This window comes from Phaseolus vulgaris, chromosome 4 (assembly GCF_051622355.1).
Source record: "Phaseolus vulgaris cultivar YP4 chromosome 4, ASM5162235v1, whole genome shotgun sequence".
In the NCBI taxonomy this organism is placed as follows: domain Eukaryota; kingdom Viridiplantae; phylum Streptophyta; class Magnoliopsida; order Fabales; family Fabaceae; genus Phaseolus; species Phaseolus vulgaris.
In genome coordinates this window covers 17,840,365-17,912,453 of record NC_143501.1, presented here as the reverse complement: position 1 = coordinate 17,912,453, position 72,089 = coordinate 17,840,365, and the positions used below count along the sequence as shown (strand labels likewise).

At 42.9% G+C, this 72,089-nt stretch overlaps 1 pseudogene; it reads right to left on the bottom strand.

Moving 5' to 3' along the window:
- Window positions 1–26,944: 26,944 nt before the first annotated feature.
- LOC150027949 (uncharacterized) lies at window positions 26,945–61,225 on the bottom strand (annotated as a pseudogene).
- Between the last annotated feature and the right edge of the window lie 10,864 nt (window positions 61,226–72,089).

The following is a 72,089-nucleotide window of genomic DNA, read 5'->3' as shown; positions in this document are numbered from 1 at the left end:
AGGGAAGAGGGGTTAGCGAGAAACACTTTTCTTTCCCCAAAACGAGGCATCACCTCGAGCGATCGATGTCAAAGTCCTCTATGCACTTAGCGCTAGAGCGACAGAGAAGCTAAGTGAAGATCGAAGAACGATCACTGATGAGTCGTCAGTGATTGGTTAGTGGTACAAAGCAGCGCACAAGGGCTGTTAAAGACAAAGCTAAGGAAGTCGTTAGTCGCGATCAAAGTAGAGGCCAAGATCGAAGAGTACAAGATCGCGCTAAACCTAAGCTAGCTAACAGTTAGTCGTGTGCATAAAGAAAGGTGAAGCTCAAGAAAAATACAAGAGAAGAAGCTTATAGCTGAAACGAGTATGTATTCACACCAAGTCTTATACAAATTCCAAGTACTAAAAAGTTGTGCAGAAGTATAAATTTACAAAAAAGAGAAGAGATCAAGGAGGAGGGGTGAGCTTTCCATCTACCACTTCGTGATAAATGCTGAATTGCGAGAGGTCCAAGTCTGGGAGAACGCATCGGATTTGCTCGAGTGCCAGCTCGAATCCGTCAGTAAGGGCATCAGCACCCACGTTCATCAGATCGGCTTTCTCCGCCTCCAGTTTTTGCTTTGAGGCCTCCGCAGCATTTTTCTCGGTGGTAAGGGCAGCAAGGGAAGAGGCAGCTTCTTCCAATTGGCCCTTGGCTTCAGATAGTTTTCCCACCACCTCCTCAAGCTTCTTCTCTCCAGCAGCGGCCGCTTCCTTGGTGGACTCGAGCTCCCCCACTAATTGAGAGTTCAGTTGGCGAAGGGAGGAGGTCTCGGCCCGCAGCTGCACCACCTCGCAGTCCAGAGAGTTGACGGTTTGCCCCATCAAGATCTCAGTCTTGATGGTCTCTTGGACCTGCGCTAGGTACTCCCTCCTAGCTCTTTCCACCATGCCCCGCATCAAATCTACGGACCCTTGGGCAGTTTCGAAGTCACTTCGCAGTGACTCCTTGTCATGCTCAAGCTCCTTTACCCTCTTCTCCAGGGCTATTTGCTTGCGGTGCTGGGTGGAAAACTCCAAAGAGAGCACCATCTGCCTAGCCAGGTGCATGTCCACCTCATCTCCGTTCCATTCGACGAGCTCTCGGTTGCTGATGAGCTGTCGAACCAAGGTGATGACCTGGCTGAAGTTCTCGTGGCTAGCCCCAGAGACGCTTGGTCGCGATCTGGACCCACCACATTCAGCAGTAGCAGTGGAGGTTGGCAGTTGTGGCGGGAGACCCCCCAGATGAGCAGAAGCGCCCCCAGCAGGAAGAGCAGATGGACCAAGAGATTGGCCCGCTGGGGGGGAGATGATGGTTGAGAAGCTGGAGACGGCTGTTGGCAGGGAGAGGGAAGGCACGTGGGCTTTGGGGCAGGTTGAGTAGAGGGAGGAGGTGATGGCATTTTCATGTGTTCTTCTTGAATCAAAGTAGAAAATAAGGTGCGGAAGCAATGGGTGAGATGATCAAGACCCTCCTAGGAGTTGTGTTGGCCTTGTAGGTGCATGATGAGTATGGTGTTTGAGTGGTTCGGCCAGCTCAAGGGAGAAGGTGAAAGGATTGAAGTTTAGAGCCTAGATTTCTAGGAGAAGTAAAGCTTGTGCACAAAAATGGCAGCATAACCTTACTCAATTAAACTTGAAAATACAAGGTGTAGGCTCCTCCTTTTATAGGCTAAGGAGGACCATAATGCAACCCTAATGCTAGCCAAATGAAATGTAAATGTGAAGCACATGGGTGCACATGGCACATGGGTGCACAAATGAGCACATGGGGAGGGGTGTGTCTAGTTTTTATGCTCACCCCCTCCATGGTCTTTCTAGAATGTTCACACAAATATGCTTTCTACACCACTCTAATTACTAAGCACCCCTAATGGGCCTTTTATGTAACAATTACAAAGGTCTTCTCTTCCCAAAACCGTAGCTTTGACCCATGTGTATGTGAAGCTAGACGGTCTAGAAGGAATCCTCATCATGGCCTAGACGCTCCTTATGTAGCCGCTCCTCATCATGGCATAGACGCTCCTCTTCATGGGCTAAACGCTCCTTTTTGAGTCTAGACGCTCCTCATCATAGGCTAGACCGTCTAGTCTTGGAGGCTTGGCTTTCATCGTGTGGTGAGCTTGGGCCCTCCTCCATCATCCCCTCCCTCTTGAAAAGGATTTGTCCTCAAATCCAAAGCTTTTGCTTTTGAGGGGGCTTGTTGTGGTTGGATGGTGTCCATCATCTCCTCCTTCGGGAAAAGATCTATCCTCAGATTTGCTAACTTGATCTCGGATAGCAGCCTCTTGCTTCGTCAAGGTGTGTCCTCCCGGATCAAATATCAACCTACGAGAATCTTGAAACAAAGCAAAGGAGTTAGAGTGAGTATTTGGAGAACAATTAATTGTGTGAAGTTGCCATCTTTGTTTTTCTCTTGTTTTGGTCAACTTCTCACAATGCTTCCCTTTTGATGGTTGTAGGTGCCTTCTAATCCTCTTATGTTTTCTAAAATTTCCAAAAGTAGTTACTTTTTCCTTAGGCATAATCCCTTTAGGAAATGGTGACAACTTTAAAAAGGCAAGAGGACTATGTTCACATACAACTTCAAATGGAGAGTTATGAGTAATCTTGTGGACTACTCCATTGTATGCATGTATAAAAGGAAAAGGATTCTTATCCGAAGAATTGTGGGTGTCCCTCATGATTTCGTGAAGCATAGAAGGGAGAGCTATGTTTTCAAATTTTGGAGCTCTATCCCTTATTTTTGAAAATAAATCATGGAGGCTTGTCACTTTTCTTAAGAAGAGTTTATCCACTTCCATGAAGAAAGAATCAAGACCTTTTGTCGTCCTAGGAAGCTCTAATTTGAAATGTGTGTCTTCCCATGGATCTTTTACAAAAGGTGAAGGAGTATAGAGTTCTTGGGACGTTGCCTTAGGTGTAGTTTGAAAACAAGAGTTATACCTAAAGTAATGTCTTTGAACTTCTTTTCTCATGGGTGACAAAAGTTTTCCTCTTAAAAGCTCTAGAGTTTTATCAACTCTAATTTGACCCATGAGTTCTCCTTCATGAAGAATTTCTCTTTTATGTGTGAAGGTAGTCTCGTTGATACAACCTTTGTTCATGGAAATTTCAATTCTTTGCAAAGGTTGTCTCAATAAGACATGACAAGTTTCTTTAGGCACTACTTCACATAAAAAATTGTCTTTGTAGATGCCTATAGATGACTTGACCTTCACTTGGTGATATCTTGGCATGTATGTAAAATAATCTACTATATTTTTATCTATGCAAACCTTTTTTAAGGATTCTTCTTTTTTTTCTAGGCTTGCAAGTGTTCCTTTACAAAAGGTAAGGCTAGGTTGTTCAACAAGAGGTATATTTTCAAATGTATTTTCAACTTTTCCTTCTTGTTGAATGACCTTGTGGGAAGGAACACTCTTCTCCCACGCCTTTTGTTTCCCAAGGTTTTTCTCTTGCTTTTCTATTTTTACATTTTCTTCACTCTCACTAGCTTCTTTTTCTTGGCTACTATTCTCATCTTTGTCCCTTAAGATCATAGATCTTTCATTGAAACATTGAGATGCTAATTGATCATTGCCAAGGTATTCTAAACATGGAATTTCTCTAGCTTGAGTGTGAGAGATATGCTTGGTTAGGTTTTCTTGTCTCTCTTTCCTAGCTCTCCTAGGGAATTGTTGATGATATTCATTTTTCCTAGGACTTTCTTCCCCAAGATAATCATGATGTTTAGAGCTAGATGCATGAGAATGTAATTTTTTTGAAAATTGAGACTTCTCATTCTTTGCTTTAGTCAATTCATTAGTTTTGATCTCATTCTCCAATTGTTTAGATGAAATTGATTGAATATCCTTAGTAAGTTGTTTCAAAAGAGATTTCAAGGATTTCACCTCACTTTTAAGAGATTTAGAGGAGTGAGAAGACATGACTAAAGCTTTGTGTGTAGAAGTATTTTACCTTGAGAAAAATTTAGGGAAGTCAAAGAAGGTAGTCTTCCAGGTAAGGGAGGTGAGTCACAAAGGACTACTTAAGTACCAAGCCTTTGCCTTAGCCAAAAACTATCCCTCAATGTCTTCACACAAAACTTCCTCTTAGTATACTACTTAGAACACAATTAAGTTGAGAAATCAAAACTTTTTTTTTCAATGCAAGAAAACAATGTATGCTAACTAATCAACAAAGCTAGACGGTTTAACACAAATTTAAACAAAACTAACCATGCAAAGCGTAGCTATGAAAACAAAAGAGAAGCAATTACAAACAAGTAACAATTACTAATCAAGAATGCTATACTATTCGGCCCTAGGTGAGGCTTCTTGGACACTTTGAGCCCTTGAAGACACACTCACCGTCTAAACGTAATTAACAAGGTAATTAACAATAAACCAAGTTGGAAAGGAAATAAGAGAACTCCCTTTGTTGATCCTCTTTTTGGTTAGTGCACTTCCTTGTTGTCTTTGCTTGTTGATTTTCCAAGTGTTTGTAGTGTTTTCAAGAATGCTTGTTTCGGCTTTGGCCTTGTCTTCTCCTTAGAATGATGGCCTTTAATCCTCCAATTTCCAGCACCTAGCAAAGGGCTAAACCTTAACCAAATCAAGTTCCCATTCACATAAGCACCAAAGAAGAATTAAATTCCAGCACCCAAATTAGAGGTCAAAGAACAAAAGCAAGAAAAAAATTTAATTGAATAAAACAGTACCACCAAAAGGATTTAGATTGTGACAACTAGAAAGAGAGTCAAGTAATTAAAGCAAACAAATAAAGGTACTCAATTAAAGGTTGGCACACAAAAGAATTCCTAAAGAAAAGCACTAGATTAGATGACCAAATAAAAAAAACAGCACCACTGGAAAATGTTGTGGGCCAGAAAACGTGTTTGTTCCCCGATTTATGCTGATCTTTATTTTTGGAATTTGGCTCTGAAATTTGTTATGCATGATATTCAGGATCTTATCTAAAATCTGGCTTTGGAATCACTCAAAACGGATGCACCATTTTTTTTTAATAAATTTTGCAAAATTGGTGTTCGGTTATGCCAGCTGGAGCGCTTCAGATTTGCACTCTGATCTTAAAAGATTTATCATTTTTTTTCTGTTGCTTCTTTTGACCTAATTCTTTTTTTGTCCTTTCTATAACACTTTAAACTTGCATTTTACAGAGAATCAAAATTTTCCTATGGGTGGAAATATTTTTCTGGGTTAAAACAGCCAAAACAGAGAAGGTGAAAACAGGGGAATCTGAAACTGGAAACAAAAAACAGCAAGATACCAAAGTTTAGACACAATGGAAATTTGTGAAATAGAATTGTGTATGATCTAAACACAATATGAACTCAAACTAAAAATAAAAAGGCACCAAAGGATTAAAGAACAGCAGATTCAAACAATTTAAAGAGACCCAAAAGCAAGAAACAATCAAGCCAATAATAGGACTACTAAGAATTGTTGACAAATATGGATTCACATGACTTGACACAACATTTATAGATTCAGAAAATAAAGACTCAAAGCATAAAATGAAGCAAAATTAAGAAAGCAATAAGGACTCAAATTCCTAAAAGAAAAACAGCCACTCAATGGTGTAAGGAATCCTATCACAAGCTGCACAGAATTTGTTCAAGATCAATTGAACAATTGTGCTTTGGTTGGATCTTCCATAAGCACACCAAGAACAATTTAAAAAGTAAAAAAAACAGCAAGACAAGTATGGAATTTAAATGACAATATGAAATAAAGAAGAACTGAAAATTTAAAAGACCAAGCTACTCATCTTGAAGAACCAAAAGCTCATGATACCAAATGATGGCATTTTCATGTGTTCTTCTTGAATCAAAGTAGAAAATAAGGTGCGGAAGCAATGGGTGAGATGATCAAGACCCTCCTAGGAGTTGTGTTGGCCTTGTAGGTGCATGATGAGTATGGTGTTTGAGTGGTTCGGTCAGCTCAAGGGAGAAGATGAAAGGATTGAAGTTTAGAGCCTAGATTTCTAGGAGAAGTAAAGCTTGTGCACAAAAATGGCAGCATAACCTTACCCAATTAAACTTGAAAATACAAGGTGTAGGCTCCTCCTTTTATAGGCTAAGGAGGACCATAATGCAACCCTAATGCTAGCCAAATGAAATGTAAATGTGAAGCACATGGGTGCACATGGCACATGGGTGCACAAATGAGCACATGGGGAGGGGTGTGTCTAGTTTTTATGCTCACCCCCTCCATGGTCTTTCTAGAATGTTCACACAAATATGCTTTCTACACCACTCTAATTACTAAGCACCCCTAATGGGCCTTTTATGTAACAATTACAAAGGTCTTCTCTTCCCAAAACCGTAGCTTTGACCCATGTGTATGTGAAGCTAGACGGTCTAGAAGGAATCCTCATCATGGCCTAGACGCTCCTTATGTAGCCGCTCCTCATCATGGCATAGACGCTCCTCTTCATGGGCTAAACGCTCCTTTTTGAGTCTAGACGCTCCTCATCATTGGCTAGACCGTCTAGTCTTGGAGGCTTGGCTTTCATCGTGTGGTGAGCTTGGGCCCTCCTCCATCAGGAGGGGGTGAACCTTCCTCTACCTCCACCACCTCGATCTCCCCAGGTTGAAGAGATGAGGCCCCCTTAACCGCTGCCAGTTTCCTCTTGCGATGTATAAGAGGAGAGCCAGAACTCTCCTCTTCTGCTGAGGGAGCAGCAGCAGATGAAGGAAAGGCCTTCACCAGCTTCCTTCTCTTCCTTCCTTGCTCGGGGCCTTCAGCTGGCGCGACCGAGAGAGGAGGGGCTGCAATAGGCTCAGTGGTGGAAGAAGAGGAGCCAGTCCCTTTGGTCCCCCGGAGTTTGGCAAGCTCCAGCAAAGCTTTTCTCCTGTCCTTCCCTGACATTGAATCTACATTGATGGGAAAAGGAAGAGTTAGATGGCCTAGTTACGCAAGTAAGTCAAAATGTATGGAAGCATGCATGAGAATGTGCAAGTATCCTAAGAGGTGGAAGAAGAAGAGCTACCTATGTACTTTTTCAGGGCCAACACATCGAACTCATCTTTGATGAGGCGAGCAGAGTTGTACTTGGCCCCCAGGAACATCCCACATAGCTCGCGCTCGTAGGGGGCCATGGCTTCGAGGTCCCGGGGTTTCTTGAACTCAACCTGATCCGATCGGTCATCGGTAGTCGATGACGTCAGCATCAGAGAACCACGTGGACCACTCGCAGGGTGACACGTGGACCAGGTGGCAGAGAGGTAGGGGGACGATCGCCAAGAGAGGTGATCGGTGGTCAGTAACCAAGTTACCACCGACAGATCAGGCGGCAGAGAGGTCGGGGGATAGATCACCCAGAATGGTGATCGGTGGTCAGTAGCCAAGTGACCACCAGCAGACCAGTTCCCAGACTCGCGCCTGGAGGCAGAGCGCGAGTAGCGAATAAACACTGATCAGTCATCGGGTGTATTGTCATCGGGGTCTCGTGTTACACGCAGTTAAACTGGGGCTAAGGTTCCCAGCGAGAGCGTTACGCATGGACCTCGCATGAGCACACCTCAAGGAATCATGCACGAGAGTGGCCTGAGGGAACTAGTAAGCCAGTCAGTGATTGGTGATTCCCTCAACCCATTACGTGCGTGTCATCCAGAAGGGTAAGTCGCCTACGCAGAGAGTAACGTTCGGTGAGTGCGCCTAGACCAGCCACACCCGACGACCACTCCTAAGAGTGTGCAATTTACCCAGATAAGAGAAGCATCCTAAGTTACTCCGCAAGGGCGTAGCTTAGGCGGACAAAGAGAGGCGCTAGAGCCCTTCCAGTAAGTGACACGTGTGTGGTTAGATGTGAGTTGCAGGCCTCCACGTGTCACCATCTGAGAGGGGTGCGGTCCAGACAAAAGAGCACTCCGTACCGCTAAAGGTACAGACAGGCGCAGCCATGCGCAGACATGCGCAGACTCTCACGCTCCCCATTGCTGATTCTGAAGGTACGCTTTCTCTGAAAAGCATGACAGGGTTCTGACACATGCCAGAAAAGCATAACAGAATTCTGTTATGCCCAGAAGCAGGGAAAGAGGGATAAAAGACAGAATCAGAGGGAGAGTGGAAGAAGGAGAAAAGAGATAGGAAAAACAGAGTGCAAGTTTTTTCACACACACATTACTAGTTTCCAGTTTCTGGTGGTTCTGTTGGACTAACTTGATCGTCGGAGTGCAAACGGCCGCTAGAGGCGCCGTCTGTGTGTTTTGCAGGTCACATTTGAAGACATCTGAGAGAAAGTTCGGGGAGTGATTCCGCAGAAGACGCAGTCGCGTAGACGGGGCAGAGAGTGCCACGAAGCGATTCCTCCACGTTTGAGTTGCCGGCAGGATCATTTGGCGCTCACCTCCAAGGGCATTTCCCATGCCATTCTCCCCCGAGATTATGGGAACCATGGTGCCTTCCAACCTGATGGGGGTAAAAGCGTCGTTCAAAGGGGTAGAAGACCCGGAGGCGCATCTGACGGCATTCCACACCCAGATGATGTTGTCTGGGGCCTCAGACGCTGTATACTGCAAGATGTTCATGAGCACCCTGAGCGGAATCGCCATGGAGTGGTTCGTGAGTTTACCAGAAGGGCATATCACGTCGTTCTCTCAGTTCTCGAAGCTCTTCATCGAGCAATACATCGTCAACAAGGCACCTGCAGTGGTGTCCTACGACCTGTTCGACGTGCGCCAATACCAGGGGGAGTCGCTGAAAGACTACCTCAACCGTTTTGGAGCACAAGTGGTTAGACTACCCAGCAAAGATGAAGATATGCTTGTGCACGCGTTTAAGAAGGGAGTGCTGCCTGGCCCTTTCAGTGAGTCTCTCATCAGGAGCCATCCCAGCACTTTTGCAGAGATCCGACGGCGTGCGGTGGCGCACATAGTGGCAGAAACAGAAGTTTATGAGAAGAGGGGAAGTGCTGCACCACCCAGACCGCGTGGAGGGCAAGGAAAACCACAGCAAGCGAGGGTGCATGAGGCCAAAGAAGGCAAGAAGGTGCGGGAAAAACCTCGTCCCTATGCACCAGGAAAAGACCAGAGTAAGGGGCGTGCAAGGGAGAATAACGCGCCCCCAAGATACAACTTCATGGTGGGGTTGGCGGATCTCATCGCCCTTCCTGCCGTAGCAGCAAGACTACGAGTACCAGAGAAGACAGATAAGGTACTCGGAAGGAAGAAGAATGAATGGTGTGAGTTTCATCAGGCCTTTGGACATACACTTCATTCCTGTTTGGCGCTGGGACACCAACTGGCAGAGTTGGTGAAGTCTGGTTTTCTAGCAGATTACCTGCGTGAGCCACAGGGTGATCGCGCGTCAGGATCCCAAACTAGAGAGCAACAGCATGAAGTCCCTGTGCATGGGGAAGTGCAGACGATCGCTGGAGGCTTCTCTGGTGGGGGATGCACAGCTTCACAAAGAAGGAGATACACTCGATCTGTGATGGCGGTAGATGCAGCGAATGAGAGTCATTGCCCTGAGGTGAACATTGTCTTCAGGAAGGCTGACCTACGAGACGTTGTCCCGCACGACAACGACCCTGTGGTCATTTCTCTCATCACAGCAGGAAGACGAGTGCATAGAGTACTCGTAGATCAAGGAAGCTCGGCGGATGTCATGTTCTGGCCAACATTCAACAAGCTACAGTTGTCCCCTGATCAGTTGAGACCGTATACTGGTTGTCTCTACGGTTTTGCAGGGGACCAGGTAGAAGTGCGGGGATACATCGAGCTGAGGACAACGTTCACCGACGGAACGGCAGCCCGCACGGAAAGGATAAAGTACCTGGTGGTGAACGCCCCTTCTGCGTACAATGTCCTGTTGGGGAGGCCGACGCTCAATAGACTGGGCGTAATACCATCGACCAGGCATATGAAGTTGAAGCTGCCGTCGATGGAAGGGGCCGTGATAACCATCAAATCGGATCAGGCTGAGGCAAGACGCTGTTATGAGAACAGTTTGAAGCAAAAAAGAAGTGTGTGCCATGTCACCACAAAACCACCACCAGGCGTGCGCGGAGAGCGATTGGCGGTCAGGGAGACACAAGGCGCTCAGAGGATGGAGAACGCTGCGGTGGGGGGCTCCCAGGTGGCCCAAGTTGAGGAAGAGGAGGAAGGCACGATCACTCCTCGCGAGTCAGGGATCGCGAGAGCGGTCATTGCCAGTGAGAGGAGGCCCCACCCAGCTGAAGGCTGGGTCGAGGTGGACATCGGGGGAAGAAAATTCAAGCTGGGGGGATCCCTCATTGAAGAAGAGCGAAGGCTGATCATGGGTGTGATTGAGAAGCACATGAATGCCTTTGCATGGTCATCATCCGACATGCCAGGAATCGACCCCGATTTCCTCTGCCATCGTCTATCAATGGACCCCGTGGTTCGGCCGGTACGGCAGAGAAGAAGGAAATTCAACGAGGAGAAGAGGAAGGTGATCCACGACGAAGCGCAGAAGCTCCTTGACGCAGGGCATATCAGAGAAATCCAGTACCCCGAGTGGCTAGCGAATGTGGTACTGGTGCGGAAGGCAAGCGGCAAGTGGAGAATGTGCGTGGACTTCACTGACCTCAATAAGGCGTGCCCCAAGGATTCTTACCCCTTACCCAGTATAGATGCTCTAGTCGATAGCGCCTCCGGGGGAAAGCTACTCAGCTTCTTGGACGCTTTCTCAGGGTATAATCAGATCAGGATGCACCCAATGGACGAATGCAAGACCGCGTTCATGACGGAACGGTCTTGCTACTGCTACAAGGTCATGCCATTTGGGTTGAAGAATGCGGGGGCTACCTACCAGCGGCTCATGGATAGGGTGCTCTCGCCCATGCTGGGAAGGAACGTACACGCCTATGTAGATGACATGGTGGTTACGTCCCAAGAGAAGAAGCATCATGCAGCTGATCTGGAAGAGCTATTCACCACCATTGCCAAGTATAGGCTGAAGCTCAACCCTGAGAAATGCATATTCGGTGTGGAGGCTGGGAAGTTCTTGGGTTTCCTCTTGACAGAGTGAGCAATCGAAGCTAACCCGGAGAAGTGTGCGGCGATCGTGGCGATGAGGAGCCCAACGACGGTGAAGGAGGTGCAGCAGCTCACCGGTCGCTTGGCAGCACTGTCCCGATTTATGTCTGCTGGTGGGGAGAAAGGTCATCCATACTTCCAGTGTCTCAAGCGCAACAGCAGATTTCTCTGGACGCAGGAGTGCGAGGAGGCCTTCATTAAGTTGAAGGGATATCTGGCAAGCCCACCAGTCCTGCGAAAGCCCCAGGTAGGCATTCCTCTCCGTCCATACTTTGCTGTTACGGAGAAGGCAGTCAGTTCAGTCCTGGTGCAAGAGCAGGACCGGGCCCAGAGGCCTGTTTACTTCGTAAGTAAGGTGCTGCAAGGCCCTGAAACCAGGTACCAGGCCCTCGAGAAGGCTGCTCTAGCGGTGGTATTCTCAGCCAGAAGACTCAGGCATTATTTCCACAGCTTCACAGTGGTCGTGATGACTGATCTGCCTATCCAGAAGGTATTGAAGAAACCTGATGTGGCAGGAAGGATGGTCAAGTGGGCAGTAGAATTGTCGGAATTCGATATTCAGTACGAGCCCCGAGGACCGATCAAGGGGCAGGTGTTCGCGGACTTCGTAGTCGAGCTATCATCCATCGCGACACCTGCAGAAGGGCTAGATTTCCGATGGGTGTTATCGGTGGATGGCTCCTCTAATCAGCAGGGAAGCGGCGCTGGGGTCATCCTGGAAGGGCCAAACGGAGTACTGATCGAGCAGTCCCTCCGTTTCGCCTTCAAAGCTAGCAACAATCAGGCGGAGTACGAGGCCCTGATCGCGGGGATGTTGCTAGCAAGGGAAATGGGAGCAAGAAACCTGCTGGCCAAGAGCGATTCGTTACTGGTCACCGGGCAGGTCACCGGGGAGTTCCAAGCAAAGGACCCCCAGATGGCAGCCTAGCTGGAGTATGTGCAGCTCCTGAAGACGTCTTTCGCCGAGTTTGAGTTAGTGCATGTACCAAGAGAGCAGAACGCCCGAGCAGACCTGCTTGCCAAGCTGGCCAGCTCAGGCAAAGGGGGGAAGCAGAGGACTGTCATTCAGGAAACCCTGAAGGTGCCGCGCGCGTTTGTGTCGGACAACCAGGTGCTTCATGTATACAAGTCAATGGAGCGTCTAACGATCGGTCATCGGTCGTTGACTCAAGAGACGCTGAGAGCGCCGAGGGTGAGATCGCGACCCTCAAAGATCGGTGAGTCGATGGAGGTCCACGCGGAGAAGGAACCCCACACCTGGATGACGCCATACCGGCTATACTTAGAAGATGGTGTAGTCCCGCTCGATCTGGCAGAGGCAAAAAGAATAAAGAGGGGTTCAAGTAAGTTTACTCTCATAGATGGAAGCCTATTTAGATTTGGATTTTCTCACCCTGTGCAGATCTGTGTACACGGCGAGCAATGCACCAGACTCATGTCTGAGCTGCACGAGGGGGTGTGCGGAAGCCATGTAGGTGGTCGCGCTTTGGCAAGTAGAGTACTCCGCGCGGGGTACTACTGGCCAAAGCTGAAGGAAGATTGCATAAGGTTTGCTCAGCGATGCAAACAATGTCAGCTGCATGCAGATTGGCACAAGGCACCCCCTGAGGAGTTGAGGTCCATCCATAGCCCGTGGCCATTCCATACATGGGGGATTGACATCCTAGGACCTTTTCCCCTGGCGACAAGGCAGATGAAGTTCCTCATTGTGGCCATTGAATATTTCACTAAGTGGGTGGAGGCAGAGCCGGTTGCACACATCACCGCACAGAAAGTCGAACACTTCGTCTGGAAGAACATTGTCTGCCGCTTCGGAATACCCAAGAGGCTGGTTTCCGACAATGGCACCCAGTTCACCAGTCATCAGTTGAGGAAGATGTGTGAAGAGCTAAAGATACAACAGGTTTTCGCCTCAGTGGAGCACCCACAAACAAATGGGCAGGTGGAGTCAGCAAATCAGGTGCTGCTCAGGGGGCTGAAGCGAAGGCTAGACAAGGCCAAAGGAGGCTGGGCAGAGGAGATCCCCAGAATTGTGTGGTCTTATCACACCACCCCACAGTCCAGCACCCATGAGACACCCTTCAGCCTTGTCTATGGGACAGACGCCATGATTCCTGTAGAGATACAGGAGAGCTCCCCCAGATTCTTGAACTTCGTTGCTGAAGAGTCCAATGAAGAGCGTAAGGTGAATCTGGATCTACTAGACGAAGTGCGAGAGGAGGCCAGAGTCAGTGCTGAAGCCGTGAAGAGAAGAGTAGAGCGGAGGCACAACTCTAAAGTGAGGCCCAGGCGCTTCCAGGAAGGTGATCTGGTGATGAGAAAGGCGCATCAGAATGACATGCAGAATAAGTTATCCCCGAAGTGGACAGGCCCGTACAGAGTGGTGGAGACGTTAGAGAACGGAGCCTATCGCCTAGAGACTTTGGAAGGAGGAGCAATCCCCAGAACGTGGAACGCCACCCATTTAAAATTTTATTTCAGTTAAAATTGTACAGTAATGGCGTTCTCACGCTAAAAGACACATGCTTTGTTTGTGGTGGAAACAGTTGAACAGACAAGGGGGCACTCTTTTCCCTAAAGAGGGTTTTTAACGAGGCCACCCAATTAAAGGAAAATTTCCAGCATATAAAGTGTGCTCAAGTATTAAAGTTAAAATCCTCCTTGCCCCAGGTGCAAGTGCAGGTGATTGGTTAGGCCCTACTTGCCCTAGGCACAAGTACTGGCACCGATCTAAGTCTTCCTCACCCCAGGTGTGAGCGCAAGCAGAAAGGTTTGAAAAGCCAGGGGTGCTAGTAAGACCAACAGAGGGAAAGGAAAGGTTTTGACAAAACGTCCTTACCCACTTGGCATGCACCAATATTGGCCCAGTAAGACTCTCAGTCAGAAAACCTTTCTCACCCCAGGAGTGAGACAGGGAGTGAGCGACTCAACCCGCCAAAGGGTGATGACCTCGGGGAAAGGGAAAGGGGTTAGCGAGAAACACTTCCTTTTCCCAAGACGAGGCCTCACTTTGAGCGATCGATGTCAAGGTCCTTTATGCGCTTAGCGCTAGAGCGACAGAGGAAGCTAAGTAAGGGCTAAAGAGTGATCACTGATGAGTTGTCGGTAATTGGCTAGTAGTGCAAAGCAGCGCACGAGGACTGTTAAACACCAAGCTGAGGGAATAGCCAGTCGTGATCAAGCTGATCGCGCTAAGCCTGAGTTGGTTAACACTTAGTCGCGCGCAAAGAGTAAGAGAAGCAGATCGCGTTAAGCCTAAGCTGGTTAACACTTAGTCGTGTGCGAAAGGAAAGGTAAAGCCCCAGATCGCGCTGAACCTAAACTAGCTAACAGTTAGTCGCGCACATAAAGATCAGTGGAGTCCAAAGAAAATACAAAGAGAAATTGAGCAATTGAATCCGAGATATATCACCAGAGATGTTCATACAATTGTCAGTTACAAAGAGTTGAATGGTGCAGAAACATAAGGTGACAGAATGAAACTTTGTACAGAAGAAGTCAAAATTACAAAGGGGAAGAGATTCAGGGAGTAGGAGGCCTAAGTTTTCCATCTACCACCGAGTGATGAATGCTGAATTGCGCAAGGTCCAGTTCTGGGAGGACGCAGCGGACTTGCTCGAGCGCCAGCTCGAATCCATCAATGAGGGAATCGGCGCCCACGTTCATCAAGTCCTCTTTCTCCGCCTCCAGACTTCGCCTCGAAGCCTCTGCAGCATCCCTCTGCGTGGTAAGGGTAGCAAGGGAGGAGGCAGCCTCAGACAGCTTGCCCACTGCCTCCTCAAGCTTCTTTTCGGCAGCAGCAGTTGCCTCCTTGGCGGCCTTGAGCATCTCCACCCGCTGAGAATCCTGTTGGCGTAGGGAGGCGTTCTCAGCCTGTAACTCCTCCACCATCTGACTCCGTTCGAGCAAAGAGGAATTCTCAGCCTGTAGCTCTGCCACCTTCCAGTCCAGAGGACCAACAGTCTGCCCCATCAAGATCTCCATCTTGATGGTCTCCTGGACCTGCAGCAAGTACTCCCTCCTGGCCTTCTCCACCATGCCTCGCATCAGCTCGACAGATCCCTGAGCGGCTTCAAGGTCACTGTGCAGCGACTCATTGTCGTGCTCAAGTTCCTTCACCCTTTTCTCCAGGGCTTTCTGCTTGCGATGCTGGGTGGAGAACTCCAGCGAGAGCACCACCTGCTTGGCAAGGTGTGCGTCTATCTCCTCCCCGCTCCAGTCGACGAGCTCCCCATTGCTGATGTGCTGTCGCACCATGGAGATAACTCTGCTGAAGTTCTCATGGTTGGCTCCAGTGTTGCTTGGGCGCGAGCCAGACCCACCATGTTCAGCATTGGCGGTGGAGATTGTTAGTGGAGGCGGGGCACACTCGTTTTGAGCAGAAACACCCCCAGCAGGGTGAGCGGATGGACCAGGTGATTGGCCTGCTGGGGGGGAAGTTGGCGGTTGAGAGATTGGGGGCGATTTTTGGCTAGGAGAAGGTGGGCATGCGGGCTCCGGGGCAAGTCGAGTAGAGGGGGAGGGAGGTGGTGAACCTTCCTCTACCTCTACCACCTCGATCCCTCCAGGCTGGAGAGACGAGACCCCCTCAACCACTGTTTTCTTCCTCTAGCGGTGAATGAGGGGGGAGCCTGAGTTTTCCTCTTCCACTGAGGCAGCAGCAGCAGCAGGTACCAGCGAAGAAGCCTTCACCAGTCTTTTCCTTTTCTTCCCTTGCTCGGGGCCTTCGGCTGGCGCGACCGAGAGCGGAGGGGCTTCGATTGGCTCAGTGGTGGAAGAGGAAGAGCCAGTCCCTTTGGCCGCTCGGCGTTTAGCGAGCTCCAACACCGCCAACCTCCTATCTTTCCCTGACATTGAATCTGCATAGGCAAGAAAGAGGGAAATTAGACAGCTAAGAGACGCAAGCAAGGTGAAAGGTATAAGAGCATGCATGAGGAAGTATAAATGTCCTAAGGGGCGGCAGAGAAAGGACTACCTATATATTTCTTCAGGGAAACCACATCAAACTCATCCTTGATGAGGCGAGCGGAGTCATACTTAGCCCCCAGGAGCAGCCCACACAGCTCGCGCTCGTAGGGGGCCATGGTCTCGAGATCCTTGGGTTTTTTAAATTGAACCTGGGGAACCCAGTAGAGGGGGTACCCCTCGAGCAGATGAGGGCTTTGTGGGGTGGCGGATATCATATAAAATCTGCCCTTCCAGTCTTTGAAGGACTGCTGGTACAGGCCCAGGAGCACCCGTCCAGCAACCCCGTTCAGGCTGACCCAAAACCTATCCCCTGGTTTTTTCGCCTCAAAGAAGTAAAGGAACACCTCCACCGAGGCGTTGTGCCCAAAATGGTTGCACAGGATCTGAAACGCCCGGATGAAGGCCCAGGCGTTGGGGTGGAGTTGGCAGGGCGCGACGTTCAACTCCATCATCAGCTCTTTCTCGAAGAAGGTGAAGGGGAGTCGCAGCCTCAACCTTTTGAAGATCGCGGAGTAAACAAAAACGAAGGGCACCCCATTGGTGGCCCTGTCGTCAGCGCAAATGGGCATCCCTCGGGGAGGGATGCGGACTCGGATGTGGAAGTCGTTTTCCCTGTCTATGGAACACGAGGGTTCGTCCGGGTCGTGGCTCAGAAGTGAGTTAAGATGGTCCTCAGGTAGCAAGGTAGACGTTTCAGATAGCAACGCCAGAGGGGCCCAGTCATAAACTTTGGCGTTGTCATGGAATGAGGTGACAACAGGCGGTGGCGAAGCTGGTGCACTCGCGGAGGGCTGTGCACCAGAAGAAGAGGCAAGGACGCGAGCGGTCTGCTTCAAGCGAGCCATCGAGAGATAGCTGCAATGGAGGAAAACGAGGGGTCAGAAATAGAAAGGGAGAGAGTGATGGATGGTTCGGTGAAAAACAGAGAGAGGGAATGAGGGAGAAATGCCCAGGTAAAGGAGAAAGAAGAGGAGGCAGAAGTCAAAGCGGAAACATGAGAAAAACCCTAGCGCGGGTTGAGAAGAAGAAAAACAGGGAAGATGGATGCATGATAACTAGAATGATAAATGCAATCGGTAAAGATGACCAAAAAGGGGCCAGGGAAAGGAAAAACCATACCTTTGGATGATCGTAAGAGTTTAGGATCACAGAGAATTTGAAGAAAGATGGGTGCGCAGAAGAGAGGTTCGCAGAGAGTCTGGGAGTCAAATGAAGAAGATAAGGGAACAGTGGAAGGGAGCGCCAATTTGAATGAAAGAAGCGCTAGCGACGCACAGCGCTGGCCGTTGATGGGGCCACGTGTCGCGAGATTAAGAAAGGAAGTCCAAACGTTAAAGAAGCAGCACGTGAGGTGGCACGTGAGGCGGCCCCACTTGCCACGTGGACTGAGGGCACGACCACTTAGTCTCTTCGCTGAGAACGAGTTCTCGACTCGAGACTGGGGGGCTTGTGATCCGATCGGTCATCGGTAGTCGATGACGTCAGCATCAGAGAACCACGTGGACCACTCGCAGGGTGACACGTGGACCAGGTGGCAGAGAGGTAGGGGGACGATCGCCAAGAGAGGTGATCGGTGGTCAGTAACCAAGTTACCACCGACAGATCAGGCGGCAGAGAGGTCGGGGGATAGATCACCCAGAATGGTGATCGGTGGTCAGTAGCCAAGTGACCACCAGCAGACCAGTTCCCAGACTCGCGCCTGGAGGCAGAGCGCGAGTAGCGAATAAACACTGATCAGTCATCGGGTGTATTGTCATCGGGGTCTCGTGTTACACGCAGTTAAACTGGGGCTAAGGTTCCCAGCGAGAGCGTTACGCATGGACCTCGCATGAGCACACCTCAAGGAATCATGCACGAGAGTGGCCTGAGGGAACTAGTAAGCCAGTCAGTGATTGGTGATTCCCTCAACCCATTACGTGCGTGTCATCCAGAAGGGTAAGTCGCCTACGCAGAGAGTAACGTTCGGTGAGTGCGCCTAGACCAGCCACACCCGACGACCACTCCTAAGAGTGTGCAATTTACCCAGATAAGAGAAGCATCCTAAGTTACTCCGCAAGGGCGTAGCTTAGGCAGACAAAGAGAGGCGCTAGAGCCCTTCCAGTAAGTGACACGTGTGTGGTTAGATGTGAGTTGCAGGCCTCCACGTGTCACCATCTGAGAGGGGTGCGGTCCAGACAAAAGAGCACTCCGTACCGCTAAAGGTACAGACAGGCGCAGCCATGCGCAGACATGCGCAGACTCTCACGCTCCCCATTGCTGATTCTGAAGGTACGCTTTCTCTGAAAAGCATGACAGGGTTCTGACACATGCCAGAAAAGCATAACAGAATTCTGTTATGCCCAGAAGCAGGGAAAGAGGGATAAAAGACAGAATCAGAGGGAGAGTGGAAGAAGGAGAAAAGAGATAGGAAAAACAAAGTGCAAGTTTTTTCACACACACATTACTAGTTTCCAGTCTCTGGTGGTTCTGTTGGACTAACTTGATCGTCGGAGTGCAAACGGCCGCTAGAGGCGCCGTCTGTGTGTTTTGCAGGTCACATTTGAAGACATCTGAGAGAAAGTTCGGGGAGTGATTCCGCAGAAGACGCAGTCGCGTAGATGGGGCAGAGAGTGCCACGAAGCGATTCCTCCACGTTTGAGTTGCCGGCAGGATCACAACCGCAGGAACCAAGTAGAGGGGCTACCCCTCGAGCAACGTTGGACTTTGTGGGGTGGCAGATATCATGTAGAACCTGCCCTTCCAATCTTTGAAGGATTGCTGATACAGGCCCAAGAGCACCCGTCCAGCAACCCCGTTCAGACTAACCCAGGACCTGTCCCCAGGGTTCTTCGCCTCGAAGAAATAGAGGAACACATCCACGGAGGCGTTATGCCCGAAGTAGTTGCAGAGAATTTCAAATGCCCGGATGAAAGCCCAGGCATTTGGATGGAGTTGGCAGGGCGCGACGTTCAACTCCATCATCAGCTCCTTCTCGAAAAAGGTGAATGGCAGGCGTAGCTTCAACCTTTTGAAGATGGCGGAGTAGATGAAGACGAAGGGCACCCCATTGGTGGCCCTATCGTCCGTGCAGATGGGCATCCCTCGAGGAGGAATGCGGATTTGGATGTTGAAACCGTTTTCCCTGTCGATAGCGCAGGAAGGCTCATCGGGGTTGTTGCTCAGCAGGGATGTGAGGTGGCCCTGGGGCAGTAGGGTGGAGGTTTCGGCAAGCAACGCCAGGGGGGCCCAGTCGTAGACCCTGGCGTTGTCATGGTAGGAGGTTGCAACGGGTGGTGGTGGAGCTGGCGCACTTGCGGAAGGCTGTGCACCAGAAGACGACGCAATAATGCGAGCGGTTTGTTTCAAGCGAGCCATCGCGAGATAGCTGCAATGGAGGAAAAACGAAAAGTCAGAATGAATGGAAGAAGAGGGAATGATGAATGGTTCGGTGAAAACAGAGAAGGGGAAGGAGAAAGAAATGCCCAGGTGAAAAGAGGAAGAAGGAGAAGCAGAAATCAGAGCAAGAACGCGAAAAACCCTAGCGCGGGTCGAGAGAGGGAAAACAGAGAAGGTGAATGCATGATAACGAGAAAGATAAATGCAATCGGTAAAAATAACCTAAATAGACCCAGGAAGAAGAAAAACCATACCTTTGGGTGATCGCGAGAGGTTTGGAAGCAGAAAACTTGAAGAAGGATGGGTGCGCAGAGAGAGAGTTCGCGAGAGGTTTTCACACACACTACTAGTTTTTCTCATTTGGTGGTTCTGTGATCTAACTTGATCGTCGGAGTGCAAACAGCCGCTAGAGGCGCCGTATGTGTGTTTTGCAGGTTGCGTTTGGAGATCCTAGAGAAGGTTCTGAGGGTGATTTTGCAGATAACAGAGTCGCGTAGACGGGGCAGAGAGTGCTACAAAGCGATTCCTCCACGTTCCAGTTGTCGGCAGGATCAATTTACAATCTAAGGTTTTATAGTTAACCTAGGAAACTATAAGAAAGCGAATGTTCTGTGTAATAATAGTTTAAAAGTATCTTAACTGTTGAAAACAAGCGTATTACTTAACTAAATGTTTGCAACTTGTTATTTTCGCTATTAATTGATTGAAAACACTTATGATATCTTTGAAAACCAATTTCATGTGTTAAAATTGTGTTTTGATATGTTTAATACAATCTTAGTCTATTAATTGATTGAAACACTTATGAATATCTTTGAAAAACAATTTCATGTGTTAAAATTGTGTTCTCATATGTTTAATACTTCTTTTACAATCTAAGGTCTATTAATTGATTCAAACACTTGTGATAGATACCTTTGAAAAACCATTCCATGTGTTCAAATTGTATTTTGATATGTTCAATACTTCTTTTACAATCTAAGGTCTATTGATTGATTGAAACACTTATGATATCTTTGAAAAACAATTTCATGTGTTAAAATTGTGTTTTGATATGTTTAATACTTCTTTCATTTACAATCTAAGGTTTTATAGTTAACCTAGGAAACTATAAGAAAGTGAATGTTCTGTGTAATAATAGTTTAAAAGTATCTTAACTGTTGAAAACAAACGTATTACTTAACTAAATGTTTGCAACTTGTTCTTTTCGCTATTAATTGATTGAAAACACTTATGATATCTTTGAAAACCAATTTCATGTGTTAAAATTGTGTTTTGATATGTTTAATACAATCTTAGTCTATTAATTGATTGAAACACTTATGAATATCTTTGAAAAACAATTTCATGTGTTAAAATTGTGTTCTCATATGTTTAATACTTCTTTTACAATCTAAGGTCTATTAATTGATTCAAACACTTGTGATAGATACCTTTGAAAAACCATTCCATGTGTTCAAATTGTATTTTGATATGTTCAATACTTCTTTTACAATCTAAGGTCTATTGATTGATTGAAACACTTATGATATCTTTGAAAAACAATTTCATGTGTTAAAATTGTGTTTTGATATGTTTAATACTTCTTTCATTTACAATCTAAGGTTTTATAGTTAACCTAGGAAACTATAAGAAAGTGAATGTTCTGTGTAATAATAGTTTAAAAGTATCTTAACTGTTGAAAACAAACGTATTACTTAACTAAATGTTTGCAACTTGTTCTTTTCGCTATTAATTGATTGAAAACACTTATGATATCTTTGAAAACCAATTTCATGTGTTAAAATTGTGTTTTGATATGTTTAATACAATCTTAGTCTATTAATTGATTGAAACACTTATGAATATCTTTGAAAAACAATTTCATGTGTTAAAATTGTGTTCTCATATGTTTAATACTTCTTTTACAATCTAAGGTCTATTAATTGATTCAAACACTTGTGATAGATACCTTTGAAAAACCATTCCATGTGTTCAAATTGTATTTTGATATGTTCAATACTTCATTTACAATCTAAGGTCTATTGATTGATTGAAACACTTATGATATCTTTGAAAAACAATTTCATGTGTTAAAATTGTGTTTTGATATGTTTAATACATCTTTCATTTACAATCTAAGGTTTTATAGTTAACCTAGGAAACTATAAGAAAGTGAATGTTCTGTGTAATAATAGTTTAAAAGTATCATAACTGTTGAAAAGAAGCGTATTACTTAACTAAATGTTTGCAACTTGTTCTTTTCGCTATTAATTGATTGAAAACACTTATGATATCTTTGAAAACCAATTTCATGTGTTAAAATTGTGTTTTGATATGTTTAATACAATCTTAGTCTATTAATTGATTGAAACACTTATGAATATCTTTGAAAAACAATTTCATGTGTTAAAATTGTGTTCTCATATGTTTAATACTTCTTTTACAATCTAAGGTCTATTAATTGATTCAAACACTTGTGATAGATACCTTTGAAAAACCATTCCATGTGTTCAAATTGTATTTTGATATGTTCAATACTTCTTTTACAATCTAAGGTCTATTGATTGATTGAAACACTTATGATATCTTTGAAAAACAATTTCATGTGTTAAAATTGTGTTTTGATATGTTTAATACTTCTTTCATTTACAATCTAAGGTTTTATAGTTAACCTAGGAAACTATAAGAAAGTGAATGTTCTGTGTAATAATAGTTTAAAAGTATCTTAACTGTTGAAAACAAGCGTATTACTTAACTAAATGTTTGCAACTTGTTCTTTTCGCTATTAATTGATTGAAAACACTTATGATATCTTTGAAAACCAATTTCATGTGTTAAAATTGTGTTTTGATATGTTTAATACAATCTTAGTCTATTAATTGATTGAAACACTTATGAATATCTTTGAAAAACAATTTCATGTGTTAAAATTGTGTTCTCATATGTTTAATACTTCTTTTACAATCTAAGGTCTATTAATTGATTCAAACACTTGTGATAGATACCTTTGAAAAACCATTCCATGTGTTCAAATTGTATTTTGATATGTTCAATACTTCTTTTACAATCTAAGGTCTATTGATTGATTGAAACACTTATGATATCTTTGAAAGACAATTTCATGTTGTTCCGTCCGGTTGACCTGGGACGTCTTCGTGCGCGACCTCAACCGTCAGCTAGGGACTCTTTCCCACTGGTTACTTGTGTAATCTTGCAAAGAAGGACAAAAGGGCGCCCTAGCGGCCGTTTGCACTCCGACGCTCAAGTCAGCCTGCAAGAAACACCAAAAACTGTTGATGTGATTCCAATAGCCATATAGAGAATGGTTCTTGACCTTCTTAGGAATCACCTTGAGTTGGACATTATAGAGGCACTTTTCTTAGAGTTGGATCATTGTTCTAAGACAAGAACTCACCAAAAACTAGTACCAAATCCCAAACTCATTTGGATGAACCAATTTTAGTCAAATTGAACCGAACAAAAGAGTAAGAAAAGCAAAGGAACAAGATGAATGGACTGAAATATAAAACTGCCGAACCAAAACTCATAAAAAACAGCAAGAACACCAAACCAAAACTCAAGAACACAAGCTAACAAAAACAATAGAAAGAGAAGAAAGGAAGGAGAAGAGAGTGCTCATGAGGATGGAAGAATGTTGGATGATCTCGCCACTAGAAGTGATGGCATTTTCATGTGTTCTTCTTGAATCAAAGTAGAAAAAAAGGTGCGGAAGCAATGGGTGAGATGATCAAGACCCTCCTAGGAGTTGTGTTGGCCTTGTAGGTGCATGATGAGTATGGTGTTTGAGTGGTTCGGCCAGCTCAAGGGAGAAGGTGAAAGGATTGAAGTTTAGAGCCTAGATTTCTAGGAGAAGTAAAGCTTGTGCACAAAAATGGCAGCATAACCTTACTCAATTAAACTTTAAAATACAAGGTGTAGTAGGCTCCTCCTTTTATAGGCTAAGGAGGACCATAATGCAACCCTAATGCTAGCCAAATGAAATTTAAATGTGAAGCACATGGGTGCACATGGCACATGGGTGCACAAATGAGCACATGGGGAGGGGTGTGTCTAGTTTTTATGCTCACCCCCTCCATGGTCTTTCTAGAATGTTCACACAAATATGCTTTCTACACCACTCTAATTACTAAGCACCCCTAATGGGCCTTTTATGTAACAATTACAAAGGTCTTCTCTTCCCAAAACCGTAGCTTTGACCCATGTGTATGTGAAGCTAGACGGTCTAGAAGGAATCCTCATCATGGCCTAGACGCTCCTTATGTAGCCGCTCCTCATCATGGCATAGACGCTCCTCTTCATGGGCTAAACGCTCCTTTTTTAGTCTAGACGCTCCTCATCATAGGCTAGACCGTCTAGTCTTGGAGGCTTGGCTTTCATCGTGTGGTGAGCTTGGGCCCTCCTCCATCATCCCCTCCCTCTTGAAAAGGATTTGTCCTCAAATCCAAAGCTTTTGCTTTTGAGGGGGCTTGTTGTGGTTGGATGGTGTCCATCATCTCCTCCTTCGGGAAAAGATCTATCCTCAAATTTGCTAACTTGATCTCGGATAGCAGCCTCTTGCTTCGTCAAGGTGTGTCCTCCCGGATCAAATATCAACCTACGAGAATCTTGAAACAAAGCAAAGGAGTTAGAGTGAGTATTTGGAGAACAATTAATTGTGTGAAGTTGCCATCTTTGTTTTTCTCTTGTTTTGGTCAACTTCTCACAATGCTTCCCTTTTGATGGTTGTAGGTGCCTTCTAATCCTCTTATGTTTTCTAAAATTTCCAAAAGTAGTTACTTTTTCCTTAGGCATAATCCCTTTAGGAAATGGTGACAACTTTAAAAAGGCAAGAGGACTATGTTCACATACAACTTCAAATGGAGAGTTATGAGTAATCTTGTGGACTACTCCATTGTATGCATGTATAAAAGGAAAAGGATTCTTATCCGAAGAATTGTGGGTGTCCCTCATGATTTCGTGAAGCATAGAAGGGAGAGCTATGTTTTCAAATTTTGGAGCTCTATCCCTTATTTTTGAAAATAAATCATGGAGGCTTGTCACTTTTCTTAAGAAGAGTTTATCCACTTCCATGAAGAAAGAATCAAGACCTTTTGTCGTCCTAGGAAGCTCTAATTTGAAATGTGTGTCTTCCCATGGATCTTTTACAAAAGGTGAAGGAGTATAGAGTTCTTGGGACGTTGCCTTAGGTGTAGTTTGAAAACAAGAGTTATACCTAAAGTAATGTCTTTGAACTTCTTTTCTCATGGGTGACAAAAGTTTTCCTCTTAAAAGCTCTAGAGTTTTATCAACTCTAATTTGACCCATGAGTTCTCCTTCATGAAGAATTTCTCTTTTATGTGTGAAGGTAGTCTCGTTGATACAACCTTTGTTCATGGAAATTTCAATTCTTTGCAAAGGTTGTCTCAATAAGACATGACAAGTTTCTTTAGGCACTACTTCACATAAAAAATTGTCTTTGTAGATGCCTATAGATGACTTGACCTTCACTTGGTGATATCTTGGCATGTATGTAAAATAATCTACTATATTTTTATCTATGCAAACCTTTTTTAAGGATTCTTCTTTTTTTTCTAGGCTTGCAAGTGTTCCTTTACAAAAGGTAAGGCTAGGTTGTTCAACAAGAGGTATATTTTCAAACGTATTTTCAACTTTTCCTTCTTGTTGAATGACCTTGTGGGAAGGAACACTCTTCTCCCACGCCTTTTGTTTCCCAAGGTTTTTCTCTTCCCAAACCCGTAGCTTTGACCCATGTGTATGTGAAGCTAGACGGTCTAGAAGGAATCCTCATCATGGCCTATACGCTCCTTATGTAGCCGCTCCTCATCATGGCATAGACGCTACGCTCCTTTTTTAGTCTAGACGCTCCTCATCATAGGCTAGACCGTCTAGTCTTGGAGGCTTGGCTTTCATCGTGTGGTGAGCTTGGGCCCTCCTCCATCAAGAAGTGTGGAATGCTCCTAGATGAGAGTGATGCCGCCACTTGAGGACTCCAATGATCCATCAAGATAAGACTAGAGAAGAAGGCTCAAAGCTCTCCAAAGTTCACTCAAAATTTGAGTAGAGTTTTCTTAGATTAATTCCAATCTGAATTTTACAAAGAGAGCACCTCTATTTATAGCCTAAGGTGCTGAAAATGCAAGCTCAACATTTCAAAAATTCCCACCTAAAACTAGCTAAAACCGGCGCCTAAACCATGCATGAGGAAGGTGTGACTCTTTCCTTCACTTTGGCACCTCCTATTCTACTCCTACACCTATCTACTAATACACCCCCCCTCCTAAAGCTCCTAACTAAAGCCTAAAACATGGTAAAACAAAAGAGGTTTCTAATGTTTCCCTCTAAGCACCTTCAACTAAAGAAATTACAAAAAAAGAAAATAAATGTCCTCTAGCTCCCAAAGCTTTGAACATGCTTCTTGTAATCCTTTGAGGTGGACTTTGACCTCCATGGGCGTCCTCCATTTGTGCATCCACCTCTTCTTGATCTAGTTGATTGGCCTCCATGTCCTCTTGAGCTTGATCTCCATCAACTGTGCACCTCCGTATCGGAGCACCGCGTATGGCACTCTGAAGGTGGTCAAAAAGAACTGTGCCTAGTGTATATTTCTCCTTCTAGCAAAAATCTTTCCCTAGTCCCTTGTGCATAACCTCAAGGCTCGAGCAAGCAACTAGAGAGTTTCTGGGAAATTTGCCAAAAGTTCCAACCTTGTTTCCAACATTCTCAGCGCTATTTAAACTACCCAAGCATTTAAAGCGCCTTAAAGCGCTTTTAATCATAAACGTAACGCACTTAATTAACGCGTCTAATTGGAAAACGTAGCGCATTTAAGACGTTGAAACGCTTGGGAGCCTTTATAGTACCTTAAATGCTCGAAACAGAAACCGTATTGAATGACTTTAATTACCTGGTACCTGACTAAATGGTGTTTCTATTCTGACCTGGCTGTCGTACACGTGGAGGGCCTCACAACGCCATGACCCCATCTGGGGACGTTTCTGCCCATCTGGGGACGTTTGTACGTGTGAGTCCTCCTGCTTGGGAGTGCTACTGCGCAAGGGGTGACTTTTTAGGTGCCAACTCATGCCCCCAATTATCTAGTCACTCACTTTGAGAGCGTATCTGCCTTCCTCTCGTACCCTGCACCTGGCTACCCTGGGCGTGACCCTCCCCTTGAGTCGTATCTGCACCTCACTATGGCCTTGAAGCCACCTTTTCGTTCTCTTTATCACCACCCCGGATTATCGGGACCTGAGGCCTTCCCACGACGCCGCTCCCTCCATGGTCTTTCCTACCCATGGGTATCGGGGAATTGTGCTGTACTGCCTTGACTTAATGATATTTAATCTTGGCGACGCCCTGGTTGGGCGACGCCTTCGCCTAGGCGGCGCCTTATCATGGTGACACTAGCACTTGGCGTCTCTTCACTTAGGCGACGCCTCATGTTGACTTTGACTCCAGGCGTTGACTTTGACTTTGACTTTGTCAACGCCCGGATACGGGACGGTACAGATCTGCTGGTCAATAACCGTAAAAGCAGTCAAGAATAAAGTGGGAGAGAGAAAAGTAAATTTTCTCTTTTCCTAGTCACAGCTGAAATTTCTGAAACAGGGAACAAAACATGTTAAAACATAAAACAACAGATTGAAATTTTCACTGCAAAGGACAATTTAAGCTAATAATACCCAATTCATTTAGAAGAAAGTAAAACCTGTCTTTAGCAAGTGGTTTAGTGAATAGATCAGCTAGTTGAAATTCAGTACCAATGAATTGTATATCACATGTTCCATTAGCTATATGTTCTCTTAAAAAGTGATGTCTAATTTCAATATGTTTAGTTCTAGAATGCATGACAGGATTCTTAGACAGATTTATGGCACTAGTATTATCACAATTTATAGGTATCTTGTTTAACAAAATTCCAAAATCACTTAGCTGCTGCCTTAGCCATAAGGTTTGAGCACAACAACTTCCAGCAGCTATGTATTCTGCCTCTGCTGTGGAGAGAGCAACACAAGCTTGTTTCTTGCAATGCCAAGAGATTAGACTTGATCCAAGCATGTGACAAGTTCCACTTGTGCTTTTCCTATCCACCTTACAACCTGCAAAGTCAGAATCTGAAAAACCAGTTAAATTTAAGGATACCTTGTTAGGATACCATAATCCAACATCCTTAGATCCTTGCAAATATTTCAGAATTCTCTTTGCTGCATTGTAGTGTGATTCCTTTGGATCAGATTGATATTTGGTTTGATCCACTGATTTTCCTGCAAAATCTTGATCCAGCTGGCAGCAGCTTGAAATAGGAGTGCTTATTGCTTTGCATTGATCCATATCAAACCTCTTAAGCAGCTCCTTGCAGTATTTTTCTTGGCTTATGAAAATTCCATCCTTGAGTTGCTTAACTTGTAGTCCAAGGAAGAAATTCATTTCTCCTAACATTGACATCTCAAACTCACTTTTCATGGTTTTCACAAAGTCTTCACACATCTCTTCATTTGTGGATCCAAAGATAATATCATCTACATAGACTTGCACAAGTATGATATCTTCTCTTTTCTTCTTTATAAAGAGAGTTTTATCAGAATTGCCACGGTTATATCCTTGAGAGAGCAGAAATTCACTTAGCCTTTCATACCATTGCCTAGGTGCTTGCTTCAATCCATATAAGGCCTTCTTAAGCATGTACACATGTTCTGGTTTTTTGTGATCTTCAAACCCTGGAGGTTGAGATACAAACACCTCTTCATTGATGTAGCCATTTAGAAATGCACTCTTAACATCCATTTGAAACAGCTTGAAACCTTGTATGCTGGAGAATGCTAGAAGTAATCTGACAGCTTCAAGACGTGCTACTGGTGCATAAGTTTCACCAAAATCAATCCCTTCTTCTTGGTTATAACCTTTAGCAACCAGCCTTGCTTTATTTCTAGTGATAGCTCCATGTTCATCCATCTTGTTCCTGTACACCCACTTGGTTCCTATGATATTCATCTCATGCTTTCTTGGCACCAAGGTCCATACTTCATTATATTCAAACTGGTTCAACTCTTCCTGCATTGTTGTTATCCAATTGCTGTCTTGTAGTGCTTCTTCCAAGCTTTTAGGCTCAATCTGTGACACAAAAGCCACTGTTCTGCAGAAATTGTTAAGTGAATTCCTTGTTGAGACTCCTTTCTCAATTTTACCAATTACATTGTCAAGAGTGAGATCCTTTGGAGTCTTCCATTCTTTAGGCAGTCCTGCATTCACAATAGATTCTTTGATAGAATTTGAATTAGTTGCATCAAGCTCACTAGATTGATTTTGTTGCAGAATGGTTCTTAAATCATCCATACCAGGTTCATCCAGAACAGATTTGGGCACAGAAAAATCTGTTTCATCAAACACAACATGTATAGATTCTTCAACTGCAAGCAATCTTTTGTTATACACTCTATAAGCATGACCATTTATAGCATAACCAATATGAATTCCTTCATCTGATTTAGGATCAAATTTCCCCAGATTATCTTTACCATTATTTAAAACAAAGCATTTGCAGCCAAATACCCTAAGATGACTAATGCTAGGATTCCCTCCTTTATACAATTCATAAGGAGTTTTCCTAAGAATTGGTCTAATCAATGTTCTGTTAAGCACATAAGAAGCAGTATATACAGCATCAGCCCAAAAATATTTAGGTAATCCAGATTCATTTAGCATAGTCCTAGCTAACTCTTCTAATGATCTATTCTTTCTTTCAACAACACCATTTTGTTGGGGTGTCCTAGGAGCAGAATAACTATGTATGATCCCATGTTTTTCACAATATTTATCAAACTTTGCATTTTGAAATTCTCCCCCATGATCACTACGAATCTGTTTTATCCGATTTTCATTTTCATTATGCAGAACCTTAGCTAGTTTCTTAAAGGCTTTATATGCATCATTTTTAGAAGCAAGAAACAAAGTCCATGTATATCTTGAAAAGTCATCAACAATCACCATAGCATAGTAATTTCCAGCTAAGCTGGCATTCCTAGATGGTCCAAACAAGTCCATATGCAAAACATCCAAAGCTTTATTTGTAGAAACCATATCTTTTGACTTAAAGGTAGTTCTAATCTGTTTTCCCTTCACACAAGCATCACACAATCTGCTATTTTGAAACTTTATGTTTGGTAAACCAGAAACAAGTTCCTTAGATTTTAGCTTATTCAAGTGATTTGTGTGAATGTGAGCTAGCCTCCTATGCCACAGCCATGACTCATCATTTTTAGATAACAAACACTCATTTTCAGAACAACTCTTTATAATGTCTAGGAGATAGATGTTGTTTACCCTTTTTCCAGTGAACAGCACCTTACCAGAATTTTCATTTGAAATTGTACAAGTGTTGGCTTCGAAATTGACCTTGTATCCCTTGTCACACAGCTGGCTAATGCTTAGAAGACTATGTTTTAGCCCTTCAACATATAGGACATTCTCAATAGTGGTTGAGTCTTTAGTACCAACATCTCCTCTTCCAAGAATTTTTCCTCTATTGTTATCTCCATATGTGACATGCCCTTCAGCTTTGAGTTTCAGATTTATGAACTGAGTCACATCACCAGTCATGTGCTTTGAGCAGCCACTGTCTAGGTACCACTGGTTTTTCCTGCTGTTTTTCTGCAACAAAACAAATTTAGCACATATGGTACCCCTTTAGTGTAGGGTCCAACATGATTAAGACCTTTCCTTAGGAAGCCATTTGGCCAATCCTTTAGGAACAAGGTACCTCCTAGCTTTACATATTCTAGATACATGACCAGATTTCATACAATAAAAGCACATTGCAGTATGCATTGTTTTTGAATCACTAAAAGAGGAAAAACCTGTTTTGGAAGGAACAAAGAAACTGGACAGCTTTTTCACATTACTTTTCATTCCAGGATTATATCCTAGACCATTTTTATTGAAAACAGCATTCTATGAACCCAATAAGGTTTCAAGATTTTCTCTTCCTTTAGTGAAATTTGAAAGTGTTTTTAACAAATATTCAACCTGTTTTTCCAGCTTTTTACAATTATCACAGGTTTTAATTGATGCATGCAGACATGTTAATTCAAGGCTAACCAATTCAGTTTTAGCTTTGTGCAGTTCTTCTTCAAGAGCTTTGACCTTAGGTTCAAGTACCCTATTTATTCTATTCAATCTGTTGCACATTATAGCCAACCTGTTTGCTTCATCATGTGTTTCCTTAAAAGCTATTAACAGCTGATCATAGTTTTCAGAATCAGTGGAAAAATCACTTACTGAGTCAGAGTTGGATCCTTCATCATTCACCATGAAGCATAGATTAGCTTATTCACTTTCTGTTGAGGAATTACTAGATGAGGATACATCATTATCTTCCCATGAGATGTATGCTCTTCTACCTTTACCTTTGTCACTCTTCTTGCTTGCTGATTTTTCTTTATTTTGATTGTTTGGACAATCAGCTTTTATATGACCTGGTTTACCACATCCAAAGCACGTGTAATTGGAAGAATTTGAATCAATAGGTTGTTTGGAATACCTCTTTCTTTGCTGAGTTCTGTCACGGTTTTTCTTTCTAAGAAACCTGCTGAATTTCCTGGTGAGCAGACTCACAGTCTCATCATGTTCAGGATCAACTTCTTCCTCACTTGTATCATGTTCCATGGTAGTTTTCAGAGCAATTCCTTTGGCCTTCTTCTCCACAGTTTCTTGTTCTTTCAATCTTTTCAGTTCAATTTCATGCTCTATCAGCTTTCCAAAAAGTGCAGCAGTGGACATCTTGGATAAATCTCTGGATTCTGAGATTGCTGTTACCTTAGGCTGCCAGCTCCTATCAAGACATTTTAGTACCTTTATGTTAAGCTCTTCCTTGTCAAAGACTTTACCAAGGCCAGTGAGGTGATTTACAATGTGTGTAAATCGTTTCTGCACATCTGGAATACTTTCTTCAGATTGCATTCTGAACAGCTCGTACTCCTGAATTAGTGAGTGCTTCCTTGCCCGTTTCACATCATCAGTTCCTTCATGAGTCACCTCTAGTACATCCCACATTTCTTTGGCTGAGTTACATTGAGAGACTCTAAAGAACTCATCAATATTCAGTGCAGAGGTGATGATATTCTTGGCTAAGGAGTCATATTGGGCCTTCTTCTTCTCGGTTTCACTCCATTCAGACCAAGGCTTCTTTATTGTTTCATCTTTGACAACCTGCATAGGTATAAAAGGTCCACTGACCACTGCATCCTAGATTCCCATATCAATAGATTCCATAAAGATCTTCATCCTGATTTTCCAGCAAGCATAGTTAACACCACCAAACATAGGAGGCCTATTAATAGACGCACCTTCAGCAAAAGGCATTTTAAACTCAGACATCATGCACACACTTGAGCAAAATACAAGCCCTAGCTCTGATACCAATTGTTGGGTCTATTAGTGTCTAAGTTCAAGAGGGGAGGGGTGAATTGAGCTTATAAAATTTTCGCAAGAACACACAATTTTCAATATACCAGAGGCAAAAAGAACAGATTGTTTTTACACAAAACAGATTGATTCTTTAGAGCAGTCTAGCATAATTTGACTTTGTTCAAATTAGAATTGTAATCAACAGAGGGTTACAACAGAATCAGATTAGTTGGATTTTATGAGTATGAAGAATACAGTTATGCCAAGAAATCAATCAACTTCATTTAACACAAGGTTTTAATGAGAATAAATCTTTCTCAGGTTTTAATGAATAGACAATTTGTTTTCAGATCAATTAAAACAACATATATAACTGCCTTGATTGTGATTAGAAAGCTTTAACAAATCAGGAAGAACAGATTTTATTAAACCCAGAATTAACAGATTCAATTTCAAAAGAACAGATTTAGTTCTTGACAGAAATAAGCAAAACCAGAAATGAGTGCAGGGATGAGAAGAAAAGGCACACAAGTTTTTATACTGGTTCACTCATACAAAGCTACATCCAGTCTCACCTTACCCCAAGGTGGAATCCACTAAAAACAGTACCAATTACTTACAAACTCAGCAGTTCTTGAACACTACAAGAACAACACCAACAATGCTGAAAAACCCTATTTTAGCACACCATGCACTCCAAGAAACCCTATCAAGGAGTGACTAACACTTACACCTTTACAAAACAGAAAAAAGGAAAGATTACACCTGAAAAGAAGATGCAAGAACTCAAAACCAGTAGTTCAATTTGCTGCAGAACTGCACCAGCACCTTCACCAAGATCAAAGGTTTCCTAGAACAAGCACACTTGAAAATCTCTTTGGAAAACCTTTCAAACATCTTTTGATCCTTCTTCTCACATGGAAATGTTTGATCTCTGTCAAAAACGTAATTGCTCAGCACCTTTTCATGTGAGAGAGACTTTTCTTTATATAGAAAATAGTTTCTAACTTCTTTTCAAAAAACAGTTGAAAAGCAGTTGTGAAAACAATAGATTCATTTTTGAACTTAACAGATTTATTTTGTGAAAACCACCAACTCAGCTAACTGAAATAACTGTCTGAGTTGTACCTTTGGTGCCCTAACTAACTTGTGAAAAACCTTTCAGCTGACCAAAGAATAAACCTGTTCTTTCACAGTGAAACAAATTAAAATATAGCAAACAGGCCAGCTCAGCTTTAACTGAAATAACTAACTAAGCTTTACCTGTGGGGCCCTAACAGAATTTTAGAAAAGCCTTTTAACAGAGAAGAAATAAACCGATTCTTTCTCCATAAAACAGATTTATTTTTTGTACTGATTTAAAATTTTTAAGAGCACTTTTAAAAGCTTTTCAAAAACCATTTAACCACATCATGTGCTTGATCTAGACTTGGTTAGGCATCTAGGATGGGTTATACAGCAAAAGGCAACCTTACACAATTACAAGCCCAATTACAATCGAATCTAAAAACCTATTACAATCTTCAAAGCACTCAAGCTATTTTCTTCATCAAACACACATCAAGCCTTGGTAGGGAAGAAGCTTCCTCCAGCTTCAACACCTACAAATGGAGAAAGATCAATTACATTAAAAGTATCATGTACTCCATATTCAAGAGGTAGGTCCAATTTGTATGCATTGTTATTGACTCTCTTGAGGATTTGAAAGGGTCCATCACCTCGGGGACTTAGTTTGGACTTCCTTTGAGTTGGAAATCGATCTTTGCGAAGGTGAAGCCAAACTAAGTCTCCTTCCTCAAAAATTATTTCTTTATTTCCTTTATTGTTGTATTTTGTGTACTTCTCATTTTGTTGTTGTATTTGGTGTTTAATCTTCTCATGCATTTTCTTCACAAAATCGGCTTTGATTACTCCTTCCTTATGCACAAATTCTTGTGGATTAGGAAGAGGTAACAAATCCATAGGTGTGAGAGGATTAAATCCATATACTACTTCAAAAGGAGAAGCATTAGTAGTCTTGTGGACTACTCGATTGTAAGCAAACTCAATGTGGGGAAGATACTCATCCCAAGATTTATGGTTTCCCTTCATGATAGCCCTAAGCATAGTCCTAAGAGATCTATTCACTACTTCGGTTTGGCCATCCGTTTGAGGATGACAAGAAGTTGAAAATTGTAGTCTCGTTCCAAGTTTGCCCCCAAAGAGTTTTCCAAAAGTGGCTTATGAACTTGGAATCTCTATCCGATACTATACTTCTAGGGAGACCATGAAGTCTCACCACTTCTCTAAAGAAGAGTCTAGAAATATTTTGAGCATCTTCTACCTTGTGGCAAGGAATAAAATGGGACATTTTGCTAAAATGGTCCACTACCACAAAGATAGAATCATGGCCTCTTGCAGTCCTAGGGAGTCTTAAAATGAAATCCATGCTAATGTCTTCCCAAGGAGCATTTGAAATCGGCAAGGGGGTGTAGAGTGATGGAGGAAGGCCCAAGCTCACCACACTATGAAAGCCAAGCTTCCAAGACCAAGACCGTCTAGCCTTCCAAAAGGAGCGTCTAGCCTCACAAGGAGCGTCTAGCCTCACAAAGGGAGCGTCTAGCCATGATGGGGAGCGTCTAGGCCAAGGCTACATGAGGAGCATCTATGAAGAGTCCTAGACCGTCTAGCTTCACACACACAAGGGCCAAAGCTACGGTTTGGGAGAGAAGAGGCTTTGTTGCATAAAAGGCCCATTAGGGGTACTTAGTAAGATAGGTAGTGTAGAAAGAACTTTGTGAAGGAAACCTTCTAGAACCTAGGGTTGTGTGGCCGGTCATTGCATGGCACATGGTTTAGAATTTAGATTTAATTTTGGTTTTCTTTTCCTTAGAAATGTAGCTTAACATTTAAGCCCAAATAGGCTATAAATAGGAAGGCTATCTCTTTGTATTTGACAAGTTTAATTGAGTATTGTTATGCTGCCCATTTTTGTGCACTAGCTTTACTTCTCCTAGAAATCTAGGCTAAACTTCAATTCCTTCACCTTTCTCCCTTGAGCTGGCCAAACCTCTCAAACCCATACTCATCATGCACCTTCAAAGCCAACACAACTCCTAGGAGGGCTTTGTTTCACTCACCCATTGCTTCCGCATCATCTTTCACTACTTTGATTCAAGAAGAACACATGAAAATGCCATCATTTGGTATCATGAGCTTTTGGTTCTTCAAGATGAGTAGCTTGTCTTTTTAATTTCAGTTCTTCTTTATTTCATCTTTGTCATTTAAATTCCTTACTTGTCTTGCTGTTTTTATATTTTAATTTGTTCTTGGTGTGCTTTGTGGAAGATCCAACCCAAGCACTCTTGTTCATTTGATCTTGAACAAGTTCTTGTGCAATTTGTGATAGGATTCCATACACCTTTGTGTTGCTATTTTGTTTTAGGCTTTGAGTCTTTATTGCTTTCATTATTTTGCTTCATATTATGCTTTGAGTCTTTAATTTTCTGAATCTATACATGTTTTGTCAAGTCATGTTCATCCATATTGTCATCAATTCTTAGTAGTCCTATTTTTTGGCTTGATTGTTTCTTGTTTTGGGTCTCTTTATATTGCTTTAATCTGCTGTTATTTTGATCCTTTGGTGCTTTTTATTTTTAGTTTGAGTTCATAATTGTGTCTTAGTTCATACACAATTTCCTTTCTCACATTTTCCATTGTGTTAATTTTGGTTATCTTGCTGTTTTCTTCCAGTTTTCCAGATTTCCCCTGTATCATCTCTCTGTTCTGGGCTGTTTTGTTTAACAAAATTTTTCTACCCATAGGAAAATTCTGAATTTCTGGAAAATTCAAGTTTAAGGTGTTATAGAAAAGACAAAAAAAGAATGAGGTCAAAAGGAGCAACAGAAAAAAAATGATAAATCTCACAAAATCAGAGTGCAAATCTTGAGCGTTACAGCTGGCCTAACTGCACACCAAATTTGCAAAAATTATTAAAAAAAAATGGTGCATGCGTTTTAGGTGATTCCAAAGCCAAAATTTAGCTAAGATCCTGAATTTTCTTGTATCCAAATTTCAGAAACAAATTTTACAATTACAGCTCAGCATAAATCGGGGAACAAAACTGTTTTCTGGCCCACAACATTTTCCAGTGGTGCTGTTTTTTTATTTGGTCATCTAATCTAGTGCTTTTCTTTAGGAATTCCTTTTGTGTGCCAACTTTTATTGAGTACCTTTAATTGTTTGCTTTAATTTCTTGAATCTCTTTCTAAGTTGTCATATTATAAATCCTTTTGGTGGTACTGTTTTCTTTCAATTAAATTTGTTTCTTGCTTTTGTTTCTTGACCTCTCTTTTGTGGGTGCTGGAAATTAATTCTCTCTTGGTGCTTATATGCATGGAATTTGACTTGGTTTAAGGTTAAGCCCTTGTGAATAGGTGCTGGAAATTGGAGAATTAAAGCCAACTTTCTAAGGAGGAGTCAAAGCTAAGGCGAAACAAGCTTCTTGAAACAAACACTACAAACACCTAGAAGATCAACAATCAAGACAACAAAGAAAGTGCACTAACCAAAAAGAGGAACAACAAAGAGGGTTTTCTTATCTCCTTTACAACTTGGTTTATTGTTAATTACCTCTTTTAAATTACGTTTTAGACGGTGAGTGTGTCTTCAAGGGCTCAAAGTGTCCAAGAAGCCTCACCTAGGGCCGAATAGCATAGTAAATTTTGCTTAGTAATTTGTGCTTGTTTAAACTTGTTTTTCTTTGTTTCGGTAGAAACGTTTTGCATGTTTAGCTTTGTTTAACTTTGTGCTATACCGACTAGTTTTGCTGCATATCTAGCTTACATAGTTTTCTTGCTTTTTTATTTCTCAACCTCTTGTGTTCTAAGTGTTCTACTAAGAGAAAATTTTGTGTGAAGTCATTGGAGGAAAAGTTTTTGGCAAGGAAAAGGCTTGGTACTTAAGTAGTCCATTGTGACTCACCTCCCTTACCTGGAAAACTCCCTTCTCTAACTTTCCTAAACTTTCTCCAAGTAAAACACCTATATACACAAAGTTCTAGCCATGTCTTCTTCTTCTCATTCTCCAAAGTCTATAGAAAGTGAAGTAAAATCCTTGAAAACCCTTTTAAAAGAAGTATCCCAAGCGGTACAACTAATTTCCTTTAGACAATTGGAGAATGAAAATAAAATTAATGAGTTGGCTAGAGCTCAAGAAGAGAAATCCCAAAAATCTCAAAAATAAAAAAAAACTCATGCATCCCATTCAAAAAGTAATGAGACTCTAAAGGCTTCTACCAACCACCCCCTAGAAGACCTAGGCAAAGGGAGCAAGAGAGTCCAAAGGAAGTAAGGGTAGACCTACCCCATTTTTATGGTAAGGAAGATGTAGAAACCTACCTAGATTGGGAAATGAAAGTAGAGCAACTCTTTGCTTGCCATAGGGTGAGTGAAGAGAGAAAGGTACCCTTAGCAACCCTTAGTTTCCAAAGCAATGCCATGTATTGGTGGACCTCTCTAGAGAGAGACCGACGTCTTCATAGGGAGCCTTCCATAGAATATTGGAATGACCTTAGGGGAGCCCTAAGACGTCGTCACATACCTTCCTACTACCATAGGGAGTTGATGGACAAGCTCCAAAGACTCCAACAAAAGAACTTAAGTGTGGAAGAGTATAGGCAGAAAATGGAGCTCTACATGATGAGAGCATCCATTAGATAGGAAGAAACCACCACCATATCTAGGTTTCTAAGTGGGCTCAACCTTGAGATAAGGGATCGAGTAGAACTATTACCCTACCAAGACTTGAATGATTTGGTTCAACTTTGCATTAAAGTTGAACAACAAAATTTGCGCAAAACTTCAAGTCAAAGGGTGGGTTCTTACTCCAACTCTTATCCAAAGAAAGACTTTAAAAGGGAGGGTAGTACACCTAGAGACGAATCCAAAGAGACTACCAAACCCTTAGTGAAAGATGCCTCCACCCCATACATCCGTACTAGGGACACCAAATGTTTTAAATGTTTTGGAAGAGGGCATGTGCAAGCACAATGTCCAAACCAAAGAGTTTTGTTTTTAAAAGGAGAAAATGAATACACAAGTGGTGAAGATGAACCTAGTACCCAAGAAAAAGGGGAAGGAGAAAGGATAAATCCTTTGGAGGGGGACTTATTGATGATTCAAAGAATCCTCCACAATCAACCTAGTGCATCCATTGAAACACAACGAGAGAACATTTTTCATACTAGATGCAATGTTTTAGAAAATATATGCTCTCTTATTGTGGATGGTGGGTCATGTTGCAATTGTTGTAGCACTAGATTGATTGAAAAATTAAAACTACAAGTAGTTCCTCATCCAAAACCTTACAATTTACAATGGATCAATGAGGATGGAGAACTACGTGTAGACAAACAAGTGGAGATCGAGTTTTCTATAGGCAACTACAAAGACAATGTTTTATGTGATGTAGTACCTATGGAAGCTTGCCACATCTTATTAGGTAGACCATGGCAATTTGATAAGAAAACCACGCATAATGGTCTAACTAACGAGATTTCTTTCATCCACAAGCATAAAAGGTTTGTACTTAGCCCTTTACCACATTCCCAAGTGGTAAAAGACCAGATGCAAATGAAACACAAAAGGGATGAAGAAAAAATAGAAAAAGAACAAAATTTTGGGAAACAAAAGGCGTGGGAGAATAGTGTTCCTTCCCACAAGGTCATCCAACAAGACAAGCACCTTGAAAATACCATTACAAACATGCTTCTTGTTGAAAACCTAGCCTTCCTTTTTGTAAAGGAACACCTGCAAGCATGAGCACAAAAGAAAAGTCTTTAAAAGAAGCTTGCATAGATCAAGAAGGAGAACTCATGGGGCAAAAGAGAGTTGACCAAAATCTAGAGCTTTTAAGAGGAAAACTTTTGTCACCCATGAGCAACAAAGTTCAAAGACATTACTTTAGGTACAACCCGTGTTTTCAAACTACACCTAAAGCAACGTCCCACGAACTCTATCCTCCTTCACCTTTTGTAAAAGATCTTTGGGAAGACACACATTCCATTTTGGCGCTTCCTAGGACAACAAAGGGTTTTTCTTTCTTTAAGGATGTGGATAACCTCTTCCTAAGAAATGTGACAAGCCTCCATGATTTATTTTCCAACATAATAGATAGAGCTCCAAAATTTGAAAACATAGCTCTTTCTTCTATGTTTCACGAAATCATGAGAGACACTCACAAATCTTGGGATAAGAATCTTTTCCCTTATAAGCATGCATACAAAGGAGTAATCCACAAAATTACTCATATTTCTCCATTCGAAGTTGTATGTGTTCTATGTCCTCTTGCCTTTATAAAGTTGTTACTCTGTCTTAAAAAGATTATGCCTAAGGGAAAAGTAACTCCTTTTGAAAATTTTAGAAAACATAAGAGGATTAGAGGGCCCCTACAACCCTCAAAAGGGAGGTATTGTGAGAAGTTGGCCACAACAAGAGAAAAACAAAAATGGCAACTTCCCACATTTATTTGTTTTTCAAAAGATCACCCTCACTCCTTTGCTTTATTTCAAGGGTCACATAGATTGACATTTGATCCGGGAGGACACACCTTGACGAAGCAAGAGGCTGCTATCCGAGATCAAGAATGCACATCTGAGGATAGATCTTCTCAAGCCGGAGGAGATGATGGACACCATCCAGCCACAACCACCCCCTAAGCAAAGCCTTGGATTTGAGGACAAATCCTTTTCAAGAGGGAGGGGATGATGGAGGAAGGCCCAAGCTCACCACACTATGAAAGCCAAGCTTCCAAGACCAAGACCGTCTAGCCTTCCAAAAGGAGCGTCTAGCCTCACAAGGAGCGTCTAGCCTCACAAAGGGAGCGTCTAGCCATGATGGGGAGCGTCTAGGCCAAGGCTACATGAGGAGCATCTATGAAGAGTCCTAGACCGTCTAGCTTCACACACACAAGGGCCAAAGCTACGGTTTGGGAGAGAAGAGGCTTTGTTGCATAAAAGGCCCATTAGGGGTACTTAGTAAGATAGGTAGTGTAGAAAGAACTTTGTGAAGGAAACCTTCTAGAACCTAGGGTTGTGTGGCCGGTCATTGCATGGCACATGGTTTAGAATTTAGATTTAATTTTGGTTTTCTTTTCCTTAGAAATGTAGCTTAACATTTAAGCCCAAATAGCCTATAAATAGGAAGGCTATCTCTTTGTATTTGACAAGTTTAATTGAGTATTGTTATGCTGCCCATTTTTGTGCACTAGCTTTACTTCTCCTAGAAATCTAGGCTAAACTTCAATTCCTTCACCTTTCTCCCTTGAGCTGGCCAAACCTCTCAAACCCATACTCATCATGCACCTTCAAAGCCAACACAACTCCTAGGAGGGCTTTGTTTCACTCACCCATTGCTTCCGCATCATCTTTCACTACTTTGATTCAAGAAGAACACATGAAAATGCCATCATAGAGTCCATGAGGCATTGTTCTAGACTTGGCTTTTAGACATGATATGCATCTAGAACAATGTCTTTGGACATCTTTTCTCATGTGTGGCCAACAAAATTTTTCTTTCAAAATATCTAGAGTTTTATGAACTCCAAAATGGCCCATGAGTCCTCCTTCATGTGATTCCTTGACAAGGAGCTTCCTATGTGTGCCTTGGGGAAGGCAAAGTTTTCCTTCTTTAAAAAGATACCCCTCGGTGATGGAAACCAAGTAGAGGATGCTCAAGCCCATGAAGCCCAAGCCCAACGAATCACTAGGAGCATGGCAAGAGCTTTGGGACAAGAGTATTGATGGAAGAGGCCCAAGCACAAGCCCACATGCAAGCCCACCAAAGGGTAGATTTGGGCCAACCATAGAGTTATGGCCAAGAGGATCCAAGAAGACGTTCTTTTACATGTTCAAATGCCATAAACTCTAGTGTAGAGTAGACTTTAATTTCTTGTCAAAATTAGCATAGGAACTTTATTTGTAATTTTCTTAGAATTAATTTTGGCACCTAAAACACCAACCTAGGTAAACTTAGAGTTTCTAAAAAAACCTCTAAATTTACCAAGGCCGGTCTAGAAAGCCCATGGAGGGGGTGAGCATAAAAAGTAGACACACCCCTCCCCATGTGCTCATTTGTGCACCCATGTGCTTCACATTTACATTTCATTTGGCTAGCATTAGGGTTGCATTATGGTCCTCCTTAGCCTATAAAAGGAGGAGCCTACACCTTGTATTTTCAAGTTTATTGTGAGTAAAGTTATGCTGCCCATTTGTGCTCAACTTTGCTTCTCCCTAGAATCCTAGGCTTTAAACTTCAATTCCTTCATCTTTTCCCTTGAGCTGGCCGAACCACTCAATACCCATACCTATCATGCACCTACAAGATCAACACCACTCTTAGGAGGATCTTGCTCACTCTCATTCATTGCTTCCTCCCCATACTCTACATTGATTCAAGAAGAACTTCATGAAAATGCCATCATTTGGTATCATGAGCTTTGGTTCTTCAAGATGAGTAGCTCCTTGTCTTTTAAATTTTAGTTCTTCTTTATTTCATATTGTCATTTACTTTCCTTAATTGTCTTGCTGTTTTTTACATTTTAATTTGTTCTTGGTGTGCTTTGTGGAAGATCCAACCGAAGCACTCTTGTTCATTTGATCTTGAACAAGTTCTTGTGCAATTTGTGATAGGATTCCATACACCTTTGTGTTGCTATTTTCTTTTAGGCTTTGAGTCTTTATTGCTTTCATTATTTTGGTTCATATTATGCTTTGAGTCTTTAATTTTCTGAATCTATACATGTTTTGTCAAGTCATGTTCATCCATATTGTCAACAATTCATAGTAGTCCTTTTATTTGGCTTATTTGTTTCTTGATTTTGGGTCTTTTTATTTTGCTTGAAATCTGCTGTTCTTTGCTCCTTTGGTGCCTTTTTAATTTTTAGTTTGAGTTCATATTGTGTTTAGATCATACACAATTCTATTTCACAAATTTCCATTGTGTCTAAACTTTGGTATCTCGCTGTTTTTGTTTCCAGTTTTCAGATTCCCCTGTTTTCACCTTCTCTGTTTTGGCTGTTTTAACCCAGAAAAATATTTCCACCCATAGGAAAATTTTGATTCTCTGGAAAATGCAAGTTTAAAGTGTTATAGAAAGGACAAAAAAAGAATTAGGTCAAAAGAAGCAACAGAAAAAAAATGATAAATCTTTTAAAATCAGAGTGCAAATCTGAAGCGCTCCAGCTGGCCTAACCGAACACCAAATTTGCAAAATTTATTAAAAAAAAATGGTGCATCCGTTTTGAGTGATTCCAGAGCTAGATTTTAGATAAGATCCTGAATATCTTGCATAACAAATTTCAGAGCCAAATTTTAAAAATACAGCTCAGCATAAATCGGGGAACAAACACGTTTCTGGCCCACAACATTTTCCAGTGGTGTTGTTTTTTTTTATTTGGTCATCTAATCTAGTGCTTTTCTTTAGGAATTCTTTTGTGTGCCAACCTTTAATTGAGTACCTTTATTTGTTTGCTTTAATTACTTGACTCTCTTTCTAGTTGTCACAATCTAAATCCTTTTGGTGGTACTGTTTTATTCAATTAAATCTGTTTCTTGCTTTTGTTCTTTGACCTCTAATTTGGGTGCTGGAATTTAATTCTTCTTTGATGCTTATGTGAATGGGAACTTGATTTGGTTAAGGTTTAGCTCTTTGCTAGGTGCTGGAAATTGGAGAATTAAAGACCATCATTCTAAGGAGAAGACAAGGCCAAGGCCGAAACAAGCATTCTTGAAATAAACACTACAAACACTTGGAAGATCAACAAGCAAAGACAACAAAGAGGTGCACTAACCAAAAGAGGATCAACAAAGGGAGTTCTCTTATTTCCTTTGCAACATGGTTTATTGTTAATTACCTTGTTAATTACGTTTTAGACGGTGAGTGTGTCTTCAAGGGCTCAAAGTGTCCAAGAAGCCTCACCTAGGGCCGAATAGTATAGCATTCTTGTTTAGTAATTGTTAATTGTTTGTAATTTGCCTTTTCTTTTGCTTAGTTAGTGACGCTTTGCATGAATATTTTGTTAAGTTTGTGATAAACCGTCTAGCTTTGTTGATTAGTTAGCATACATTGTTTTCTAGCATTGAAAAAAAAAAAGTTTTGATTTCTCAATTTAATTGTGTTTTAAGGGATTTACTAAGAGAAAGTTTTGTGTGAAGACATTGAGGGATAGTTTTTGGCTAAGGCAAAGGCTTGGTATTTAAGTAGTCCTTTGTGACTCACCTCCCTCACCTGGAAAACTACCTTCTTTGACTTTCGTAAGTTTTCTCAAGGTAAAATACTTGTATACACAAAGCTTTAGCCATGTCTTCTTCTTCTCATTCTACAAAGTCTATTGGAAGTGAATTATAATCTTTAAAAACTCTTTTGAAAGAAGTTTCACAAACTGTGCAATCAATTGCTTATAGACAATTGGAGAGTGAGACTAAACTTAATGTTTTGACTAAAGCAAAGGATGAGAAGTCTCACATTCTAAAAAAATTACCTTCTCATGCATATATCTCTAAAGATCATGATTCTTTTGGGGAGGGAAGCATTAGAGTAAATGATTATTATCAAGCACCCCCTAGAAGACATAGAAGAGATAGAAAAGAACAAGAAAACCCAAGAGGGGTTAGGGTAGACCAACCCCATTTCCATGGAAAAGAAAATATAGAAGCTTGCGTAGATTGGGAAATGAGGGTAGAAAAATTGTTTGCTTCCCATAAAGAAAGAAAGGAAAGAAAAACACAAAATAAGAGAGGGGAAGTCGAAAGGGAAGCTAAAGAAAAAGAAGAAAAAGAAAAGCATGAGAAGACCCTTGAAGAACAAAAGGCGTGGGAGAAGAGTGTTCCTTCCCACAAGGTCATTCAACAAGACCAAAGATTTAAAAATACCTTTGAAAATATGTGTCTTGTTGAACAACCTCAAAGCCTTACCTTTTGTAAAGGAACACTTGCAAGCCTAAGTGAAAAAGAAGAGTCTTTAAAAGAAGCTTGCATAGATAAAAATGAAATAGATTATTTCTCATATGTGCTAGGATATCACCAAGTGAATGTCAAATTTTTTATAAGCATCTACAAAAACAATTTTTTATGTGAAGTACTGCCTAAAAAAACTTGTCATGTCTTATTGAGACAACCATTGCAAAGTGTACAAATCCTTATAAACAATGGTTGTCACAACGAGACTATCTTTACACATAAGAGAAAAAGTCTTCATGAAGGAGAACTCATGGGACAAATTAGAGTTGATAAAACTCTAGAGCTTTTAAAAGGAAAACTTTTGTCCCCCATGAGAAAAGAAGTTCAAAGACATTACCTTAGGTACAATTCTTGTTTTCAAACTACGCCCAAGGCAATGTCTCATAAACTCTATACTCCTTCACCTTTTGCAAATGATCCTTGGGAAGATATAAATTTCATATTAAAACTCCCTAGGACAACAAAAGGTTGTGATTCAATCTTCATGGTTATGGATAAACTCTTCTCTAGAGAAGTGATACATCTTCATGGTTTATCTTCAAGCATAGTGTTGAATAGAGTTCCAAATTTCGCAAACCATGATTTGAGGATTTCCTTTGGAAAACTTGCAACTAAATTGCACACTTTAAATTCTTATCATCCTCAAACGCATGGCCAAAATATATTTGAAAATCTAGCTCTTTCTACTATGCCTAGTGATCCTGCCTGTTGACCGGAACGCCGGAGAATGCCTCGTCAAAGGATCGGCGTGCGCACCGCTTCTCACTTCCGTTCCTTTCCGGGATCTACTTCAAGAACCTGCAAAGAAACAATACGGCGCCGCTGCGGCCGATCGCACTCCGACGCTCAAGTCAGTGTATCACCAAATACTAAGAACAAGAACCGTGCAAATCCTCTCTCACAATCAGCTCTATCACTCGCAAGCGTAAAGTGTATCCACTGAACGTGCGTACCTCAGAAAGTTTGTTAAGAGCTCTTATATACCTGGTGGCTTTCTCTCTCCTGGCAATTACAGACTTGAACACGTGGCTCGTATCCAACCGTACACGTGCCATCATCTGGAGGCTCCCTAACTTGGCGGTGCTTCTACTCTCATTTTGGCTAAGTTACTTATGCATGGTACTGCCCAGTGCATAGCTAACTTAGGAGTGCGATCTCTACTGGAACTGGCGAGTTAGGGGTTTTCATACACCTTCCCTGTGGTCTCGCCGGCCGCCTTCATAACCTGCTGTTTCTCCTTCATCTTCGGCGATGTGCTTGCTCTGGCGATCTCGACACGTGGCTTCATCAACGGCTCTCTTCATCTGCCGTTAGCGCTTCCTAAAATCATTTCGAAAACCCTTAAACCCATTACGCTCCACTGTTCCATCACTTTCTTCGTGCTTGCAAACGCTCTCACTTCCTTCTGCGAAAGCTCTCGACGCTCTTCACCGCTCTAGATCACCATCTTCCTTCACCGTCTTCCTGATCATCGAAAGGTAACTACTTTCCTTCATCTGCTGGGTTTCCTTGCATTTTCACCGATTTGCATCATCCTGTAACTGCCTGGTGCATACGCTGTGGGTTGTTCTTTCCATTTCTCATTCTGCGCAACTTAGGGCTTCGTCATCGTCGCAACGAACCTTCATTCGTTTGTTCTTCTCCTTCCTTCTATGATCGAGTCAGCCTCTGTAACCCCCTGACCATTTTTCCTTTCTTCTTCCTTTGCAGCTGCTATCATGACTCGTACAAAGATTACCCCGAACCCACCTCCTTCAGCACGAAACCTTCCTTCACAAGCACACGACCCAACACAAGTTCGTGGCGCTTCGTCTTCGCAGGCTGTGAGGCCTGCGTCTTCCCAACCTGTCCTGGCCCAGGCGACTCCATCTAACGCTGGAGGAGCCCCCGTCCCTCTGCCAAACTTCAAAACTCTATACCCCTGGGCTAACTCAACCCTTCTGAAGGAGACCTCGTCGGTGAACACTGCGGGAGCAGTTTTGCGGCTGACTAAGGGGGACGAGGCCTATCAATCGTTTCACAAGGAGCACGACGAAAAGATGATGGTGCTGCCTTGCCCCGCCGATCTGCCAGTGTGTGCTGATGACAGAGTAAGCGCCGACGGGCCCTTCTGCTTTGTCTATACAACTTTCTTCAAGAAGGTCAAGCTCAGGTTCCCTCTCACCCGATTCGAGAGGGAACTTCTGACCGAGCTCAACATTGCTGCCGCCCAGCTTCACCCAAACAGCTGGGCGTTTGTTCGAGCCTTTCAAATAACATGCGACCACCTGGGGTTGCCCGCGTCAGTGGACGTGTTTTTGTTCCTTTTCGAAGCCAAGCACCCAGGAGACCGCCTGTGGGTCAGCTTGAATGCGATTGCTGGGAGATCCATTTTTACCATCTTCCAGCAATCGTACAAAGACTGGAAGGGGAAATTCGTCCAAGTACGTGCAAACGACAAGGACACCTCCCTTCTTGATGGCTTCCCCTTGTACTGGGTGGACAAGGGGAAAAAGGAGTCCAAGAGCTGCTTCAGGAGGCCCAGAAGTCCTGATAGCATGGGAGCATTGGACAGAGACCTCTGTCTTTTCTGGAAGAGGGTGGCGGACGCCAATATAACATTCCTGACCACCACCTTGATCTCCTTCGAATTCTTTGAGGATCAGCTAGAATTCCAAATAGGTTAGGACATCCAAACTGTTGCTTTGATACTGCTTCTGATACTGCTTCTGGGCGTCTTGTGCGATATGCACAAGACTTTGGTTTTACCTTTCCTGCACATACCATCTGCTCTGCTGCTTATTACCTTATACACTTATCTTTTTCTTCTTTGAGCTAACCCATGCATTTTCGTTTCATGCAGACAACATGTTGGGCAGAAACATGTTCGCCGAATTGAAGGCGCTCGCCCGAAACCACGGGTTGGCGACCGGCTCCCAAACGGTGCCCAACTCGGCGGTCGAGAAGGCCATCGTTCATGGGCGGTCACCGCCCAAGGAACCCACCCAGCGCAAGAAATTGGTCCTTAAGATACCTAAGCGAAAAGCCCCTCAAGTCGTCCATGAGGAGGAAGAAGAGGATGACAAGGTCACAGAGGATGGCCTTGTTACGAAAAGGAAGAGGGTGGCACCTTCTTCTCCACCTGCTCCACCCCCTCTTCCAACTTCAACACCACCGTCGACGCCTGCTCCTCCTCCATCATCGCCAACGCCGCAGGCTCCTCCCTCTCCAGCCCAGGCGATTCCACTGGCCACTGCGCCACCTGCAGCTGAGGCCCAAGAGCCAAATTTCCCGGAGGACCCCCCAAGCGCCTCTACGCCACACATGTCAGCTGGAGGGGGCCCCCCTTCAAACGCTTCAGCTGCAGAAAATGCTCCAATCGGGGATGAGGTGGCTCATACCTCTCCAATCCTGATTACCGAATCCCCGATTGCGTCGCCACGCCAGGAAGCAACCACTGAAGATATTGCTAAGGAAGGTGGCGGCGAGAACCCTCAACAAGCCCCCTGGCGCCTCTCCAAGCAGCAAACCTTTCCCTCGAAGTTACAAGGATGTGGGAACCTCTAACTGCCAAGTTGAAAACCATAGCAGAGGATATCCCCGCGATCATAACGAGGGCTGTGGAGAGCTCCACCAGGAGGCTTCAAGACGATCTCTTCAACCTCAAGACTGAAAATAGCACTATGAAGGTCGAGGTGGAGAAAATGTCATTCAGCCTGACGCTCGCAGAAATCGAACACTCCCGAGTGGAGGATGCCATGAATACCGAGCTCAGGCTGGCGCGCAAGGAAGCTGCTGACCTTCGCCGCAAAGTTCACGATCTTGCCCAAGAGAAGGTCGAGTTGGAAAGCAAAATCGTGCCTCTTCGCGCCAAGGCGATCGACCTGGAGGCTCACATTCAAGCTGACACCGCCAAGGTGCAAAAACTGGAGCAGAGGTCGATCGACCGCGAGAAGCTACTTGGGCAAGTAGAAAAAGCGAGGGACGACGCCATGGCTGATCTCGCCGAGGCAAACAAGGAGAAAGGAAAGATGGCTGCTGAGTTGGCCCAAGCTCAAACGAAATCCAAGAAGGTTACTGACGACCTTCTCCATGCTCAAGAGACCAACGAACAACTCAGAAAACAGGTTGAAGAGCTGGAGCAGCAGAACAAAGAGCTCAAGAAGCAGGTTGAAGAACTTCAAGGGCAAATTGAAGAACTTAAGCTAAACTCTGCTCAGATTCTGGCTGCTGGATTCGAAGCCGCTCGGGAACAATTCGCATGCGTATTCCCCGATCTCGACCTCAGCATGGTGTCGTTGAACAACGAAGTAGTAGATGGAAAGGTCGTTCCCGCTGAAGACTGATCAACTCCACCTCATCTGCTACTTTATGATTTCCCTTGTATATATCTTGTAATAAACTCGCGCCTATGTATTTTTAACAGATACTCATTTCAATCACAAAGCTTGGATATTCTCTCCCCTGACTCCTTTTAAGCGCTTTAGCCTTCTTTGCATGTTTAACTTTGTCGGATTTAACTTAGTGATTTTGCAAACGCGATTTTTGACGTAACTGCCTCGAGCCAATTCAAACTTAAGCAATAATCACTTTAAACAACTTGTACTCTTGAGGCAACTAACCTTATTGCAAGAATACCCTTCAAGCAACGAACTGTAACTCAATTATTGGCTCAAACAACGTCTCACTCGACCTGCTTTATCAAACAAGTCTTTCAACCTTCTCGCCGTGTTTGAACTTTTCCCGATCGCCAAGAACTCTTGGTAACATCAGCCTTTCCTAGCCTCATGCTTTGGCAATTGTTTATTTATCTGGGAGCAGAGACGCCCTTTGGGGTTCTCTCTTTACCCTCCTGGACTTCAGAACAAAGACCGGCTGACTAGGCGTTCTCTTCGAACCTACCTTAGCCACCTTCCATACTTCTTCCACCCTCTGCGCCATGCCTGAACTCGTTCGAGACGAGAAGGATTTTATCTGGTGCCTCAACTCGCATGTAAGTGAGAAGGTCTTTTAACTCGCCTGAACTCGCTCAACGGCGAGAAGGACTTTATCTGGTGCCTCAACTTGCCCAGGGTGTACATCTCCTCCCCCCTGGATGCACTGAGGACCTTTTTTCTCTCGCCTGCACTCGCTCGGCGGCGAGGAGGTCTTTAACCGGCCTTAGCTCGCACAACGGCGATAAGGACTTTATCTGGTGCCTCAACTTGCCCAGGGTATACATCTCCTCCCCCCTGGATGCACTGAGGACCTTTCCTTTCTCTCGCCTGCACTCGCTCGTCGGCGAGGAGGTCTTTAACTTGCCTCTACATTGTCCCAGGGGTTCCATCTTCTCGCCCCCAGAAACATGGAGGACTTTTTACTCTTTCTCGCCTGCACTCGCTCGACGGCGAGGAGGTCTTTTACTTGCCTCAGGGCGCGCGAGAGCGTTGAGGTCTTTCATCTGGTGCCTCCGATCACCGAAAGACGATGAGGACTTTGAAAACTTAACTGGTGCCTCCAATCGCCGAAAAACGATGAGGACTTAAGACTTAACTGGTGCCTCCAATCGCCGAAAAACGATGAGGACTTAAAACTTTTTAGAAAGCACGCGATATATCTTTTCTTGCCTTAAATCATGTACAAATGACAAGGTCTTTCTTCAAAACTTTTGAAAATAGCACACATGCAATCTGAAAACACCTTATACTTCGAAAACTCTTCTTTTATTGGGTGGCCTCATTAAAAACCCTCCTTAGGGAAAAAAGAGTGCCCCCTTCAAACTGTTTTAACAGAGACATTGTAATATAACATTGTGTTTGTCTTTACTTACAAAGCTCTTAACTATAGTACAACTTCAGGTGTGTGGCGTTCCAGGTGCGAGGGATCGCCCCTCCTTCCAGCGTCTCTAAGCGGTAGGCCCCGTTCCCGAGCGCCTCGGTTATTCTGAACGGTCCAGTCCACTTGGGTGACAATTTATTCTCCATCTCGTACTGGTGGGCCTTCCTCATCACCAAGTCGCCCTCTCTAAACTGCCTTGGCATCACCTTCGAGTTGTGTCTTCGTTCAACCCTTCTCTTCACAGCCTCAGCCTTCAACCTCGCCTCTTCCCTGACCTCATCCAGCAGATCCAGGTTCAGCCTTCTCTCTTCATTCGAATCTTCCTCTACGAAGTTCTGGAATCTCGGCGAGCTCTCCTGGATCTCCACTGGAATCATGGCATCACACCCATAGACCAAGCTGAACGGGGTCTCGTGGGTTCCTGACTGCTCGGTGGTGTGGTACGCCCAGACTATACGGGGCACCTCCTCAGCCCAACTTCCCTTGGCTTTCTCAAGCCTTCTCTTCAAACCCCTCAACAACACCCGATTGGCTGACTCCACCTGGCCATTCGTTTGAGGGTGCTCGACGGATGCAAACACTTGTTGAATTCCCACCCCTTCGCAAAGCTTCTTCAACAGGTGGCTTGCAAACTGCGTCCCATTATCTGACACCAGGCGCTTAGGCACTCCAAACCGGCACACGATGTTCTTCCATACAAAACCTTCGATCTTGTGTGCGGTGATCTGGGCCACTGGTTCTGCTTCAATCCACTTGGTGAAATACTCAATCGCCACCACCAAGTACTTCATTTGCCTGATCACCAGCGGGAAAGGTCCCAGGATGTCGATTCCCCAAGTATGAAATGGCCAAGGGCTATAGATCGACTTCAACTCCTCGGGAGGTGCCTTGTGCCAATCGGCGTGCTGCTGGCATTGTTTGCAGCATTGGGCATATTTCTTGCAATCTTCTCTCATGGATGGCCAGTAGTAGCCTGCACGGAGAGTCCTTGCGGCCAGAGCCCGACCCCCGACGTGGCTTCCGCATATACCTTCGTGGAGCTCTGCCATGATTCTCGTGCACTTCTCGCCGTGTATGCATTCCAGGAGTGGGTGAGTGAACCCAAACCTGTACAGATCGCCATCAATCAATGTGTACTTGCTGGAATTTTTCTTTACCTTCCTAGCCTCTGTCGGATCCAACGGGAGGAGGCCATCTGCCAGGCACCGCTTGTACTGTGTTATCCAAGTGTCTGGCTCTCGGTCGGCGCAGACCTGCATTACGTCCACCTTCTCTCCTCGGCATGCTCTAACTCTCGGCGATCTCAGAGTTTCTTGCGTCAAAGATTTATGGCTTCTCGCTGCTCTCTCCGTCGACTTGCTTATCTGAAGGACCAGGTGATCTGCTACAAATGCCCTTGGCGTCTTCAGAGTTTCTTGAATCACCGTCCTCTGCCTACCCCCCTTGCCTGAGCTGGCGAGCTTAGCAAGCAAGTCAGCTCGGGCATTCTGCTCTCTGGGCACATGTACTACTTCGAAGGAGGCAAAGGAACTCTTCAATTCCTGCACATACGCCAAGTAAGCCGCCATTTGTGGATCTTTAGCCTGGAACTCGCCTGTTACTTGCCCCGTGACTAGCAGCGAGTCACTCTTTGCCATCAACACCCTAGCTCCCATTTCCTTGGCCAGCAAAATCCCGGCGATCAGCGCCTCATACTCTGCTTGGTTGTTGCTGGCTTTGAAGGCGAACCTTAAAGATTGTTCAATCAGCACGCCGTTGGGCCCTTCCAATATGACTCCAGCACCGCTACCCTGCTGGTTCGACGATCCATCCACCGAGAGTACCCAACGGAAATCGTCTCCTTCCACCCGCGTCGCCTCTGATGAGAGTTCAACCACAAAATCTGCAAAGATTTGCCCCTTGATCGGGCCTCGAGGCTCATATTTAATATCAAACTCTGACAACTCCACTGCCCACTTCACCATCCTCCCCGCAACGTCGGGTTTCTTCAAGACCTTCTGGATGGGCAGGTCAGTCATCACCAGTATTGTGAAACTGTGGAAGTAGTGGCGCAACCTCCTCGCCGAAAACACCACAGCCAGCGCAGCCTTCTCCAGGGCCTGATATCTCGTTTCTGGGCCCTGCAACACTTTGCTCACAAAATAAATAGGCTTCTGAGCCTGATCTTGATCCTGGGCGAGCACCGCACTCACCGCGCTCTCAGTCACAGCGAAATACAACCTGAGAGGGATTCCCGCCAGCGGTTTGCACAGAACCGGCGGGCTCGCCAGATACTCTTTTAGTTTGACGAAAGCTTCCTCGCATTCTTTTGTCCAAGCGAACTTGTTATTGCGCCGCAGACACTGAAAATAGGGGTGCCCCTTTTCTCCGCTAGCTGACACGAAGCGAGATAGGGCTGCCATCCGACCTGTCAGCTGCTGGACTTCTTTCACTGTAGTCGGGCTCCTCATCGCCAAAATGGCGGCACACTTGTCTGGGTTGGCTTCTATTCCTCTTTCACTCAAGAGGAAACCCAAAAACTTTCCAGCCTCCACGCCGAAAATGCATTTCTCCGGATTGAGCTTTAACTTGAACTTGGCGATCGTCGTGAACAATTCTTCCAAGTCTGCAACATGCTTGCTTTTCTCCTGCGAGGTCACGACCATGTCATCGACGTAGGCTTGCACGTTCCTTCCCAGCATTGGTGCAAGTACTCGATCCATCAGCCTCTGGTACGTGGCCCCCGCGTTCTTCAGCCCAAACGGCATCACCTTATAGCAATAGCACGATCTCTCCGTCATGAAGGTTGTTTTCTCTTCATCCATGGGATGCATCTTGATCTGATTATAGCCCGAGAAGGCATCCAGGAAACTCAGCAGCTTGCACCCTGCAGCACTATCAACCAGGGCATCAATGCTTGGTAAAGGATACGAATCCTTCGGGCAAGCTTTGTTCAGATCGGTGAAATCGACGCACATGCGCCATTTCCCGTTACTCTTCTTCACCAGTACGACATTTGCCAACCATTCAGGGTACTGGACTTCCCTGATGTGGCCTACAGCGAGGAGTTTCTGTGTTTCGTCCCTGATCGCCTGCCTCCTCTCCTCATTGAATTTTCTTCTCCTTTGTCGCACCGGTCTCACCATGTTGTCCATCGCCAGATGATGGCACAAGAAGTCGGGATCGATCCCGGGCATGTCCGAAGCGGACCAAGCAAACGCGTCCAGATGCCGCTCAATCACCTTGGCGATCTGGTCCTGGAGATCGACCTCCAGAGATCTTCCGAGCTTGAAGATTTTCCCTCCGATCTCCTTCTCGAGCCACTGCTCAACAGGTTTGGGCCTGGATTCTCTGGCGATCACCGCCCTGGCGATTCCCTGTTCCCTTGCTTCCTCGGGGCGATTCCGCGCCTCTTCCTCCTCCAGGCCAGCATTCCTCTCCCCTAGCTCAGCGTCTACCATCTCTACATCCCTTCCGGCGGCCTCCTCTGTTACCGGCGGTCTGGGCTTCACACCGGGAGGTGGGGTGGTTGTTACATAACTCACTGATCTTTTGTTTTTCAGGCTATTCTCATAGCACCTTTTCGCTTCTTTCTGATCAGACTTGATCGTGATCACCACCCGTTCCATGGACGGCAACTTCACCTTCATGTGCCGAGTCGACGGAATGGCGCCTATCCTGTTAAGAGTGGGCCTTCCCAACAGGATGTTATATGCTGAAGGGGCGTTTACGATGAGGTACTTGATTTTCTCCGTCCTCGACCCAGCCTCATCTGTAAACGTGGTTCTCAGCTCAATGTACCCCCTGACCTCCACCTGGTCGCCAGCGAACCCATATAAGCACCCTCCATAGGGCCTTAGCTGGTCAAGGGGCAATTCCAGCTGCGTGAAAGTCGGCCAGAACATCACGTCCGCCGAGCTTCCTTGGTCCACCAGAACTCTGTGGACCTTCCTCCCTGCTGTGACCAACGAAATAACTATGGGATCGTTGTCATGAGGCACAACGTCCCGAAGATCCTGCTTGGTGAACGTGATGTCCACTTCCGGCGAGTGATCTTCAAACATGTCCACTGTCATCACCGATCGCGCATACTTTTTCCTCTGCGATGCGGTGCATCCACCACCTGAGAAACCCCCTGCAATGGTGTGGATCTCCCCGTGGATAGGCATCTCGTGTTGCTGGGCTTCTCCACCTGCTGGCTGGGAACTCGACGCTCCCCCCGTCCTTCTATCCAGCAGATAGTCATTTAGGAACCCGCTCTTAACCAGATCGTCGAGCTGATACCCCAAAGACAAACACGAGTCTAAGGTGTGGCCAAAACATTGGTGGAACTCGCACCAGGCGTCCGGCTTTGACCCCAACACCTTGTCGCCCACCTTCTCGGGCGCCTTCAACCTAGCAGATATGTTAGGGATAGCGATCAGGTCCGCTAGTCCCATGACAAATTTGTGCTTAGGCGGGCGATTGTACTCCCAGCGTGCTGGTTGCTGGCGTGCTGGCTGTTGGCGCGCTTGACTTCTTCCCTTGTTTCTTCTGTCGTAAGGATGGCGAGTCCTCTGGTCTTTTCTGGCCGCCGCCGCCGCCGTTTCCAGCACCCTCTGCGGCTGGATCCTGGTCTGGGCGCGTGGCCTGGCGGGAGCCACGCTGCCTCTCTTCTCGGCGACTTCACTCTCGTCGGCGATGTGGGCCACCGCAAGTCGCCTGACTTCAGCAAACGTCGCTGGATGAGCCCTGATCAAGGCCTCGCAGAATGGCCCTGGTTGCACGCCCTTCTTGAAGGCATAGACCAGCATTTCTTCATCCTTGGCCGGCGATCTGACCATCTGCGCTCCGAAGCGATTGAGGTAGTCTCTGAGGGACTCCCCATGGTACTGCCTTATATCAAACAGATCATAGGACACCCTGGGCGGTGCCTTATTCACAATGTACTGCTCGACAAAGATTTTCGAGAACTGTTGAAAATTGGTTATGTGGCCGTTAGGCAGGCTCACAAACCACTCCATCGCCGTTCCCTGGAGCGTACTCACGAACATCTTGCAGTAGACAGCGTCTGACCCTCCCGACAGCATCATCTGCGTATGGAACGTGGTCAGATGAGCCTCTGGATCCTCCACGCCGGTAAAGACAGCCTTAACCGGAACCACGCTCGTGGGAATAGGCGTGTCGGTAATCGCCTGAACAAAAGGCATTGGGAAAACACGAGGTGGCGTCGACGGCGCCACCTCTTCAGCAGAAGAACGTCCTTGCTGCTCCTGAAGAGCTCGACGCAGCTCCTCAGTTACCTTGCTGAGCTCCTCGTTTCTGGCGCGAGAGGCGACCAGGTCCTCATGTATCCTCGCCTGTTCTACGCGCGAGGCTTCCACAGTTGCCTGCAACGAACGCAACATTTCTGCCATCTGCGCCATGGTCATGGCGGCGTCGCCTTCAGCAGCGACAGGCGCCACGGGACTGGAACGATTGCTTCTCATTTTTCTCATTAACTTCAGCGAACCACAGGAATACAGCAAACAACACTTCAACCACGATCGAATCAGCGATCAATCGGAGAAAACTCAAGAAACTGCGCAAGAACTCAAGAACACCGCAAACCTTCGAAGAAAACCACAACTTCACCAAAAACCCCCGTTTCCCCGCGGACAACCAAACAAGCGAAAGAACTCGAACTTCCACCAAACAGATTGCGCGCAAGCAACAGAAGACCTCACTCCACCGATCGAAAGCCAAACAAACGGTACAAACGCAAACTCACCGAACGAAATTCAGACAAACCGTGAACGATGGTTGCACCAGCACACAACCACGCAGAAAACTTCGTAAACCCCCAAGAACCCACGCTGTGGATGGGAGCAAGTTTTACACGGCCCCACGGTGGGCGCCTGATGATCCTGCTTGTTGACCGGAACGCCGGAGAATGCCTCGTCAAAGGATCGGCGTGCGCACCGCTTCTCACTTCCGTTCCTTTCCGGGATCTACTTCAAGAACCTGCAAAGAAACAATACGGCGCCGCTGCGGCCGATCGCACTCCGACGCTCAAGTCAGTGACGGTATCACCAAATACTAAGAACAAGAACCGTGCAAATCCTCTCTCACAATCAGCTCTATCACTCGCAAGCGTAAAGTGTATCCACTGAACGTGCGTACCTCAGAAAGTTTGTTAAGAGCTCTTATATACCTGGTGGCTTTCTCTCTCCTGGCAATTACAGACTTGAACACGTGGCTCGTATCCAACCGTACACGTGCCATCATCTGGAGGCTCCCTAACTTGGCGGTGCTTCTACTCTCATTTTGGCTAAGTTACTTATGCATGGTACTGCCCAGTGCATAGCTAACTTAGGAGTGCGATCTCTACTGGAACTGGCGAGTTAGGGGTTTTCATACACCTTCCCTGTGGTCTCGCCGGCCGCCTTCATAACCTGCTGCTTCTCCTTCATCTTCGGCGATGTGCTTGCTCTGGCGATCTCCAATGCCTAGGTCGCCTGAATCTACATCTGGCGACTTGATCTTTAACCTGGCGATCGCCTATTCTGGTAAGCTGGAAATCAGAACACGCCAACTTAACAACTGGCGACTACACGTGCCTCCCGACTTCCTTCCTATCTGCCAACCTGGTGCCTTGTCAACACGCCTACACTGTAGCAGGATGCCACATCATCATACCCGACCACCAGGGCGGTACACCTAGAATAATCATGAAGTGCACACACAACTCTAGAGGTGAGCAAACATAACATAAAGTAGTTCACAAAACTACTTATATTTCTACTTTTAAAGTTATGTGTGGGTTCAATCATCTTTCTCCTTTTAAGTTGTTACCATCTTCTATAGGATTTATGCCTAAAGAGAAAGTAACCACAAATGAACATTTTAAAATACATAAGATGATTAGAGACCACACACAACCATTAAAAGAGAAACTTTGTCCAAGGTTGCCAAAACCAAAAGAAAAACAAAAATGGCAACCTAGTAAAATTAATTTGCAAACTAACACCTATGCCTTATTTGATTATTTCTATAGGTGGACGTTTGATCCAGGAGAACAAGCTTTGGCGAAGCAAGAGGCTGCTATCCGAGATCAAGTCTGAAGATCTGAGGATAGATCTTCTCAAAGAAGGAGGAGATGATGGACATCATCCAGCCACAACCATCCCCTAGCCATGAAGAAGAAGAAGCAATGGATTTGAGGACAAATCCTTTTCAAGAGGGAGGGGATGATGGAAGAGGCCCAAGCACAAGCCCACATGCAAGCCCACCAAAGGGTAGATTTGGGCCAACCATAGAGTTATGGCCAAGAGGATCCAAGAAGACGTTATTTTACATGTTCAAATGCCATAAACTCTAGTGTAGAGTAGACTTTAATTTCTTGTCAAAATTAGCATAGGAACTTTATTTGTAATTTTCTTAGAATTAATTTTGGCACCTAAAACACCAACCTAGGTAAACTTAGAGTTTCTAAAAAAACCTCTAAATTTACCAAGGCCGGTCTAGAAAGCCCATGGAGGGGGTGAGCATAAAAATTAGACACACCCCTCCCCATGTGCTCATTTGTGCACCCATGTGCCATGTGCACCCATGTGCTTCACATTTACATTTCATTTGGCTAGCATTAGGGTTGCATTATGGTCCTCCTTAGCCTATAAAAGGAGGAGCCTACACCTTGTATTTTCAAGTTTATTGTGAGTAAAGTTATGCTGCCCATTTGTGCTCAACTTTGCTTCTCCCTAGAATCCTAGGCTCTAAACTTCAATTCCTTCATCTTTTCCTTTGAGCTGGCCGAACCACTCAATACCCATACCTATCATGCACCTACAAGATCAACACCACTCTTAGGAGGATCTTGCTCACTCTCATTCATTGCTTTCGCCCCATACTCTACATTGATTCAAGAAGAACTTCATGAAAATGCCATCAAGTATGAAAATATGGCTCTTCTTATTTCTTTTATAGAGTAGGGGTGCGATTGTAATAAATAGGTGTGTAAGTAGTAAGGGATGCTAGGGGGAGTGTAGATAGGAGTTAGGAGGTGCCAAACTAGGAAGGAAAGTCACACTTCCTTCATGCATAAGTTGGCGCCGAATTTGAGTGTCATTTGAGGCACATTTGGCTTTGCATTTCAGCACCTTATAGGCTATAAATAAAGGTGCTGCCCTTGTACAAATCAGATTTGGAAATTAGAAGTAGAGAGACTATACTCAAATTTAGAGAGAAATTGTGAGTCTTGTTGTCTTCTTCTTCCTTTGCCTTATCTTGTGTGCCAATGGTGAGCTTCAAGTGGCTGCATTCCTTCACTTATCTTGGAACAAGGCTCCAAGTGGCGTGATTGCTTTTCCAAGTCTCAAATCCAGCAAGTTTCACTCCATAAGTGTTCTTTCTTTCATTCCTTTCAATTCCATTCGATAGTTTCTTAATTCTTAGTGTTTCCTTTCATTTCCACCGTTTAAATTTGTGTTTTCCAGCTTTGTGTTCAATTTCTGTTCGGTGCAGTAGCTTTACCTTTCAATTCTGTTCGGTTTTCAATTGTTGTTCTTCATTCCTTGTTGTTTGATTCCATTTGACAATATATGGACTTCCATATGAGCTTTGGTTTGGTGCAAAGTCTTGGTGAGTTCTTGAATTAGAACATTGATCCAATTCTAAGTAAAGTGCCATTTCATGACCAACTCAAGTTGCTCCTAAGAATGTCAAAGAATCATGTATTCTTGTTATTGCATTCACATCACTCGGTCACATAGTAACCTCCTTGCGCTCTATGTTGACATTGGGCATAGATGGATGAAAGTTCTTGATCCTCTTGGTAAAGCTCTCTTATGTGATCAAATCCAAGAATTTGGGCACCTAATTTTGAAAAGAGTGTATGCCGTCTTGAAAGAGCATCGGCCACTATATTGGTGCTTCCTTTCTTGTATTTGATTACATAAGGAAATTGTTCAAGAAACTCCATCCATTTAGCATGTCTCTTGTTGAGCTTGTGTTGGCCCTTTAAATATTTTAAAGACTCGTGATCACTATGGATGACAAATTCTTTGGACACAAGGTAGTGTTCCCAAGTCTTTAGGGCTCCCACAAGAGCATAGAGCTCTTTGTCATTGGTGGGATAGTTGAGGGTGGCACCATGGAGTTTTTCACTAAAATATGCAATGGGGTATCCACCTTGCAACAATACCGCACCTATGCTTACTCCCGATGCATCACATTCTATCTCAAAAGTTTTGGAAAAATTTGGAAGAGGTAGAATTGGTGCATTGGTGAGTTGAGCCTTTAGCCTTTGGAAGGCTTGCTCATGCTTATCATTCCAACAAAATGCAACATCTTTTTTTACAAGTTCATTCAAAGGAGAAGCTAGGTTTGAAAAATTAGGCACAAACCTTCTATAGAAACTAGCTAACCCATGAAAACTCCTTACATCACTTACATTTTGTGGAGTGGGCCACTCTCGGATGGCTTTGATCTTCTCGGGGTCAACATGCACCCCCCTTTGGTTAACTATGAAACCTAGAAAAACTACACTATCTACACAAAAGGTGCACTTATCCCTATTGGCAAAAAGACTATTGTTCCTAAGCACTAGAAGAACTTCCCTAAGGTGACTTAAATGGTCTTCTAGGGTTTTGCTATACACTAGGATATCATCAAAATAAACTACTACATTTTTACCTATACAATCTCTCAAGGTATGATTCATGAGCCTCATGAATGTACTAGGGGCATTAGTGAGCCCAAAGGGCATCACCAACCACTCATATAATCCAAACTTGGTCTTAAAAGCGGTTTTCCATTCATCACCCTCTTTGATTCTAATTTGGTGATACCCACTTTTAAGGTCAATTTTAGAGAATATGGATGACCCATGTAGTTCATCAAGCATGTCATCAAGCCTTGGGATTGGATGCCTATACTTGATGGTGATGTTGTTAATCGCTCTACAATCACCACTTTTTTGGGCACCAACAAGACAGGTACAGCACAAGGGCTTAGGCTCTTTTAAACTCAACCCTTCTCCAACAAGTCTTGAACTTGTGACTCTATCTCCTTGGTTTCCTCGGGGTTAGTTCTATAAGCAGGCCTATTTGGTAGGCTTGCCCCCGGAATGAAGTCAATTTGATGTTCTATACCTCTAATAGGAGGGAGTCCAATGGACCCTCATTAGAGAATATATCTTCAAATTCACTTAAAAGTTTTTCTACTTGAGGAGGTAGACTCATGAGTTCATCACTTGTGGCAGTGCATGCAAGTGTTCCTTTACAAAAGACGAGGCTTGGTTGTTCAACAAGAAGCAAATTTTCCAAAACGTTTTCAAGAAGCTTTTCTTGTTGAGCAACCTTGTGGGAAAGAACACTTTTCTCCCACGCCTTTCTATCCCTAAGGATTTTCTCTTTTTCTAGCACTTTTTTTTTTTGTTTTCCTCATCCCTCTTATGTTTCATTTGTATTTGGTCTTTCACCACTTGAGAATGTGGTAAAGGACTAAGTACAAATTTCCTATGCTTATGGGTGAAGGAAATCTCGTTAGTGAGACCATCATGCAAGGTTTTCTTGTCACAACATCACATAAAACTTTGTCTTTGTAGTTCCCTAATAAGATGTGGCAAGCTTCCATGGTCTCCCTAATAAGATGTGGCAAGCTTCCATAGGCACTACATCACATAAAACTTTGTCTTTGTAGTTCCCTATGGAAAACTTGATTTCCACTTGCTTATCTACACTTAGTTCCCCATTTTCATTAATCCATTGTAGTTTGTAGGGTTTTGGGTGAGGAACTACTTGTAGATTAAGCTTATCCATCATTCTAGCACTACAACAATTACAACTAGATCCACTATAAACAATGAGGGAACATATATTTTCTAAAACATTACATCTTGTATGAAAGATGTTCTCCCTTTGTGTTTCCGTGGATGTGCTAGGTTGATTGTTGAGGGTTCTCCTAATCATTAGCAATTTTCCCTCTAATGGAGCTACCCTCTCATCCTCTCCCCCTTCCTCTCTCTCACTAGGCTCATCCTCGCCACTAGTGTATTCATCTACACCCTTTAAAAACAAAGTCCTTTGGTTTGGGCATTGTGCTTGCACATGTCCTCTTCCATAGCACTTAAAGCACTTAACATCTCTAGCTCGGATGGGTGGGGTGGAGGTTTCTTTTGCTTAGGGTTTGGTAGTTTCCTTTGGTTTTTCTCTTGATGTGCTACCCTCCCTTCTATATTCTTTCTTGGGATAAAAGCTAGAGTAGGAACTCACCCTTTGACTTGAAGTTTTGCGCAAAATTTGTTGTTCAACTTTAATGCAAAGTTGAACCAAGTCATTCAAGTCTTGGTAGGGAAGAAGTTCCACCCTATCTCTTATCTCAAGAGAAAGGACACTAAGGAATCTTGCTATGGTGGTGTCCTCCTCTTCCCTAATGGATGCTCTCATCATGTAGAGCTCCATTTTCTGCCTATACTCCTCTACACTCATATTTTTTTGTTGGAGTCTTTGGAGCTTGTCCATTAACTCCCTATGGTAGTATGAGGGTATGTGTCGACGTCTTAGGGCTCCCCTAAGGTCATCCCAACACTCAATGGGAGGTTCCCTATGAAGACATTTTTCTCTTTCGAGAGAGGTCCACCAATACATGGCATTCCCTTGGAAGCTAAGGGCGGCTAAGGGTACCTTGCGTTCTTCACTCACCCTATGGCAAGCAAAGAGTTGCTCTACTTTCATCTCCCTATCTAGGTAGATTTCTACATTCTCCTTACCATGGAAGTGAGGTAGGTCTACTCTAACCTCCCTTGGACCCTCTTGCTCCCTTTTCCTATTTCTTCTAGGGGGTGGTTGGTAATAGTCATTGATTCTAAGGCTTCCCTCCCTTAGAGACTCATTACTTTTAGAATGTGTTGTATGAGTATGAGTTTTTATTTTTATTTTTGAGACTTCTCTTCCTTGGCTTTAGTCAACTCATTGATTTTAGTCTCATTCTCCAATTGTCTGAATGAAATCATTTGCACAGCTTGTGAAACTTCTTTCAAAAGAGTTTTCAAAGATTTTACTTCACTTTCAATATGACTAGAGCTTTGTGTGTAGAAGTATTTTACTTTGAGAAAATTTAGGGAAGTCAAAGAAGGTAGTCTTCCAGGTAAGGGAGGTGAGTCACAATGGACTACTTAAATATCAAGCCTTGCCTTAGCCAAAGACTATCCCTCAATGTGTTCACACAAAGCTTTCTCTTAGTAAACCACTTAGAACACAATTAGGTTGGAGAAGTCAGATTTTAATGCAAGAAAACAATACAAACTAACTAATTAACCAAGCAAGAATTAACAAAGCTTTAAGCAAAACAAGATAATTAAAAACGTAACTATCTAAAGCAAAGAGATGCAATTAAAACAATTAACAATTGCTAAACTAGATAGTTCTACTCTAGTCGGCCCTAGGTGAGGCTTCTTGGACACTTGGAGCCCTTGAAGACACACTCACCGTCTAATCACGTAATTAAAGAAGTAATTAACAAAAGTTAAGTTGCAAAGAAAAATAAAGGAAACTCCCTTTGTTGATCTTTTTTTTTTTTGCTATTGGCACTTCCTTGGTTGTCTTTTCTTTGTTGGGCCTTCCAATGTTTATGGTGTTTTTGGTAGGTATTTGTTTCTGCCCTTGCCTTTGTTCCTTTTAGAATTAGGGACTTAATTCTCCAATCGTGCACCTATCAAGCAAACTAGACCTCACTTAAGTCAAATTTCCACTCAAATAAGCACCAATTGAGAATCAATCCACCACTAAATTTAGAGGTCAAAGAATTAAAGCAAGAAACAAATTAATTGGAAAAACAGTACCACACAAATGGAATTAAAATGTGACAAGTAGAAAGAGTTCCAAAGAAATATTAGAAAAGCAAATAAAGGTACTCAAAGAAAGGTAGAAACACAAAATGGATCCTAGGAATAGCACTAGATTTGATTTCAAAATAAAAAACAGCACCACTGAAATAATTGTTTTGGGCCAGAGAGCGTGATTTTCCCTGATTTATGCTGAGCTCCCCTTTAAAGATTTTCTTCTGAAAATTTATATGCAAACAATTCAAGATCTTAACTGAATTCTGGCGTTGGTTTCACTCCAAACGCATGAACCATTGTTTTTTAATAAATTTTCTAAAATCAGTGTTCAGTTACGCCAGTTGTAGCGCTAGATTTGCACACTGTTTTTATAATATTTATCATTTTTTTCTATTTGTGTTTTTGAACTGATTCTTTTTTTATCTTTTCTGTAACACCTCAATCTTGCATAAGCCAGAGGATCAGAAATTTCCTATATGGGAAAATAATTTTCTTAAGCAAAACAGCCAACACAGAGGTATGCAAAACATGGGATTCTGTAAATTTGGAAAGAAAAAAAAAACCCAGCAAGATATACCAAAAGAAAGACACAATGGATGATGGAAGAGGCCCAAGCACAAGCCCACATGCTAGCCCACCAAAGGGTAGATTTGGGCCAACCATAGAGTTATGGCCAAGAGGATCCAAGAAGATGTTCTTTTACATGTTCAAATGCCATAAACTCTAGTGTAGAGTAGACTTTAATTTCTTGTCAAAATTAGCATAGGAACTTTATTTGTAATTTTCTTAGAATTAATTTTGGCACCTAAAACACCAACCTAGGTAAACTTAGAGTTTCTAAAAAAACCTCTAAATTTACCAAGGCCGGTCTAGAAAGCCCATGGAGGGGGTGAGCATAAAAAGTAGACACACCCCTCCCCATGTGCTCATTTGTGCACCCATGTGCCATGTGCACCCATGTGCTTCACATTTACATTTCATTTGGCTAGCATTAGGGTTGCATTATGGTCCTCCTTAGCCTATAAAAGGAGGAGCCTACACCTTGTATTTTCAAGTTTATTGTGAGTAAAGTTATGCTGCCATTTTGTGCCAAGCTTTGCTTCTCCCTAGAATTCTAGGCTCTAAACTTCATCTCCTTCACCTCTCCTTGGGTTGGCCGAACCTCCCTAGCTTCATACACATCATGCACCTCCAAGATCACCATCACTCTTTGGAGGATCTTGCTCACACACCTCCATAGCTTCCGCACCCTTTTTCTACATGATTCAAGAAGAACTTCATGAAAATGCCATCAATGGAATTGATGAAAAGGAATTTGTGTAGATTTAAACACAAATATGAACTCAAGCTAAAAATAAAAGGCACCAAAGGATAAAAAACACAGCACTTGGGATAAAGGTTGGAGTAAGAACCCACCCTTTGACTTGAAGTTTTGCGCAAATTTTGTTGTTCAACTTTAATGCAAAGTTGAACCAAGTCATTCAAGTGTTGGTAGGGTAGGAGTTCTACTCTATCCCTATCTCAAGATTGAGCCCACTTAGAAACCTAGGTATGGTGGTGGTTTCTTCCTCTCTAATGGATGCTCTCATCATGTAGAGCTCCATCTTCTGCCTATACTCTTCCACACGCATGTTCTTTTGTTGGAGTCTTTGGAGCTTGTCCATTAACTCCCTATGGTAGTAGGAAGGTATGTGGCGACGTCTTAGGGCTCCCTTAAGGTCATTCCAATATTCTATGGGAGGCTCCCTCTGAAGACGTCGGTCTCTCTCTAGAGAGGTCCACCAATACATGGCATTGCTTTGGAAACTAAGGGTTGTTAAGGGTACCTTTCTTTCTTCACTCATCCTATGGCAAGCAAAGAGTTGCTATACTTTCATCTCCCAATCTAGGTATACCTCTACATCTTCCTTACCATAGAAATGGGGTAGGTCTACCCTTACTTCCCTTGGACTCTCTTCCTCTCTTCTTCGATTTCTTCTAGGGGGTGGTTGGTAATAGTCATTGATTCTAAGGCTCCCCTCCCCTAGAGACTCATTACTTTTAGATGCATGAGTATGAGATTTTTTTGATTTTTGTGACTTCTCTTCTTGGCCTTTAGTCAACTCATTGATTTTAGTCTCATTCTCCAATTGTCTAAAAGAAATCATTTGCACAGCTTGTGACACTTCTTTCAAAAGAGTTTTTATAGATTTTACTTCACTTTAAATAGACTTTGGAGAGTGAGAAGAAGAAGACATGACTAGAGCGTTGTGTATACAAGTATTTTACCTTGAGAAAATTTAGGAAAGTCAAAGAAGGTAGTTTTCCAGGTAAGGGAGGTGAGTCACAGTGGACTACTTAAGTACCAAGTCTTTGCCTTAGCCAAAAACTATCCCTCAATGTCTTCACACAAAGTTTTCTCTTAGTAAACCACTTAGAACACAATTAAGTTGAGAAATCAAATTTTATTGCAATAAAACAATGCAAGCTAACTAACTAACCAAGCAAGACGAATTAACAAAACTCAAACAAGGCAACACAATGGAAAAGCATAGCTAATTAAGCAAGGAAATGTAATTAAAAACAATTAACAATTGCTAAACTAGATAATTCTACACTAGTCGGCCCTAAGTGAGGCTTCTTGGACACTTGGAGCCCTTGAAGACACACTCACCGTCTAATCACGTAATTAAAGAAGTAATTAACACAAGTTAAGTTGCAAAGAAAATTAAGAAAACTCCCTTTGTTGATCTTTTTTTTGCTATTGGCACTTCCTTGGTTGTCTTTTCTTTGTTGGGCCCTCCAAGTGTTTGTGGTGTTTTTGATAAGTATTTGATTCTGCCTTTGCCTTTGTTCCTCTTAGAATTAGGGTCTTAATTCTCCAATTCCAGCACCTATCAAGAAGACTAGACCTTACTCAAGTCAAATTTCCACTCACATAAGCACCAATTGAGAATAAATTCCAGCACCAAATTTAGAGGCCAAAGAATTAAAGCAAGAAACAATTTAATTGGAAAAAACAGTATCACACAAATGGAGTTAAATTGTGACAACTAGAAAGAATTCCAAGAAATATTAGACAACCAAATAAAGGTAGGCACACAAAAATGAATCCTAAGAATAGCACTAGAATAGATTTCCAAATCAAAAAACAGCACCACTGAAAAATTGTTGTGGGCCAGAGAACGTGATTTTCCCCGATTTATGCTGAGCTGCCCTTTTAAGATTTGCTTCTTAAAATTTATACGCAAAATATTCAAGATCTTAACTAAATTCTGGCATTGGTTTCACTCGAAACGCATGAGCCATTGTTTTTTAATAAAGTTTGCAAAATCAGTGTTCAGTTACGTCAACTGTAGCGCCCAGATTTGCACACTGTTTTTAAAATATTTATCATTTTTTTTCTATTGACTCTTTTGAGCTGATTCTTTTTTTTTCTTTTCTGTAACACCTCAATCTTGCATAATCCAAAGAATAAAAAAATTTCTATGTAGGGAAATAATTTTCTTAAACAAAACAGCGAGCACAGAGTTATGTAAAACAGGGGATTCTATAAAAACTGGAAAATAACAGCAAGAGACCAAAAGATAAACACAATGGAATTTTGTGAAATAGAATTTGTGTAGATCTAAACACAAATATGAACTCAAGCTAAAAAATAAAAGGCACCAAAAGATCAAAATCACAGCAGTTTCAAATCAAGCAAAAATACCCAAAATCAAGAAACAATCAAGCCAAACAAAGGACTACTATGATTTGATGACATTGTGGATGAACATGACTTCACAAAACATATATGGATTCAGAAATTAAAAGACTCAAAGAGCATAAAATGAACCAAATAAAATTGCAATAAAGACTCAAATACCTAAAATAAAAAACAGCAACTCAAAGGTGTATGGAATCCTACCAAAAATTGCACAAGGAAGGCTCAAGATCAATTAAGCAAAGTGCACCGATTGGATTTTTCAAATAGCACACCAAATCAAAGTAAAAAATTAAACACAGCAAGACAAGTATGAAAACAAGATGAAAAACATGAAATAAAGAAGAACTCAAAATGAAAAAGACCAAGAACTACTCATCTTTGAAGAACCTATGCTCATGATACCAAATGATGGCAAATTCATGGAGCTCTTCTCGGAATCATGTTCAAAGGGTGCGGAAGCTATGGATTGAGATGTGCAAGATCCTCCTAGGAGCTATGGTGATCTTGAAGGTGCATGATGTGTATGGGAAGAGGGAGGTTCGGCCAACCCTATGGTAGGTGATGAAGATGAAGATTAGATCCTAGAAACTAGGGAAAAGCAAACTATGGCACAATGTTGGCAGCATAACTTTACTCTTGTTAATCTTCAAAATACAAGAGCTAGGCATCTCCTTTTATAGGCTAAGGAGGCCGTAAATCCTAAGCTAATTCCACATGAAATGTGAGCAAAATGAAATGTAAATGTGAGGCACATGGGCACATGGAGCACATGGGTGCACATGGGTTCACATGGCTACCAAAACCGTCCCTTGATTAGTGAAGGCTTCTAGAAACCTTTTGTTAATCAAGGTTAACTCCTCCTTAATTCTAATGTGAAGAAAAATAAACATTTGTCCACATGGCTATGCTATTTACACCCCCAATTAAAGCTAAACTACACTTGTTGGGCCTTCACGGAATTTGTGCTAGTAAGCCACTCTCCCATTCAAAGCTTGATCCAAGTCTTCTTTTCCTAGATGCTCCTAGCTTGTCCTAGACGCTTCCTAGCTTGGTCTTCTTGTCCTAGACGCTTCCTAGCTTGGTCTTCTTGGCCTTGACGCTTCCTAGCTTGTCTTAGACGCTCCTAGCTTGGTCTTGGACGTTCTTGACTTGGCTCTTGCCTTTCATGAAAGGTTGTGCTTGGCCCTCTTCCATCAGGTTGGGTTTTGGCTTAGCCAAGTTGGGTGGATTGGCTTTTTGTGCCTTGGTAGCAAAATTGGTGAATAAGTGAAGTCGTTGTTTTTTAGCAATCTTGGTGGGAAATTGTCACAGATGCATCCAAAATGAGGTTTGAAAAGTTTGGTTGCAAAAGGAAGTGATCTTGGTTGGGTTTTGGGATAGCCAAGTTGGGCAGATTGGCTTTTTGTGGCTTGGTAGCAAAATTGGGGAAAAAGTGAAGTCATGGTTTTTGAGCAATCTTGGTGGGGAATTGTCCTAGGAGTTGTGGTGACCTTGAAGGTGCATGAAGTGTATGGAAAAAGGGAGGTTCGGCCAGCCCTCTTGGTAGATGAAGAGAAGATTAGGTCCTAGAAACTAGGCAAAGGTAATGTATGGCACTAAATGGGCAGCATAACATTAGTCTCATTAATCTTGGAAATACAAGTGATGGGCTTCTCCTTTTATAGGCTAAGGAGGCCGTAAATGTTAAGCTAAGAGAAGATGAATTGCTAGCCAAATGAAATGTAAATGTGAAGCACATGGGTCACATGGAGCACATGGGTGCACATGACTTCACAAAACCGTCCCTAGATTAGTGAAGGCTTCTAGAAACCTTTAGCTAATCAAGGTTAACTCCTCCTTAATTCTAATGTGCAGAAAAATAAACATTTGTCCACATGGCTATGCTATTTACACCCTAATTAAAGCTAAACTACACTTAATGGGCCTTCACGGAATATGTGCTAGTATGCCACTCTCCCATTCATAGCTTGATCCATGTCTTCTTGTCCTAGACGCTCCTAGCTTGGCCTTCGTGTCCTAGACGCTCCTAGCTTGTCTTAGATGCTCCTAGCTTGGTCTTAGACGCTCCTAGCTTGATCTTAGACGCTCTTGACTTGGCTCTTGCCTTTCATGGAAGGTTGTGCTTGGCCCTCTTCCATCAGTTTCCACTGCCCAAAATAGGCTTTCTGAGGGTGGGCCCCAGCTCGCTATTACCCACTCTTAGGGCAACCTAGCGCGTGGGGTTTCCTAACTGGAGTGCAACCTCTGACGGGATGACCACTTGGATGCCACCTCGTGCACCTGACCTCTAGGGTCACCCGTCCTGGGAGCGTCCTAGCCGTCCACGTGCCATGCATGCATCTCATCCCTGGGACGTGACCCTCTCAGGTCATATCCCTCCCAATGGCTATTTACTTGTGTTACGCCTGAACGCGTCATCCATACCACACGCATGGACTCTCGTGACCTAGGCTTCTCCCTAACTGATTACTGGTGTGTGGTCTGGGACCTCTCTACACTGTTTGGTGACACATCGGCACGTCCTGGTGATCGATGTCTTACCACTCTTCGGTACCTTGGTGCACGTGCCTCGCGAGACACTGACCCATGCTCGTGGAACCCACCTTACGCGTCCCCATCATTACTAGTGATGAAACGACGCCCGAGGACTGGTCGGTATAATTCCAGAAAATCAATCGATTATTTCTTCGATTCAACCGATTGTTTTTATCAGCGATGTATAAAAACAAGGATTAAGCATATTTAAATGATATAAGGGGAAGAGAAATCAACAACAGGTTTATACTAGTTCACTTTTAACTAAGAGTTACATCCAGTCCCCAAAAACACCTGGGAATGTCACTAACAAATCAAACTTTGTTGATTTACAGAACAAACAACAAAGAGATGTTCTAGATCCCTTTAAGAACACAACCTTCTCTTTGCAAACACTACACACATTAGAATACCCTCTTGATTTGTACCATACAACCTTACAGAAATACAAAGATTAAAAGAAGAGGAAAGAGTACAACTAGATCAATTCACAGAATTGGAAAAAAAATGAATTCTCACACAGCAATCCTATTCCTCTTGAAGAAAAGTCCAAAGCCTTAGGCAATCTTGGAAAAATGATTTCAAATTTACAATCTAAATCTCTTGTAATCGTATAATGAGCTAGGAGTATAAATCCCTTTTTATAGACTCCAAGTAACTGTTAAAATCAAAAGCTTAAGTAGTTTGAAAACCAACCAAAATAGATTTAATAGACTTAACAAAAATCTACTAAGAAATTTCAAATCGGTTGACTTATCAAAACAACCGATTGAATTGGTTTGACAGCAAAGTCAACCAAAGTCAAATTGTTTGAAACTCTTTCAAAAACTTCTAAGTGTAAAACAACCGATTGAAATGATAAATCAACTGGTTGATTTTCCACTTATCTTTGAAAACTCATTTTTTTAAAAGGTTTCAAGATCAAATGGCCTTGGATCCATTCTTGAAGTGGATTACAAATTCAAACACTGCAAAATATCCAAGTAAACAAGCTGCAACAGAACTTCACACAATTCTTCAAGATTTGGAGTCATCAAAGCCTTTGTTCAACAAAAGGCAAAGAGAAAAACACAATTATATGGTATTGATGATGATGAGGTGCGGAATTAAAGAACGTATAATGGAAAGAAACAAGATGGAAACTGAATACGAAAGGAAGAACACAAGAACATAAAAAGGAATGACAATGACGCAAATAAGAAAGGAAAAAGATGAAGAGATGAAGAAAGCTTATGGAAAATGGAGCAAAGAATCACGCCACTTGGAGGGTGAGGGAATTTTAAGATGAGTGGTGAGGAGCTGCCACTTGAGGTACACTACTCTTAAGATAAGACCCAAGGACAATTTAGGAGACAAAGGTCACTAATCACTCAAGCAGAGATTCTCTTCTTAATTTAAATTCATGTTGTGAAAATACATGAGGCTAGACACCCTTTATATAGGAGAGAGTAACTTGGAAGCAAGAGTGAGAAGGGTAGGGGCATAATCTGTGACAAACCTTCTAGAAGGTAGGTCAAAGAAACCCTAAACCTAAGTGCACATGTCATGAAAGATGAGTTTGGCACAAACCCAATTTACTAAGTACACCTTACTCTAACTTATTCTTCTATTTGGACCCCCAGAAAAAACCAAAATTATTTACATAAATTTGTCTTGTAAAAAGACCAAAAGAAAGAACATTTGATTCTTTGGCCTATGTTCAGTTCTTCTTCTGCTGAGGTGCTTATAATGTTTGGTAGGTCCTTATCTTGGATGCTGAGATAATTGACCTAATTGTGAAGTGTTCGTGGTGTCCTTACTTGTTAAGTTGGATTGTATCACCACCCTTGGCAACAACCACAGTGCACCCACAAATCAAACTCCGAAAAAACATACACTACAAAAAAATCATAAAATAGAAACCAATTTTTAGAGACAAAAAATAATTAGTTGCTATAGTGACTAAATTAGATACCATTTTAGAAACTAAAAAACTTTTTGTTTCTAAATTAGTTTATATTATTGTTAAATGGTTTCTAAATTAGTATCTAATTTGCAACCAAACTTTTTAAATAAACTAAATAATATGTAGTTAAAACCCTGGTAGCTAATTAGATACCAATTTAGAAACCATTTAACAATAATAGAAACTAATTTAGAAAACATTTTTTTTTTAGTTTCTAAAATGGTCTCTAATTTAGTTACTATAGCAACTAATTATTTTTAATCTCTAAAATTGGTTTCTATTTCATGTTTTTCTTGTTGTTATAAAACATAAACAAACCACCAATCCTAAATCGCAGTATAAAATCATATTCAACATCAATTGCAAACTAATGTACTTTTTACATCTGCGGTATTTATATTAATTTGTTAACGGATCTACAATGTTCAAAATATATAACTTATATAAAATGTTCATAAACAAAGTAACACAATGAGCTGAATTTGTCCCCAAGCCACCTATTGACATGCTTAGCAAGTAAGGTTGGAAGAAAAGAAAAGGATGAGGTTGTTTTATAATCATAATATCATATAAGAACCCTCACACGGTCATTAAACAAAGTTTGTGGTAACTTTATACTAGCAAATTATTTACTATATATAAATAGAGTTAACTTTAAAATAATGAAACATTTTAAATAGTCTTAAGAGGATACTAAACTAAATTGATATTTTAAATTCGATATTAAATTGAAAATAAATTAAAAGATATTAGGTAAAAAATTGCAACTCCACCTTTTAATAAACAAATTAAGCTTGACCATATTTATAACCCATTATAGGGTATGACTCGCAATGAATTAGTCCGTAATAGATCCTTTTTGCCGGCTCTAATGTAACCTTGTCGCGTACTTAAACATTTATGTAGCATGTAATCGAGTGTAGAAGAAAAGTAATGTCAACCAAACATTACTAATATTCCGTATTCGGTAAAGAAAAGGAAAAAATAGTATTAATCAAATTGTTCAATTTTTCTAAGGAAAAAAAATATCATCATGGCTTCGAGAAGCATGACCTATGAAGCATCTTCTCTGCGTTTGCTCTATGTTTCTGGACAAATGACGTATTTGTCATAAGGAATCGATCAGAGGAAGACAAATTTGACGTCCAAGAACATAAATTAATCTTAGGAAGATATAGAAGTTTCTCAACAGTTATCCAAAGATGATCGCAGAAAATAGAAAACAGTGCATGAAAGCTTGATTAATGTTACTTTGTTATCTCAGCTTTGTCCCTTTGTGCAGTGTTTATTCAAACAATGCTCCTACATATTAGCAAAATATGGATCTAGCTTTATCAATATTTGATGAAACTTGCAAGATTCAACTTCAGATTTTTGTCGAAGGAGTAACTTGATGAGAGCTTGATTTATATACTTTTTTCTTCACCTCTCTTTCACCATTATGATTTATGGTTCTTTTATAATTTAAGGATGTAAATACTTATGTTGATTGAAAATCTTTGCTGTAAGTTAAAATATTAAGAAATTAGATTTTTATAACTTTACAATGAGATCGATTACATATATATATATATATATATATATATATAT